Here is a 65365-nt window from a genome sequence, read left to right on the forward strand (position 1 = left end):
AGGAACCTGCAGATCTCCTACAGAGCACCAGTACCATCCAGAATCACTCTCTGTCAGTCCAGTCATCACCACACTGAAGGATTTACTCCCATCATCACTGATCTGGACTGATGCATTCTGGGATGTGTCAGTCTTCTCCACTGTGTAACATCTCTTGTCTTTATATCTGCACCACTGTTTGAGTTTATTCTTATATCCAGAACTGTAGAAACACTGGACACTGATATTACCACCTTCCTGTCCAGTTACACTGCTGTTCACCACAGAGAGATCAGGAACTGAACACACAGATAGTTTAATTCAGCATCTGCATTAGGAATTGTGTGAATTTGCCATTTAAATGTGAGGGACTTCCAAGAATAGGAAACAAAATAACAACTTTAAGTAAAAATTAAGTATTTATTATTTGTAAAAAAAAAAAAAAATAAATAGGTCAGTGAAATGAGGCACTTAAGACCAGAAAACGTAATATTATGTCAACCGTTTACTATTTTCAATGTTTGATTATTTGGGAGGTTTTTCTGAAAATTCTGATTTTTGTCATTTTTTTTGTCAAGTATTAAATAAACAAAAAAAACTAAATGGCAACACAAAACAACGCTAGAATTGTACAAATATTTTAAATAACAGAGTAACAAATTTAGTCATCACTAAATACAGACTAGCTAGTTTGGGACCAAAAGTTGGTTTAAAGTTATTGATAATCTTATCTAATAAATTAATCCCCATTATTACAATTAAAAAAAAAAAAAAAATCTTCTTGCCAGGCTGTAAAAAAGGGTCAGAATTGTGTTATAGTGGCACTTGTATTATTTGAATTAGCAGTAAAGAAGGTCAAGACCTCTGAGGCAGCACCGGCCAAAGACATTTCATGTGTTTAAAACTAGCGACTTTTCATGTCAGTTTTTTGTTACATAAAAGTTTTATTTAAAATATCTAATAGATCTGACAGTCACAACCAAAAACATGGATTTGTTTCTTTATAATGCCTAAAATGTCATTGGTCACAACAGTATGCCGTAGTTATGGAAAGTGCTGTGAAACAAATCTCATACCTGATTGGATTGTCATATAAAACATCTCTTTCTCATCCCATTGAAATATTCCCTCAATTTCCACAGCACACCAGTAAAACCCAGTGTCTGTACTCTGCAGGTCTCTCATAGTCACAGTAAATAAACTCTGATCAGGATGATCAATTACTGACAAATTTCCCTTGGTGTCATTAGCATATGCCAGAATAGAGCAGAAATTAAAAACTGCTTTGGCCTTATAGCACCAGTATTTCTTATGTTTTGTGTATTTGCTGTCATAGTGACATGGAATAGTGACAGATCCTCCAGTCTGAAGAGAGAATTCTCTGTCTTCTGATGCTTTTCTACACTCAGCACCTGTATAAATAAAATACTGTTAGTTCTTCAGTTTGAGTTGTCAACATTATTGATGGAATGATATTTAATTCTCCTGTGCTCAGTAGCAGATTTAGGCATGGGCGCCTCGTCGCTCAATCAATATAAGTTCATGAAATCTACATACATAATAGTTATAAAACAATTAGCTGTTTAAATTAGTTTTATATGTTGTAAAGTGTCACACAACAGGAATTCCCTAAAGTATTTCATATCAATATGTGTAAATTGAATTAAAACAGAATAAACACTTGCCTTTTATGAGCCATAGAAAAATCAAAATGACTATCCGCATGTCAAAAAGTTGTGATGTTTCCTCTCTCGTCATTTTGTTTATTACAAAAGAAATAAAGGATCACTTGAAAAAGAAAAGTTAAGGGCAGATGCGTCTCGGTTTATGACATTATAGTCACTGAGTGTTCGTGGATTTCTACAGACTCACTTCCTGTATTTGCTCTGTGTCTGAAAGTGTCAAACAGCCTTCATACTTGATTGCAAATGCTGCATAAATAATAACTTACAAATTAATTTATGCTGTCAGATAAATCTACAATATTTCATTCACATTCCAAGAGGGATTTTTTTGTTTGTTTTGCAAACGTTTAGTTGACATTCTCAGATTATACATAAAAAACGTTTATCTCTCGGGTTTGTGGTTGGTAGCGTGATGCTCTATACTCTAGTTGTTCTCAATGATCTATTTCTATACTTTGTAAAAGGGACAATTATAGAGCAAATGGAGTGACTTACTGCTGTAGTGAGTAATTCATAGCACGCTTTGTGGTCAAATCATGTTCTATAGGTACAACAATATACAATGCTGTGAAATAGTATTTGCCCCCTCCTAATTTCTTGTTTTTGTGTATATCTCCTAATAAATTGTTTCATCATAAAACAAAGACAATCTGAGTAAACACAAAATACAGCTTTTAAATTATTATGTTATTTATTGAAGCAAAAAAAGCAAACCGTGCATGTGTGAAAAAGTATTTGCCCCCTAGTTAATTAATTCCCAAATCTCCAAATGGAGAAAACTTGGCACAGAAGAGAACCTTCCCAAAAGTGTCCAACCTTCCAAAATTCATCCAAAAGCACAGTGACGACTCATCCACGAAGTCACAAAAAAAGCCAAAGACAACATACAATGAACTGCAAGCCTCATCAATGAAGGCCACTGTTCATGACTCCACTATCAGAAAGACACTGTGGAGAGCCAAAACCACTGCTAACCCAGAAGAACAATTAGGCTCATCTGAATTTTGCCAAAGCACACCTTGATGATCCTCAAAGCTTTTGGGAGAATGTTCTGAGTCGAAAGTGGAACTGTTTGGAAGTCAGGGGTCCCGTTACATCTGGCGTAAATCAAACACAGAATTCCACAAAAAGAACATCATACCTATAGTCAAGCATGGTGATGGTAGTGTGATGGTGTTGGGATGCTGCTTCAGGCCCAGGGCGACTTGAAATAATTGAGGGAAACATGAGTTCTGCTCTCTACCAGAAAATCCTAAGGAGAACGTCCGGTCATCAGTCCATGAGTTGAAGCTCAAGCACAACTGGATTATGCAGCAAGACAATAATCGAAATAACAGAAGCAAGTCCACCACTGAATGCCTCAAAAAAGCTAAATTAAAGTTTTGAGGTGGCCTAGTCAAAGTTCACTTGACTTGACAAGAAATGCTTGTAATAGAATAAAATCAGCACTTCCATCTCATTGAAACACTTTGCGATTAGGTTTAAACACAACTGAATGTTCTGAATTCACTCAATGCTGTAGTGGTTGGTGTGATCTCAGATCTATAGAACACTTCAGTCCATGGATCCAAAGTGGAGGAAGACAACCAGTTTTCCTGTGAATGAACACATGTATTTACTGTGGGTCATAGTTATGATCTGAAATCATTATATAGACTTATGCTTAACCTGAGCATCAATGTACACAAACACACTTTGAATACTTTTTCCTGCTCTGAAAATATACTGAGAGAGGATGCAACTAATTATATATGATTTATATTAAGCTCAAATTCATTATGAATACTTACTACACCACTGGCTTTGTCTCTGTCATTTTTTACTGTGAGATGAGATTACTTTATGCTATAAATCATTATGCAAGAGTTTTCATACCTAAACAATTGTTGTATCAATGCAATGCATTATAGAATATTATCAGCCATTAATAATTAATACTGACTGTGCTTCATTTTTTCACGATTCCATTTGCCACGACAACCACAATCATCAGTAATATCAACAGTACAACCATTGTAAGCCACGCCCACAGAGTTCCATAGTGTCTGCGATAATGTACAATGCAAAATGTTTCTGTTAGACTGCATTGTAAATTGAGTGATATTGAAAATAAGATACCGGTATGCATAAAAATAACCTAACTGAAAACTAAGCCATATGGATGACCTTACAGTTTCAAAACAGATAAAAGTTAAATAAATCTCCTTTAAAAAGGAATTAATAATGGCAGATCCATGGCGTAAGAAAGTAGTCCCATGCATAAGTGTGCTTTTTTGTGTCAGTCTTTAGTTTTCCTTCATTTATTTATTTACTTGTTCATTGAATTGTTGTATAAAAGCAATATCACACTCGCAATCTTGCATGAGGCCACAGCCGAATCACAGCCGTGCTGATATAGGGACATACAGCACTCTTGTTTGTGTGATTTAGCTTTACTAAGCCTAGTCACATAAAATATGATTTATTGTTGATTTAATTTTATGGGTAGCAGGTAATATATTCTCAATGTAATTATTCAGATTAAGAACTCATGTAAACGTAAAGATTAAACGTAAGTATTGGAATAAAATGTTGGCATAGTCCATTTATTAAATGTTTAGGGGAAAACAATTCTCTGACATTCAAATCCAGGGTGCATTTATTGTCCCTTTATGGATCAAAAAATGTATTTCAGACACTAGACTATGGGTCACTACAGTGTCTGCAGAGGCACTAAACACATAACTAGAAATTTACCTTGAATATCATGAAATATATCTATAATATCAGAACAGTTAAAGGAATTCACAATGAGGCGTTTTTACAACATTTTACAAATCTGGGTCATTTTTTGCCACTTCCGGATGTTTTTTCTCATGAGAAAATAGGCTTACTTACTGTGTTACTAGCTTCATTATCTCCAACATGGGATTTATTTTTATCTGTTAGTGAAAGAAAACAATACGTTAGAAAGTAGTAATGCTATGAAATGCAACATCAAAAAATAAACAAGTAAATAAATAAAATGTTTATGCATCCCAATACTTTTTAACACATGAAAAGAAAACTGAAATTGATGGAATAAGAATAATAATAAAAAAGGTTATTATTACTGACTGTGCTTCTTTTTCAGTATTACAGTTGCAATGGCAGCCACAATCACCAGCAACAGCAGGACTGCTGGAAGCCACACCACCAGATATCCATACTGCCTGTAATAAGGAATGCTAAAATGAAGTACTTCTATTAATTTGAGGAAGCACTGAACTGCACTATGAAAAAACAAAAATTCACTAGGATAATTTTTTTAGGTGTTTTAGGGTGTGTTCACACTTGGCAGGTTTGCTTTGATTAAAACGATCTCTGATGTGATTGCTCTGTTAGTGCGGTTCATTTGAACATGTGTGAATGCTGCCACCCGAACCTTGTGTGCACCAAACAAGCGGCGCAAGACCCCTTGAATAGTGGCTCTTGGACCGCTTCCAAACAAACTCTGGTGCGGTTCGATTGATATATGAATGCAACATGGACCAAAGACGTCTAAACGGACCAATAACAGGAAGTAATTTGCCTTTAATACTGACCTCAAACATACCGGTTCTTCTCATCATAGAAGCTATGTTGCCCATTACATTACACCAAAAGAACAATCTTTTCAAGACAGTAAATAACATTTGTAGGAAGGCACTAAGCAGTGGGGGAGCAAGTGGGTGGCCAGTGGGTCGCCAAATCTCTCCATCCCGAGTGTCACTGAATCCACTTCAAAATTTTGAAATTGCTTTGAGCTGCCTGGGTACCTTTATTTGTATTTGCTTTAAACTATTTTAACCCTATGACTAAGACATTACAATTCTGTAAAAATAAAATAGAAAGGAAAGGCACACAGTTGAGAGTTGAACACAAAGCTAAATTTAAAACCATGAGAAAGTACAGCTTGCACATAATGTACTCCATACTGTGTGAATAATTTATTTTTAATCAGTTTGATAAATGTTTTAATATCTATATATTGTATCCTAAGTTATCAATTTAAGCAATGAACATCATGCTTAAAATACTTATTTTGTTGCTTCTCACTGATTGATGTCTGATTGTTGTTAATGGAAATTGGTGTATTAGATGACAGAGCTGCATTTCTGTTAAGAGAGGAACAACAGAAAGAAATTAACTTGTCAGAGGAATCAAGATTGCATCACAACTGATTTGACAATAAACTACTACAGAAACACAAAAAAGAGAAAGGGCAGAAAAAACAAAGAAAAAAAGACAGAATGATCAGAAACAGAATTAATTATACTACATGATACTTCAATATGCATTGATATAATGAATCAGTAAATAATTACTGTTTGTTTGACACACAGACTGAATGACTTCAGAAGATTTGGAATATTGCACACAAGCCGTATGGACTACTTCTATGTTTTTCTTTATTTCTCTGTTTGTGCTTGACAGATTTGGTCACTATGAACTTTCATTGTGTGGGAAACAACAACATGAACATTCTTCAAAGTTCACCTTTTGTGTTTCATGGAAAAAGTAAAAGCCTACATGCATTGAATGACATAAGTGGAGAAAATAATTACAGAATTTTCATTTTAAGTTGAACTTTCTCATTAATTAGGAAATGTTGTTAATAGGTTACAAACGTTTCTTTCTTATATCCGGCTTCTGTGGTCACAACTGCAGCAAAATAGAAAAGGACAAAAAAGTAAATAATTTGAATGTCTTATTAATATTTAGTTATTAACAGCAAAATATTTTGATGATTTTGATTGATTGCATCTGTATTACCTGGTTTGGTCTCAGTCACAGTCACAGTGAGTTGAACAGGAACCTGCAGATCTCCTACAGAGCACCAGTACCAGCCAGAATCACTCTCTGTCAGTCCAGTCATCACCACACTGAAGGATTTACTCCCATCATCACTGATCTGGACTGATGCATTCTGGGATGTGTCAGTCTTCCCCACTGTGTAACATCTCTTGTCTTTATATCTGCACCACTGTTTGTGTGTATTCTTATATCCAGAACTGTAGAAACACTGGACTCTGATATTACCACCTTCCTGTCCAGTTACACTGCTGTTCACCACAGAGAGATCAGGAACTGAACACACAGATAGTTTAATTCAGCATCTGCATTAGGAATTGTGTGAATTTGCCATTTAAATGTGAGGGACTTCCAAGAATAGGAAACAAAATAACAACTTTAAGTAAAAATTAAGTATTTATTATTTGTAAAAAAAAATAAAAAATAGGTCAGTGAAATGAGGCACTTAAGACCAGAAAACGTAATATTATGTCAACCGTTTACTATTTTCAATGTTTGATTATTTGGGAGGTTTTTCTGAAAATTCAGATTTTTGTCATTTTTTTGTCAAGTATTAAATAAACAAAAAAAACTAAATGGCAACACAAAACAACGCTAGAATTGTACAAATATTTTAAATAACAGAGTAACAAATTTAGTCATCACTAAATACAGACTAGCTAGTTTGGGACCAAAAGTTGGTTTAAAGTTATTGATAATCTTATCTAATAAATTAATCCCCATTATTACAATTAAAAAAAAAAAAAAATCTTCTTGCCAGGCTGTAAAAAAGGGTCAGAATTGTGTTATAGTGGCACTTGTATTATTTGAATTAGCAGTAAAGAATGTCAAGACCTCTGAGGCAGCACCGGCCAAAGACATTTCATGTTTTTAAAACTAGCGACTTTTCATGTCAGTTTTTTGTTACATAAAAGTTTTATTTAAAATATCTAATAGATCTCACAGTCACAACCAAAAACATGGATTTGTTTCTTTATAATGCCTAAAATGTCATTGGTCACAACAGTATGCCGTAGTTATGGAAAGTGCTGTGAAACAAATCTCATACCTGATTGGATTGTCATATAAAACATCTCTTTCTCATCCATTTGAAATACAATTTCCACAGCACACCAGTAAAACCCAGTGTCTGTACTCTGCAGGTCTCTCATAGTCACAGTAAATAAACTCTGATCAGGGTGATCAATTACTGACAATTTTCCCTTGGTGTCATTAGCATATGCCAGAATAGAGCAGAAATTAGATGCTCCTTTGGCATCATAGCACCAGTATTTCTTATGTTTTGTGTATTTGCTGTCATAGTGACATGGAATAGTGACAGATCCTCCAGTCTGAAGAGAGAATTCTCTTTCTGCTGCTCCTTTTATACACTCAGCACCTGTATAAATAAAATACTGTTAGTTCTTCAGTTTGAGTTGTCAACATTATTGATGGAATGATATTTAATTCTCCTGTGCTCAGTAGCAGATTTAGGCATGGGCGCCTCGTCGCTCAATCAATATAAGTTCATGAAATCTACATACATAATAGTTATAAAACAATTAGCTGTTTAAATTAGTTTTATATGTTGTAAAGTGTCACACAACAGGACTTCCCTAAAATATTTCATATCAATATGTGTAAATTGAATTAAAACAGAATAAACACTTGCCTTTTATGAGCCATAGAAAAATCAAAATGACTATCCGCATGTCAAAAAGTTGTGATGTTTCCTCTCTCGTCATTTTGTTTATTACAAAAGAAATAAAGGATCACTTGAAAAGAAAAGTTAAGGGCAGATGCGTCTCGGTTTATGACATTATAGTCACTGAGTGTTCGTGGATTTCTACAGACTCACTTCCTGTATTTGCTCTGTGTCTGAAAGTGTCAAACAGCCTTCATACTTGATTGCAAATGCTGCATAAATAATAACTTACAAATTAATTTATGCTGTCAGATAAATCTACAATATTTCATTCACATTCCAAGAGGGATTTTTTTTGTTTGTTTTGCAAACGTTTAGTTGACATTCTCAGATTATACATAAAAAAACGTTTATCTCTCGGGTTTGTGGTTGGTGGCGTGATGCTCTATACTCTAGTTGTTCTCAATGATCTATTTCTATACTTTGTAAAAGGGACAATTATAGAGCAAATGGAGTGACTTACTGCTGTAGTGAGTAATTCATAGCACGCTTTGTGGTCAAATCATGTTCTATAGGTACAACAATATACAATGCTGTGAAATAGTATTTGCCCCCTCCTAATTTCTTGTTTTTGTGTATATCTCCTAATAAATTGTTTCATCATAAAACAAAGACAATCTGAGTAAACACAAAATACAGCTTTTAAATTATTATGTTATTTATTGAAGCAAAAAAGCAAACCGTGCATGTGTGAAAAAGTATTTGCCCCCTAGTTAATTAATTCCCAAATCTCCAAATGGAGAAAACTTGGCACAGAAGAGAACCTTCCCAAAAGTGTCCAACCTTCCAAAATTCATCCAAAAGCACAGTGACGACTCATCCACGAAGTCACAAAAAAAGCCAAAGACAACATACAATGAACTGCAAGCCTCATCAATGAAGGCCACTGTTCATGACTCCACTATCAGAAAGACACTGTGGAGAGGCCAAAACCACTGCTAACCCAGAAGAACAATTAGGCTCATCTGAATTTTGCCAAAGCACACCTTGATGATCCTCAAAGCTTTTGGGAGAATGTTCTGAGTCGAAAGTGGAACTGTTTGGAAGTCAGGGGTCCCGTTACATCTGGCGTAAATCAAACACAGAATTCCACAAAAAAGAACATCATACCTATAGTCAAGCATGGTGATGGTAGTGTGATGGTGTTGGGATGCTGCTTCAGGCCCAGGGCGACTTGAAATAATTGAGGGAAACATGAGTTCTGCTCTCTACCAGAAAATCCTAAGGAGAACGTCCGGTCATCAGTCCATGAGTTGAAGCTCAAGCACAACTGGATTATGCAGCAAGACAATAATCGAAATAACAGAAGCAAGTCCACCACTGAATGCCTCAAAAAAGCTAAATTAAAGTTTTGAGGTGGCCTAGTCAAAGTTCACTTGACTTGACAAGAAATGCTTGTAATAGAATAAAATCAGCACTTCAATCTCATTGAAACACTTTGCGATTAGGTTTAAACACAACTGAATGTTCTGAATTCACTCACTGCTGTAGTGGTTGGTGTGATCTCAGATCTATAGGACACTTCAGTCCATAGATCCAAAGTGGAGGAAGACAACCAGTTCTCTTACGAGAGGTTCTCTCGTATTGCGTAAGCTAGCTTACGCTACGGGAAAGATTAATCTTTTCTGAGATATTGAAGCCAAAAAATTATCCTTAATTTTGTATCATTTGTCAACGCAGTGCAGCAACTGCAGACCTTGAGCGGGCTAGCTAGCAAGCTCATTGGTTGCTCTGCGGCAACTGCTGCAGCCTATAGACGAACTTGGGCGAACTCGCATCCAATGAGAGGCGTCCGCGCGCTTACTGCATCAAAGCCCGCCAGAATGGGCGTGGCTAGAGCGCATATAAGCGTAGTTCGTAGGCTGGAACCCTGATTTTCATCTCTTCAGCGAAGCTCTTCGCATCTCTGAACTGGAAGCCGCGTCGCCGTTCGAGGGGCATCAAGCAAGCGTGGACAGCGCTCGAAGAAGCCGGCCGTCTCCGCCACCTTCAGCCATCCTGCGAGCTACGCCATCCGGCGACGTATCCTTTTAAAGCAAGCTAGTTCTTACGAACTTCACAAAAGAGTACGAGCGTCTTTTTAAAGATGCCTCGCTCCACTTGCGCCTCATGCCGCGCACCTCTCAGCACCGGAGACCGCCACATCATCTGCGCTCTCTGCCTGGGACTGGGGCATGCAGAGCTCGCCCTCGCCGAAGGCGGATGCGATCTCTGCGAGGAGCTGCCGATGTTGACCCTGCGGGCTCGACTCGAAAAGCGCTCAGGACCGAAGCCGCCGCGCCGCCTTCCATTCAGCCGCGCAGAAAAAAGCGCCGCTCTCAAAGGCTGCCGGAACCAGTGGTAGAAGCGATTGCCTTGCCGGAGCACCTCCCTCGAGCATCACCTTCACCCTCCCCGCCCACCCGGGATGCGCAGTTGCCGCCGAGCGGCTGCTCTGCTGCCATCTCGGACGATGAAGCGGAGGATAAGGGCTGTTCTAACATGGCTTCGGACAGCGAGGAGTGGTCAGGCTCCCACGCCTCCTCCTCGGCCCAGGAATCCAGCAGGACCCGCGCCGGAGTCGAAGGGGAACTAACGCCTCCTCACACAGGCCGTCGACCGCCTCGGGCTCGAGTGGTCACCGCCCCCTGAGCAGGCTCCCAACAGACTCGACGGCTGCTTTCTTCAGAGCCGTCGCCGCGCAGCACCCGCTGCCCGGGCCGCTCCCTTCCTGCCGGAACTCCACGCCGAGCTTTCCAAATCATGGAACGCGCCTTTCTCGGCCAGGATCCGATCCCACGTCTCCACCTCTCTTGCTTCGGTGGACGGCGCCACCGAGAAGGGCTACGCTTCCATCCCTCCGGTCGAGGATGCGGTAGCAGCACACCTTTGCCCGCCCTCCGCGAGATGGCGGTCTAAACCAGTGCTCCCGTCTAAGGCCTGCAGAACAACTTCCGCCTGTGTTGGCGCGCCTATTCCGCCGCCCGGCCAAGCGCATCTGCTCTGCACTCCATGGCCATCTTACAGATCCTCCAAGCGGACCTTCTACGGGAGTGGGATGAGGAAAGCAGGCATCCAGAGGCGGTTGCAGACATAAGGAGTGCGACGGACCTCGCCCTTCGCGCTACCAAAGCTGCAGCCCAAGCTATAGGAAAGTGCATGGCCGCGCTGACTGTAACCGAGAGACACCTGTGGCTAACGCTAGCCGACATGGGAGAAGCAGAGCGCTCCACGTTCCTCAACGCACCGCTCTCTCCGTCCGGTCTCTTCGGCTCCGCAGTGAGTGGCATCATTGACCGTTTTTCAGAGGTCCAAAAAGCCACCCAAGCCATGAATCTCTTTCTGCCTCGTCGCGCTAGCTCCTCTGCAGGCCGCCCTCTTCACAGCGCCCAGCTCAGCAAAGCCAGACTTCTCAGCGTCGACAGGGCGGCCGCCCTCGATCGACAGCCGCCGCAGACCGCCGCCCCCCCGCGGGCCTCGGACTAGAATTGCGCTGAAACCTGAACAACCGAAGTCCTCCTAGCTTTGTTGACAAAACGACGGATCAGTCCCGCCGTGGCCGGACCACCGTCAAAGCTTCGCCCCCTGCCAGTCCCCTTCTCTCAGGCTACTACAGTGGTAGATTCAGCAGCCAACAAGCCGGTGTTACCACCTGCTTGCCTGCGCTCAAACGCCGTTGTCACGGCGACCCAAAGAAATCTTGTAAAGAGCAAACATGCCCTATGTGTAGAAAATGTGCCCACAATCCAGTGTTCACCCCTACACACAAGCATTGCACTTCCCGTGTCCCTATCAGAGCACACTCACATAAAGCGGTTACGAACCGCTCGAGTGTTAGGGTTAATAAACGCACCCACGAATCCGTGCGCGCGCCCATTCTCTGGCCGCTCTGTCACACGACCAGCCTTATGTGTAGAAAATGTGCCCACAATCCAGTGTTCACCTCTACACACAAGCATTACACTTCCCGTGTCCCGATCAGAGCCCACTCACATAAAGCGGACACAACCCGCTCGAGTGTTAGAATCAATAAATGCGCTCACGAATACGTCGTGGCGCCCATTCTCTGCCCGCTCTGTCACACGGCCAGCAAACACTTCTCTGTATGTAAGTCCCGTGCCCGTGACTATGCTCGCGCATCACTTAACAGATGTGACTCCTTCCCCATTCACCTCAATCGGGAAGTCACTCACAGAACAGCCTGTCCATGCTGTCTGCGAGCAGTCCAGCATAAGCACAGTAAGCGCGCTCACACATTCTGTTCAGCGCGCTGTGTGCGGCAATCAGAGCGATTTGGGCATTCACCCTCTAGCGTCACGCCTCAAAGCGTGGGAAGCTATCCCAGGGATATCCAATTGGGTGTTAAGCACAATAAAACAGGGCTATTTGCTACAGTTCGATCGCCACCCTCCCCGCTTCAGAGCGCGGCTCGAAACTATTGTGAACACGGAAGCAGCCTGCATGCTTCGTTCAGAAATAGCAAACCTTCTGTGCAAAAGGGCCACAGAGAGAGTGCCGCCTTCTCTGAGCGAGTCGGGGTTTTACAGCCGTTATTTTCTTGTTCCCAAGAAAGACGGCGGCCTCAGACCAATATTAGATCTCAGGGTTTTGAACAAGGTGCTTGCAAAAAGACCGTTCAAAATGCTTACAATCAGGAAACTCCTCGCGCATACGGGCCAGGGGGACTGGTTTATCTCTCTCGATCTGAAAGATGCCTACTTTCAGATTCAGATAAATCCCCGTCACAGGCCATTCTTGAGATTCAGCCGACGGCCAGGTTTATCAATACACTGTCCTCCCGTTCGGCCTGTCTTTAGCACCCGTACTTTCACGAAGTGCATGGATCGCGGCGCTCGCACCCCTGCGGAGTCAGGGCTTGCGAATTCTGAACTATTTGGACGACTGGCTGATTATGGCACAGTCACATACGGAGCTTCTGTCTCACAGAACAGTTCTCCTCAGCCATCTGAACAGTTTGGGTCTTGCAGTCAATTGGACCAAGAGCTCACTACGGCCCAGTCAGGCAATTTCCTTCCTTGGAATAGAACTAGACTCCGTGGCAATGACGGCTCGCTTATCTACAACAGCGCGCGCGCCGTGTTCAGCGACTAGCCGCATCTTTTCAGATGAACAGCCTCACGCCTCTGAAAAAATTTCAGAGAGTGCTAGGTTACATGGCCTCAGCCGCAGCAGTACTTCAGCTGGGTTTACTGCACATGCGCCCGCTTCAGCATTGGCTAAACACCCGCGCGTCTCGCCGGGCTTGGGCCACAGGCCGCCAGCCCATCAAGGTGACTCAGACCTGTATTTCAGCTCTGCAGCCCTGGACAGTGGCCGAATGGTATCAGCGGGGAGTGACGATGGGAGATGTATCTCGCCGAAAAGTCATCTCGACAGACGCGTCCAACACGGGTTGGGGCGCGGTCTGTGAGGGCTCTCTGGTTTTCGGCCTATGGTCAGTTCAGGAAAAGCTCCTTCACATAAATTGTCTGGAAATGATAGCGGTCGAGTACGCAGCTATGCGCTTTCTCCCGGTCATTCAGGGTCACCACGTCCTGGTCCGTTCGGACAACAGATCTGTGGTATCCTACCTAAACCGTCAGGGCGGTGTCAGATCCAGGAACCTCTTCCATCTGACGAAACGCATACTGAGTTGGTCTCAGTGCCACCTGCGCTCGCTGAGGGCAACGCATGTGCCAGGCCACCTGAACGACGGCCCAGACAGACTGTCCAGAGACAATATTCCCCCAGGGGAATGGTCCCTGCACGCTCAAACAGTCCAGAGGATATGGCAAATATTCGGCAGAACAGAGATAGACCTCTTTGCGTCAGAAGAGAACTCTCACTGCCCAATATTTTTCTCGAAAAGCGAGGACGCGCTGGCCCAGGACTGGCCCAACCGCCCACTTTACGCCTTCCCTCCCGTCTCGCTATTACCACAGGTAATGCAGAGGATCAGGGAAATGCGTCACTCAGTGCTCCTCATAGCCCCGCGTTGGGAGAATCAGACATGGTTCCCGGAGCTTACGCAGCTGTCACTGACAGCGCCGTGGCCCATCCCAGTGAGAGCAGATCTCCTCTCTCAAGCTCGCGGCATGATCTGGCATCCCCACCCAGAGCGCTGGGCGCTGCACGCGTGGGTGATCAACGACTACCCGTCGCTTTGCCAGAAGGAGTAATAAACACTATCATACACGCTAGAGCCCCTTCCACGAGAAGACTCTATGCGTCCAAATGGTCTGTGTTTTCAAAATGGTGCACCGACAGAGACCTGGACCCACGGACATGTGGGGTGTCGTCGCTGCTCGTGTTTTTACAAGAGCTGCTGGATAAGGGCAGATCCCCATCCACCCTCAAAGTGTATGTGGCGGCCGTTGCGGCGTTCGCTGAACCCCTGCACGTCCAGTCACTGGGAAAAAACGAGCTGGTCATCCGCTTCCTCAGGGGAGCTAGAAGGATGAACCCCCCGCGCCCCCCATCAGTTCCTATCTGGGATCTTTCTATAGTTCTCGAAACTATGAAAGCCCCCCCTTTCGAACCACTTCAATCCGTGGATTTGAAATACCTTTCACTCAAAAACGTTTTTCTGACTGCCCTGTCATCAGTCAAACGTGTGGGAGACCTTCATGTGCTGTCTGTCAGCGCTGCGTGTCTTGAGTTTGGACCAAGTGACTCCAAGGTCATTTTAAAGCCTAGACACGGCTATGTTCCCAAGGTGATCGGTACTCCTTTCAGAGCACAGGTCATTTCCCTATCGGCTGCCAGCATCCGATAGCTGAACGCGACGCCAATCTCCTTTGCCCAGTCAGAGCACTGAGATTGTATACTCACGCTCCGCCGCTTTCAGGCGCTCTGAGCAGCTTTTCGTTTCGTTCGGAGGGCGCACCAAAGGTCTCGCCGCCTCGAAACAGACACTGTCTAGATGGATAGTGGACGCTATTGCTGCTGCATACGCGTCAAAAGACCTGCGCGCCGGAGTCGAAGGGGAACTAACGCCTCCTCACACAGGCCGTCGACCGCCTCGGGCTCGAGTGGTCACCGCCCCCTGAGCAGGCTCCCAACAGACTCGACGGCTGCTTTCTTCAGAGCCGTCGCCGCGCAGCACCCGCTGCCCGGGCCGCTCCCTTCCTGCCGGAACTCCACGCCGAGCTTTCCAAATCACGGAACGCGCCTTTCTCGGCCAGGATCCGATCCCACGTCTCCACCTCTCTTGCTTCGGTGGACGGCGCCACCGAGAAGGGCTACGCTTCCATCCCTCCGGTCGAGGATGCGGTAGCAGCACACCTTTGCCCGCCCTCCGCGAGATGGCGGTCTAAACCAGTGCTCCCGTCTAAGGCCTGCAGAACAACTTCCGCCTGTGTTGGCCGCACCTATTCCACCGCCGGCCAAGCCGCATCTGCTCTGCACTCCATGGCCATCTTACAGATCCTCCAAGCGGACCTTCTACGGGAGTGGGATGAGGAAAGCAGGCATCCAGAGGCGGTTGCAGACATAAGGAGTGCGACGGACCTCGCCCTTCGCGCTACCAAAGCTGCAGCCCAAGCTATAGGAAAGTGCATGGCCGCGCTGACTGTAACCGAGAGACACCTGTGGCTAACGCTAGCCGACATGGGAGAAGCAGAGCGCTCCACGTTCCTCAACGCACCGCTCTCTCCGTCCGGTCTCTTCGGCTCCGCGGTGAGTGGCATCATTGACCGTTTTTCAGAGGTCCAAAAAGCCACCCAAGCCATGAATCTCTTTCTGCCTCGTCGCGCTAGCTCCTCTGCAGGCCGCCCACGTGAGCCTCCTGCACGAGCCTCTTCACAGCGCCCAGCTCAGCAAAGCCAGACTTCTCAGCGTCGACAGGGCGGCCGCCCTCGATCGACAGCCGCCGCAGACCGCCGCCCCCCCGCGGGCCTCGGACTAGAATTGCGCTGAAACCTGAACAACCGAAGTCCTCCTAGCTTTGTTGACAAAACGACGGATCAGTCCCGCCGCGGCCGGACCACTGTCAAAGCATCGCCCCCTGCCAGTCCCCTTCTCTCAGGCTACTACAGTGGTAGATTCAGCAGCCAACAAGCCGGTGTTACCACCTGCTTGCCTGCGCTCAAACGCCGTTGTCACGGCGACCCAAAGAAATCTTGTAAAGAGCAAACATGCCCTATGTGTAGAAAATGTGCCCACAATCCAGTGTTCACCCCTACACACAAGCATTGCACTTCCCGTGTCCCTATCAGAGCACACTCACATAAAGCGGTTACGAACCGCTCGAGTGTTAGGGTTAATAAACGCACCCACGAATCCGTCGCGGCGCCCATTCTCTGGCAGCTCTGTCACACGACCAGCCTTATGTGTAGAAAATGTGCCCACAATCCAGTGTTCACCTCTACACACAAGCATTACACTTCCCGTGTCCCGATCAGAGCCCACTCACATAAAGCGGACACAACCCGCTCGAGTGTTAGAATCAATAAATGCGCTCACGAATACGTGCGCGCGCCCATTCTCTGCCCGCTCTGTCACACGGCCAGCAAACACTTCTCTGTATGTAAGTCCCGTGCCCGTGACTATGCTCGCGCATCACTTAACAGATGTGACTCCTTCCCCATTCACCTCAATCGGGAAGTCACTCACAGAACAGCCTGTCCATGCTGTCTGCGAGCAGTCCAGCATAAGCACAGTAAGCGCGCTCACACATTCTGTTCAGCGCGCTGTGTGCGGCAATCAGAGCGATTTGGGCATTCACCCTCTAGCGTCACGCCTCAAAGCGTGGGAAGCTATCCCAGGGATATCCAATTGGGTGTTAAGCACAATAAAACAGGGCTATTTGCTACAGTTCGATCGCCACCCTCCCGCTTCAGAGCTGGCTCGAAACTATTGTGAACACGGAAGCAGCCTGCATGCTTCGTTCAGAAATAGCAAACCTTCTGTGCAAAAGGGCCATAGAGAGTGCCGCCTTCTCTGAGCGAGTCGGGGTTTTACAGCCGTTATTTTCTTGTTCCCAAGAAAGACGGCGGCCTCAGACCAATATTAGATCTCAAGGTTTTGAACAAGGTGCTTGCAAAAGACCGTTCAAAATGCTTACAATCAGGAAACTCCTCGCGCATACGGGCCAGGGGACTGGTTTATCTCTCTCGATCTGAAAGATGCCTACTTTCAGATTCAGATAAATCCCCATCACAGGCCATTCTTGAGATTCAGCCGACGGCCAGGTTTATCAATACACTGTCCTCCCGTTCGGCCTGTCTTTAGCACCCCGTACTTTCACGAAGTGCATGGATGCGGCGCTCGCACCCCTGCAGAGTCAGGGCTTGCGAATTCTGAACTATTTGGACGACTGGCTGATTATGGCACAGTCACATACGGAGCTTCTGTCTCACAGAACAGTTCTCCTCAGCCATCTGAACAGTTTGGGTCTTGCAGTCAATTGGACCAAGAGCTCACTACGGCCCAGTCAGGCAATTTCCTTCCTTGGAATAGAACTAGACTCCGTGGCAATGACGGCTCGCTTATCTACAACAGCGCGCGCGCCGTGTTCAGCGACTAGCCGCATCTTTTCAGATGAACAGCCTCACGCCTCTGAAAAAATTTCAGAGAGTGCTAGGTTACATGGCCTCAGCCGCAGCAGTACTTCAGCTGGGTTTACTGCACATCGCCCGCTTCAGCATTGGCTAAACACCCAGCGTCTCGCCGGGCTTGGGCCACAGGCCGCCAGCCCATCAAGGTGACTCAGACCTGTATTTCAGCTCTGCAGCCCTGGACAGTGGCCGAATGGTATCAGCGGGGAGTGACGATGGGAGATGTATCTCGCCGAAAAGTCATCTCGACAGACAGCGTCCAACACGGGTTGGAGCGCGGTCTGCGAGGGCTCTCTGGTTTTCGGCCTATGGTCAGTTCAGGAAAAGCTCTTTCACATAAATTGTCTGGAAATGATAGCGGTCGAGTACGCGGCATGCGCTTTCTCCGGTCATTCAGGGTCACCACGTCCTGGTCCGTTCGGACAACAGATCTGTGGTATCCTACCTAAACCGTCAGGGCGGTGTCAGATCCAGGAACCTCTTCCATCTGACGAAACGCATACTGAGTTGGTCCCAGTGCCACCTGCGCTCGCTGAGGGCAACGCATGTGCCAGGCCACCTGAACGACGGCCCAGACAGACTGTCCAGAGACAATATTCCCCCAGGGGAATGGTCCCTGCACGCTCAAACAGTCCAGAGGATATGGCAAATATTCGGCAGAACAGAGATAGACCTCTTTGCGTCAGAAGAGAACTCTCACTGCCCAATATTTTTCTCGAAAAGCGAGGACGCGCTGGCCCAGGACTGGCCCAACCGCCCACTTTACGCCTTCCCTCCCACAGGTAATGCAGAGGATCAGGGAAATGCGTCACTCGGTGCTCCTCATAGCCCCGCGTTGGGAGAATCAGACATGGTTCCCGGAGCTTACGCAGCTGTCACTGACAGCGCCGTGGCCCATCCCAGTGAGAGCAGATCTCCTCTCTCAAGCTCGCGGCACGATCTGGCATCCCCACCCAGAGCGCTGGGCGCTGCACGCGTGGGTGATCAACGACTACCCGTCGCTTTGCCAGAAGGAGTAATAAACACTATCATACACGCTAGAGCCCCTTCCACGAGAAGACTCTATGCGTCCAAATGGTCTGTGTTTTCAAAATGGTGCACCGACAGAGACCTGGACCCACGGACATGTGGGGTGTCGTCGCTGCTCGTGTTTTTACAAGAGCTGCTGGATAAGGGCAGATCCCCATCCACGCTCAAAGTGTATGTGGCGGCGTTGCGGCGTTCGCTGAACCCCTGCACGGCCAGTCACTGGGAAAAACGAGCTGGTCATCCGCTTCCTCAGGGAGCTAGAAGGATGAACCCCCGCCCCCATCAGTTCCTATCTGGGATCTTTCTATAGTTCTCGAAACTATGAAAGCCCCCCCTTTCGAACCACTTCAATCCGTGGATTTGAAATACCTTTCACTCAAAACGTTTTTCTGACTGCCCTGTCATCAATCAAACGTGTGGGAGACCTTCACGCGCTGTCTGTCAGCGCTGCGTGTCTTGAGTTTGGACCAAGTGACTCCAAGGTCATTTTAAAGCCTAGACACGGCTATGTTCCCAAGGTGATCGGTACTCCTTTCAGAGCACAGGTCATTTCCCTATCGGCGCTGCCAGCACCCGATAGCGAACGCGACGCCAATCTCCTTTGCCCAGTCAGAGCACTGAGATTGTATACTACGCGCTCCGCCGCTTTCAGACGCTCTGAGCAGCTTTTCGTTTCGTTCGGAGGGCGCACCAAAGGTCTCGCCGCCTCGAAACAGACACTGTCTAGATGGATAGTGGACGCTATTGCTGCTGCATACGCGTCAAAAGACCTGCTATGCCCGTTGGGCATTAGGGCTCACTCCACTAGAGGCATGGCCTCCTCGTGGGCATGGTCCAGCGGGATTTCCATTCACGACATATGTGTGGCAGCGGGATGGGCTTCCCCCTCCACCTTTGTCAGATTTTACAATCTGGAAGTGCCCGCCCTGCAGGCAAAACTACTAGCGGTTTAATACGCTACAGCTCCCCTGGTGAGCTGCACTGATGGGACTCATTCCACACAGACCGGCACCGCCGCTCTGTCGTTCCCTTCCCACTATGTGCTTATGTATTACACACACACTGGCCCGCACTCTTGCCGGCCAAATATTATTTCCCCACTCATAAGGGCTCCCCCGGGTCCCCCTTACCTCCCTGGGGCTCATGCAGTGGATGCTTGGCGCGCACGGCGTTGACAAAGGGTTCCCGTAGCGTAAGCTAGCTTACGCAATACGAGAGAACCTCTCGTAAGAGAACGAATCGATTACCTAATGTAACCTCGGTTCTCTCTAGATGAGGGAACGAGTATTGCGTAGCCGGCCGTGCTCGCGCCACGAGCGACTTTCGCTTCATTCAATGAAAACCAGGGTTCCAGCCTACGAACTACGCTTATATGCGCTCTAGCCACGCCCATTCTGGCGGGCTTTGATGCAGTAAGCGCGCGGACGCCTCTCATTGGACGCGAGTTCGCCCAAGTACAGCAGTTGCCGCAGAGCAACCAATGAGCTCGCTAGCTAGCCTGCTCAAGGTCTGCAGTTGCTGCACTGCGTTGACAAATGATACAAAATTAAGGATAATTTTTTGGCTTCAATATCTCAGAAAAGATGAATCTTTCCCGTAGCGTAAGCTATCTTACGCAATACTCGTTCCCTCATCTAGAGAGAACCGAGGTTACGTTAGGTAACCGATTCGTTTTCAACCATGTATTTACTGTGGGTCATAGTTATGATCTGAAAATATTATATAGATTTATGTTTAACCTGAGCATCATTGTACACAAACACACTTTGAATATTCATTATGAATACTTACTACACCACTGGCTTTGTCTCTGTCATTTTTTAATGTAAAATGAGATTACTTTATGCTATAAATCATTATGCAAGAGTTTTCATACCTAAACAATTGTTGTATGCAATGAATTATAGAATATTATCAGCCATATTATTTATATTAATACTGACTGTGTTTCTTTTTTCACTATTCCATTTGCCACGACAACCACAATCCTCAGTAATATCAACAGTTCAACCATTGTAAGCCACGCCCACAGAGTTCCATAGTGTCTGCGATAATGTACAATGCAAAATGTTTCTGTTAGACTGCATTGTACATTGAGTGATATTGAAAATAAGATGCATAAAAATAACACAATTTAAAACTAAGCCATATGGATGAACATACAGTTTCAAAACAGATAAATTTAAACATATCTCCTTTAAAAATGAATTTATAATGGCAGATCCTGATCTGTGGCGTAAGAAAGTAGTTCCATGCATAAGTGTGCTTTTTTGTGTCAGTGCTTAGTTTTTCATTGAACTGTTGTATAAAAGCAATTTCACACTTGCAGTCTTGCATGAGGTTTGTGTGATTTAGCTTTACTAAGCCTAGTCACATAAAATATGATTTGAAGTTGATTTAATTTTATGGGTAGCAGGTAATATATTCTCAATGTAATTATTCAGATTAAGAACTCATGTTAACGAAGGGATTAAATGCAAGTATTTGAATAAAATGTTGGCATAGTCCATTTTTTAAATGTTTAAGGGAAAAAAGCTCTTATAAAAGAACAAAATGTCTCTGACAATCAAATCCAGGGTTTGTCCCTTTATGTGTCAAAAAATGTATTTCTGACACTAGACTATGGGTCACTACAGTGTCTGCAGAGGCACTAAACACATAACTAGAAATACACCTTGAATATCATGAAATATATCTATAATATCAGAAGAGTTAAAGGAATTCACAGTGAGGCATTTTTACATCATTTTACAAATCTGGGTCATTTATTGTCACTTCCGGATTATTTTTTCTCCTGAGAAAATAGGCTTACTTACTGTGTTACTAGCTTCATTATCTCCAACATGGGATTTATTTTTATCTGTTAGTGAAAACAACAACAACAACAAAAAATGTTAGAAAGTAATGTGATGCTATTAAATGCGACAGTTTTTAGACATAAAAAATAAATAAGTATATAAATAAAATGTTTATGCATCCCAATACTTTTTAACACATGAAAAGATCTAAAACTGAAATTGATGGAATGATATGGCGTTCAGTGTTGGACGAAACAGCGCAAGCGCATAAACACAGCTCGCAAGTGAATTAAAAACGTAAAATAAAAACCTGCAGATCTTGCAAATCCAAAACTCGAGCACAAAAAAATATATATATATATATATATATGATTGTGCACACAAAGTAAATAATCACGAGAAGAAATAACAAAGCAGCGACTCCTAACAGGTCTCATGCCCTGATTAAATCTCTAGTACTTACATGAGACTGTTTTGACACTCAGGGGCGGGGCCCAAACCGTTCTGTTAACAAATACTATTGGCTGCTTGCAAATCGCAGCTTCTCTGAAAATATTATTTTGATTGGCTGCTTGGATGACGTAAATGACGTCCTCCTATTCCGATTGGCTGTTGTTGGCCCTATCCGAACGAAGACACTCAAAACAGAAAGCGGGATTCGGGATGTGTTGGGAACGGGATGACAGACCGTAAGTAAGTAATTTTTCTTTCCAACTTCATGCATGTTTGTACATATAGCAGCTGTAAGATTTTTTTGGTGCATTGGAGAAGAAGCTTTCTTATTCACAGCAGCGCCATCTTTAATTTTTAACGGGAATGAAAGCAAGGCTGTGACGGATAGACATACATATCTTTAGTGGATTGTTCTGTTTACGAAACACTGCAAAAATATCTTTCCAATAAATTTTAGTAGACAAACTCCAGACAACATATCATAAGTGATCTATGTGCTTTATACAGCTTTTTACCATTCATTTTATTAGTGGAACATAGACTTCATATTATTTATAGAACATATTATTTTATTATTTACATAGAACATATTATTTTAAAAGCTTGTTTACTGATACTTATTTGTCTTTGTGTTCTTAGGGAATTCTGAGACTTACGATTCTTTTAAGACTGCTGTCCAAATTAGAACTAGCTCATAAGATCACCAGTTGATCTTGATTTACTGGAATTTATATGTCATCAAGAAATGTACTTCTGTCAAGACATGCTGATGTGCCATCACCAGTCATCCAGGCCCTGCAGGAGCACTTTTCCCTTGTCAGACAGCAAATAGAACGTGCAGCCCCACAGACAGAAGTACTGTGGCTGGTAGGACAGGGCGTCCAAAATATAACATTGAAATTAAGACTTTGTCTGAACTTTGCAAACTAAACTTCTCTGTACACTACATTCCAAAATATCTGGGCATTTTGTGTCACACTGTCAGTTAGGGCTGGGCGATAAAACTTTATCTGTATTTATTGACGGTAAAAAATGTTCGATATAGTGCTCGATAGTTTCACTTAAATGCATTAAAATGTAAATAGACATGAAGTTTGGTTGCATGAACAACCCTCAACCATGCACCATCCCTGGATCATAAACAGCCTATCATATGCTTGATCAACGAGCGTGCTACGAGTGACAAGCAAACAGCCAATAACAAGTTGCGTTGCTGTGGGGTTCGGTTGCACCATCGCCATGTGACATCAGAACACACGAACACATGCAAATTGCGAAAATGAGTGCCTTGCCTGCCTGCGATGAGGAGATTGTGAATAAAAACAAAAAGTGCATGTCAGCTCGCCAGTGTGGCAGTTTTTTGGTTTCTTTACGTCTGACCAACATCAGAACACCGTTGTTTGTAAGCTTTAAAAAATAATAATAAAAAAATAAAAAACGTCCCGGCCAGGTACGGAAACACAAGTAACTTATTTCCTCACCTTAACCACTTTCACCCTTTGGAATATGCAGCATGTCGTCCGCCACAACCCTACCTAACCTCAACGAACAACCCTCAAAAAGTCCACGATGGAGAGGTACTCGACAACAATGCCTTATGAGAAATCCGCCAAACGAGTTCTTTAAAACTTATTTATTTAATCTTCATATAAGATATAAGAAAGAATTTAAACAAATATATTCTATTTTGTTTTTGACTGTTAAAACTAAAATTATTTTTTGTTTGCCTTAAGAGAGTGGATAAATTACAAACACAGTGGTTAAATTGATACCTTTTTACTACTGGTCTTTGTTTAAAAAAGGTTATTAAAATGTATTAATAATTATCGATACAGAATGATATTAAACATTATACCGTGATACATATTTTTAGCTGTATCGCCCAGCCCTACTGTCAGTAGATGAATGAGAGAGTTTGGTTTTTCCACAAACAAAAATACAGTAACATCAAGACTTCAATAGATTGGTTGCCCAGATTAAAAATTAAATGCCCTCTGCTGGATACCGAATGGTCAAAGGCAGGCTTCAGTCCATGGGGATTTGCATTCAGTGGAGAAGAGTAGCTGCTTCAATGCATGAAGTGGATTCGATTGGTGTCCTGTCCAGAATGTATGGATTGGGATGTGTGGTATGCCACACATATTCTGTGAGAGGGCCCCTGTCTCTCTGGCATGTGGATACTAATCACAAGTTAATTAGGTTGTGCTATTGTCCATTGTCATATACTTTTATGAGTATTTCTTATTTATTAACATTAGATGAAAGAATTCTTTCTTTTGGTTATGAAACATTAATAGATAAAGGCCCAGTTTCACAGACAGGACTTAGATTAAGCCAGGATTAGGCTTTAGTTAAATTAGGACATTTAAGAAGCTTTTTTTAAACATGTTTTAGAAATAAACATTACTCGTGTTCATCTTGAGACAAAACAATGGAATAATGGAACAATATCTTAAAATATGTCAGTGCTAATTACTTGCAGTTGAAACAGCTCAATCATGCACTTTAGTCTGCGACTAGGCTTAAGCCTGGTCTGTGAAACCACATGTCATTTAACTGTAAAAATATAAACCCATGTCTCCTTGCATTGTATTAGTAGAAATCCAGATACAAAATGCTCATTTTGTTTCAAATCGGTACAACATTGTAATTTTTGGAGCAGTAGATGGATACTCCAGGAAAGTAAGTGCTTCCATCATTGCAGTTATAATTTGTATATGATGGATGGTTGTATCACCAAGTTCGTATGTTACAGATAATGTGCTTGAATGCTGCAACAAATAACCGTGCATCGACACAACCTTATTACAACCTTATTAACTTGTGATTAGTATCCACATGACAGAGAGACAGGGGCCCTCTCACAGAATATGTGCGACATACCAATCCATACATTCTGGACAGGACTCCAATCGAATCCACTTCATGCACTGAAGCAGCTACTCTTCTCCACTTAATGCGAATCCCCATGAACTGAAGCCTGCCTTTGACCATTCGGTATCCAGCAGAGGGCATTTCATTTTTAATCTGGGCAACCAATCTATTGAGGTCTTGATAACTGATGTTACTGTATTTTGTTGTTGAAAAACCAAACTCACATTCGTCTACTGACAGTGTGTCATGAAATGCCCTGAAGTTTTGCAAAGTTCAGACAAAGTCTCCATTTCAATGTTATATTTTGGACACCCTGTCCTGCCAGCCACAGTAGTTACTTCTGTCTGTGGGGCTGTATGTTCTATTTGCTGTCTGACAAGGGAAAAGAGCTCCTGCAGGGCCTGAGTGACTGTTGATGGCACATCAGCATGTCTTGAAAGGGTCGGACATAAGTAAATTTATTGACGACATGTAAATTCCAGGAAATCAAGATCAACTGGTGATCTTATGAGAGCTAGTTCTAATTTGGACAGCAGTCTTGAAAGAATTGTAAGGAATATTTTGGATCTAGTCACGATCTCCAATTCCCCGATCCCGTCTTTCTATGTTCGTGCCCAGTGAGGTGCAGTCGTGAGTCTCTGGAGACTTTGCAAAGGAAGCAGAAGGAACGACAACACACAGTGTCTTTATCCAATCTACTCAATGTTTATTAGAGCAAGCATGTCATTTATATTTGCATGAGACATTAAGCAGCCAATGGGAAAGCGGTAACAAGGAGAAAATGGGTGTACAGAAAAGAGGCCATATACAGATGTTCCAGCCGTGATGCCTTACGGTTGACCTTGTTGGACGGGAGTGACCTTAATCAGATAATAGAAATAAGTATGCGGAACGTGATAAAGAGGAAGAGAAAACGGTCAGCAGTTGCTAAATATATTGTCTCACTATCGTGTGCACTGCAGCCTGCATCTGGGGTCAACTGAACATACATGGAAGGCCAGAAACACATACACAGAGCAGAACAGCATGTAAAATTTCATATTTTTCACAATCCCTCCTTTGATCATAAAATGATCACAATCATATCAAACATTGTACCATACTAAAACCTTTACCATGGGAGCTTTAAACCCTCGTATCTTCTTTGTTCATTCTTAGGGGTCAATAAGCAACTTGAGATGGTCTTACTAAGCTAAGAGAGCTGGAAATCATTTGTTTGATTAAAGCCATAAAACAAGGCCATAAGCAGGCGATGATGAAAAATACAAGCAAAACGCAGAATATGACCATTAAGTAATGTTCCATTTTGTAAATGAATGTCCAAAAACCTGAAAAGAAATCAACATCCCCACTGGCGTGGTCTTGTGACCTCTACTATTTCAGAAATATTATTTATACCTTGCTCTATGATTCCACCTGTTCCATCCTTTTCTGGGATATATGTACAACATGCTTCACCTACCATTACACAGACCCCTCCCTGCGCTGCAGTGAGCTGGTCTAATACCATCCGATTCTGGAGCTATTTCTTTATTCCCCTAACACTTGTTCTGTAACATTCATAAACGTAACTAAATTAAACCTGTTCATTTCTACCTGATTCATAACATTTGCTACGCTAATAGGGCAAAGAATGATTGAAAAAACTTGTCCAGTCTGTTCCAGATTCTTTGGTCCTCCGGCGTGTAGTTCGGCTGTGTCAGAGTGGAGGACGCCCTTTTTGTTCGGGTGTGGGTTGTTTAATCCACATGTTGAATTGTTCCCACATGTGGTGTTTCTTCTCAGGACCTAGGGCTCCTGTGTTATGCTAGCCACTGACGCTGCGTGTTCAGCTCCTCCAGTGGGGTCGCACTCAGCAGTTACCTGTCGGTCCCACCTCTGGTGCTGGCTTAACTCGGGACGCGTGGATCCACTGTTGCTGGAGGTCAGTCAGGACTGATGTTCGGGTCACGGCTATGACCGGTACCGGGGCTCCCCAGCCTTGGTTTGTTTCAACCTGAGGACGAGGAACGTTCAATGTTTTTCACTAAGGAGTCCACATATTCCTCGATCACCAACTCCGTGTCACCTGTGGAGAGAAAGAAGCCAGCACGACCTTTGACCCAGGAGCTCGGGAAAGGCCTGCCCATTAGTTTCTCAAAAGGAGAGAGTTTAGTTACACTTGATGGTGTCATTCAGTTTTGGGCAGGGCCGGACGACCCTGCTTGTCTCTTAACAAATTACTCTGATCTGGTTTCACTTTATTCAAGGCCCAATGTTGAATATCAGATTCGGATGGGTTTGCCTGTAAAAGTTTTACGTCAATATCTTTTACTAAAGTTTTCTGCATCATAGAAACAGTTTCTTCAGCTTGATTTAGATCTGGTCTTATCACGACTTCCTTTGAAGCCATCTTTGCTACTTAATCAGCCAATCTGTTTCCTCTCACCTCCCCTGCCATGTGGCCTGCGACCTTTATGACAGCTTATTTCGTTGGCAGTTGTGCTACTCTGAGTAATTCTGCAACTAGGTCTTTGGTGTGATGGGGTCTTTGGGGTTTTCCTTCCGCTGTCTTGAAATACCTCTCTTCACCCCATATGCATATTTTGAGTCTGTGTACATGTTAATGGGTTTTCCTTTCACCAAGTGTCATGCTCTAATTAATGCAAATAGTTCAGCAGCCTGTGCCGAATTTTTATGGTAGGGAGTAGGCCTCAATGATTCGATTAGGAAGTTTAGTTACGGCGTAGCCGCACCAGTATATGGAATCATTTAGCTTCGAACAGGAACCATTGATGTACCGATGGTCCCCCTCCTCCAGGGCAGATGGAGAGTTTATAATACCTTTACACATACATTGTTGTATTATGGGACTTATTCCTTCCTCCTTTTCCTTGGATAGTGGGTATTGTTTTGCAGTATACCGACATGTCAGAGCGGAGTTTTGCAACATATGGTCTGATATCATTGAGGCCTGCCTCGTCTTTGTTGGTGGCCCATAGTGCCTGGTTAACTTTTGGCAGTTCTGTTTTTGCTGCTGAGGATGCAGCAGACGTGAAACTGCAGACATCACCACAACATCCTGAATACACAGACTGGGAATATACTGATGGGAACAGCAATTGGAGAGAGTTTGAGTCAAATGTTATCTTAGCCCCAATTTTATGCACCAGATCACGACCTAATAAGCAGAATGGAGATTCTGGTAAAATTAATATCTTGTCTATATGCTGCCATACTCGGCAGGAATGTGAGGAGGTGTTAAAACCGATGTTCCAGTTGAAAAGATCAAAAGAAACATAACTGGAGCTTCAGTAAATGATGTCAGATGGCTGAAGTACATCAGAAACAATGTAAAGACAGACAGCCTCTCAGTGGTATTAAACTTTGATGAGGATAAGTTACCTGAGAGAGTATACGAAGGATTTGTGAGCTATATGGTTAGACCATACATTCCACCACCATTAAGATGTTATAAATGTCAGAAATACGGACATGGGTGCAGAGGCAAACAGAGTTGTGCGAGATGTGGAGGTGAGCATAAATATGGCAAATGGGAGCTGTAATTGCAGAGGTGATCATAGCACAGGATATGGAGGTTGTTTAGTGAGGAAAAAATAGAGTGAAAGTTCAAAATGTCAGAGTGGAAGAAGGAATATGATATGCTGAAGCTCTCAAGAAGGTAAAACAGACAATTCCACAACAAAAAGTTAAGTCGCAAGAACAAAGTAAAGAGAAAGAAGTGATTATAAATAAAGTGGCATTCATGGCAGAAGTGGTGAATTGTTCTGCCAAACCGAAAGTAGGACAGAAAGAATTAAAATCATTATCAGAGCTGCTGAAAATTACTTGGAATTAGAGGATGTAGATATGATAAACGAAAGGCTTAAGATGCAGACAGTAAATAATCAAAGAGCATGTGGTGGTTCATAATGGTGATTACAATCTTGCAATGGAACGCAAGAAGTTGAATTGCCAATGGACAAGAATTCAAGAAATTCATAACAAACCAAGAAAATGATCCTGACAATATTTGTGTGCAAGAAACATGGCTAAAACCACAATTACATTTTTTAATGCATGGATACAATACAATTAGAAGAGATATACATAAAGGAAATGGTGGTGGTGTAGAAACATTTATTAAACAAGGTATTGGGTATAGAATAGTTGAGGTAAATGGGGAACAAGTGGTAGTGGTAGTGGAAATTTGGGAAGGATCACAGAGTTATACAATAATTAATTTTTATAATCCATGTGACAGGTTAACTAAGGATACATTAGAAAATATTGTAGGGAATGGAAATTATAAAGTAGTGTGGTGTGGTGACTTTAATGTACACAGTACATTATGGGGTAGAACAATAACAGATCATAATGGACAGATAATAGAAGACATGCTAGAATGGAGCGGGTTAGTTTGTATTAATGATGGAAGCTATACAAGAATTGATTTGGCACAGGGAAAATATTCAATGTTAGACTTGACACGTGTTTCTGAAAATTTAGCAGGAAAATGTGATTGGAAAGTTTTAAATAAAAGTACAATAGGTAGTGATCATTTTCCTATCAGAAGTAAAATCGGTGTGGACATAGCTCAAACCGTGGTGGAAAGATTACCAAGGTGGAAATTTAAAACAGCCGACTGGGATAAATATAAGGAATTATGTCAAAATAAAATGGCAGAAATTAGTAATTCTATAGAGGATGTAGAAGTTTTTAATTTACATTTACATTTATGCATTTGACAGACGCTCAAGGACACAATGGTGGTGGCCGTGGGGTTAGAACCTGCGACCTTCTGATTAACAGCCTTGTGCTTTAGCCACTACGCCACCACCACTATAAGGTAAGTGAAGTTCTTCGGAGTACAGACAGGAAGCAGGAGAAAAGCTGTCCCATGGTGGAATGAGGAATGCAATTAAAAAAAGAAATAAAGCACTTAAAAGAGTAAGAAGATCATTCAATTATAATGATTTTATTAATTATAAAAGAGCACAGGCTATAGTGAGAAGAGTAATACGGACATCTAAGAAAAGATATTGGAGGGAATTTTGTAATAATATTGGAGAAGAAATTTAAATTAATGGAGTATGATAAGAAAGATGGGAGGGAAGCAAAGAAACGGTAACATTCCTGTCTTAGTATATAACAATAGATCAGTAATATCAGACAGTGAAAAAGCAGAGGTGTTAGCAGAAACATTTGCTAATGTGCATATAATTCAAGTATAACAGAAGAAATGAGGAGATATAGGGATCTGAGCTGGAATATGAACCCTCATATTCTGGAGGAAAATGGACCATTGGGATGTACATTAGATTTAGAGTTTACCCTGTTTGAACTGAAGAAAGCGCTTGCTGGGGTAAAACAAACTTCTCCAGGAAGAGATGACATCTGTTATGAGATGGTAAAACACCTATCAGAAAAAAGATTTCACAGGGTGTTGCCCTGGCCTCCGATTGAGAATCTGTGGGATGTGCTGGACCAACAAGTCCAATCAAAATTGGCTCCACCTCACAACTTAAAGGACTTGAAGGATCTGCTGCTAATGACTTGGTGCCAGATACCACAGGACCTTCAGGGGTCTTGTAGAGTATTCTGTGGGTTGGCGCTGTTTTGGTGGCACACAAAGGAGGTGCGTACCACCAAAACAGTATATTAGTCAGTTGGTCATAATGTTTTGGCTCATCAAGACATTGTTCAATAAGAAGATTCTTAGGTTTTAAATGACAAGACCATAAATAATGTTCAGGGTGAAGATCAAGTATTTGGACACTTTGTGTCAAACGTTAGTGGAACATATCCATAGTCAATGTGTTGAACTTCACCTGTGTGAACTTAAGGGCAACTGACTTCAAACATCCACTAATAATCACCATTTGTTTGTAGATGCCATCTAATGCATTGACATCAGACATTTTAAAACATTGCTTAAGGGTCGAAATATGTTTCAGAGTAGTCAAAGTAGTGTTGTAGAAATTTTGATGCTTAGTGGTCAAGACTCAGTCATTGCACAGGAATGCCACCTGGTCTTCTGATCTGCAAAGGGAGAAGACATTGGAAAATTTATGTTTGAACAAGGGACAGTATTTACGACTGAAAAGCAGAACAGAGACACCTCGGTCCAGGCTGAGTGGGGACCTCTGCCCTCTTCAGGTCAGAGGTCATGTAGTACAGGGCGGTACGTTTGGGCTGGTTAATAGTAAATCAGGCCTAGTAGCCTAGTCCCTGTATCAAAGGGAGAGAAGGGGGGAGGAAGATCTGCTTCTGCCAGTTGACCTCGGGGGGGAATGTATAAGAAAGGCAGCCCTGCCTGACAAAAAACACTGTCATAACACAGAAGGGTTGCTGTGTAATGACTGGGTCTTCTTGCAAGAATACATTTTAAAAGACTGTTTGAGTCAGAGTGTCTCTTACGCAGTGATAATGGTTGGTTGATAATTTTTTGCCACAACAGTAGTAATAATGGTTAATTATTAACAACATATATTTTTTCAATAATGCTTTTAGATGCAAATTTTCTCTAATATTTTTATATTATAGATACAAAGAAAGAAAAACCACTGGGTCAATTAATTGATTATTTGTAAGGCATTTATTCTGTTTCAGGGACTTTCAGAAACAGTTTAACAAGAGTAGAAAATTAAGGAATGTGACAATTCTGTCAAAACATATATTAACATATTGAGAAACCCACATTGAGATGGACAGAGAGTTGTGTTTGTAGTTGTTCTGTACTTGAGCTGCAGGCTTCAAAATCTGGTCTTCATGTCTGTGAAAAACACAGTGATTCATTACAGGTGGTTGCAAAGTGTCAAACTAGTTATTACATTAGAATAATATTTTACAGACACTGAAAGACAGGGTATTGGAGATTCAATGTACGCTTTTCTCTGCTGTTCCAGTAATGCATCCTATGTCTTGTGTATTTTACATATAGAAGGAATTAATCACTATAGCAAGCATATAGTAATAATAGTAAAGATAAGACTTTTACAACACTACTGATTATGCAAATATGTCTGTCCTTTAATCGTAAACAAACTAAACTCCTTATCTTGTAAAAACAAACACAAAATACTGTAACTTATAACTCAAGCATTAAATGTCAGCATCAGCCACTTTTGAGCAATTGAATATTTAATTACATGTAGAATATGACAAAAGGAAGCATCTACTGATGATCAAATCACTGTACTTTTTATTTAGGGAGAAGATCAGTTGTATCTGTTGGAGTTGTTTTAATGAATGGGTTTATACTGAGCAAGCAGTTACGAGTGAATGCATAAAAGGTGGTGGGCATGTCAGAACATCAGATTGGATTCTGAAGTCATGTTCCATTATTGCCTTTTAATGTTTGAGTTTGTGCGCTACCTTTTAGTAATATAGGAACTGATTACTCTCGTTACATTTGTAAAATGTGCCAATTACTAGCAGCTGCATTGGTGTGGATTACTTATAAGCCATTATTTTTGCACTGCCAGAACATACTGTAAATGGCAGTAAGTGGATGGTCTCGTTCAGCCAACAAAATTGACAACCACTAGATGTAGAACAGTGTGAGCGAACAGGAAGTCAGCGAACGCTCTCTCAGGGGAGACGGTCAGGAAATCGCCTTTATTCTGAGGGTTGATCTGGATGCGAAGACAGACTGCAGACAGAAGAACAACATAGTTAGCCAATCATAACAGAGGTAATGTGCAAATAGAAGTCTTAAAGGTACAGTTCATCCAACACTGATAATAATATTGGCTACTCACCATCATGTAACTTTGAGATAATTGAGAGCTACAGTGGAGGGTAGGGCTGTCACGATTATGAAATTTGACTGACAAACATATAATTGTGATTAATTGTCTGTTTTAGGGCAGTCACGATTATGAAATTTGGATGATGATTAATGGTCAAACAAATTATTGTTATTATGACGATTAATTGCCTCTTTCAGGGCTGTAACAAACATGGAATTTGGCTGATGATTAATTGTCAAACAAATAAAGGTGATTATGATGATTAATGGTCTGTTTTAGGACTAAGATGTTTGTCTCTTTTAGGGCTTTCATGATTAATGTTCATATTTCTATGTATATACTTCAAATACACACTACTGTTCAAAAGTTTGGGGTCACTTGACTGAAATGTTTCTCATGATATTACAAATCTTTTGATCTGACGGTGTATGCTTAAATGTTTAAAATTAGTTTTGTAGACAACAATACAATTGTGCCAACATATTAATTCATTTAATTACAAAACTAAAATGTTCTAAACTGTTTTTTTTTTTTTTAAATGGATGACTTGGACCGAGTAATAAAAAGCAGCCAATAAGTGCCCAGCATATAGATGGGAACTCCTTCCATACTGTTTAAAAAGCATCCCAGGGTAATACCTCAAGAAGATGGTTGAGAAAATGCCAAGAGTACATTTCTGCAAAACTCTAGGCAAAGTGTGGCCACTTTGAAGATGCTAAAATATAATGCAGGTTTGATTTATTTTGGAATTTTATTAATTTGATTTTAGTCACCACATAATTCTCCATTTCTATTATTCCATTAGTTGTGATGACTTCACTATTATTCTAAAATGTGAAAAAAAAAAAAATAAAAATACAGAATGAGTATGTGACCCTAAACTTTGAATGGTAGCTAGTGTATAAATCAAATAATAAAATAGGGATAAGGTGTTAAAACCATATGAAAAATAATGTTTTAAATCTCAAAATATTTCTAAACACTTAAAATGTGTCTCTCTTTTTGGTCAACTTTAAATTCACAATGTTGTTTTTGAAATTGTATATGGAAAAAATGTTTTAGTAAATATAATTTTACATACATTTTTTTATATTAAATATTTATTTGTATTATATTTGTATTATATAATATTATTTTATATTAGGCAATAGTAAAAACATATTCTGTCCTAATTTCTTTCACATGTTATTTTAATGCTCTTTGATTAAACCCACATTTCTCATTAAGCAAAACAGAGTAAGGATGTCTCACCCTCTGTTTCACTGCATGTCATTAACACTTCATATACACTCACCTAAAGGATTATTAGGAACACCATACTAATACTGTGTTTGACCCCCTTTCACCTTCAGAACTGCCTTAATTCTACATGGCATTGATTCAACAAGGTGCTGAAAGCATTCTTTAGAAATGTTGGCCCATATTGATAGGATAGCATCTTGCAGTTGATGGAGATTTGTGGGATGCACATCCAGGGCACGAAGCTCCCGTTCCACCACATCCCAAAGATGCTCTATTGGGTTGAGATCTGGTGACTGTGGGGGCCATTTTAGTACAGTGAACTCATTGTCATGTTCAAGAAACCAATTTGAAATGATTCAAGCTTTGTGACATGGTGCATTATCCTGCTGGAAGTAGCCATCAGAGGATGGGTACATGGTGGCCATAAAGGGATGGACATGGTCAGAAACAATGCTCAGGTAGGCCGTGGCATTTAAACGATGCCCAATTGGCACTAAGGGGCCTAAAGTGTGCCAAGAAAACATCCCCCACACCATTACACCACCACCACCAGCCTGCACAGTGGTAACAAGGCATGATGGATCCATGTTCTCATTCTGTTTACGCCAAATTCTGACTCTACCATCTGAATGTCTCAACAGAAATCGAGACTCATCAGACCAGGCAACATTTTTCCAGTCTTCAACTGTCCAATTTTGGTGAGCTCTTGCAAATTGTAGCCTCTTTTTCCAATTTGTAGTGGAGATGAGTGGTACCCGGTGGGGTCTTCTGCTGTTGTAGCCCATCCGCCTCAAGGTTGTGCGTGTTGTGGCTTCACAAATGCTTTGCTGCATACCTCGGTTGTAACGAGTGGTTATTTCAGGCAAAGTTGCTCTTCTATCAGCTTGAATCAGTCGGCCCATTCTCCTCTGACCTCTAGCATCAACAAGGCATTTTTGCCCACAGGACTGCCGCGATACTGGATGTTTTTCCCTTTTCACACCATTCTTTGTAAACCCTAGAAATGGTTGTGCATGAAAATCCCAGTAACTGAGCAGATTGTGAAATACTCAGACCGGCCCGTCTGGCACCAACAACCATGCCACGCTCAAAATTGCTTAAATCACCTTTCTTTCCCATTCTGACATTCAGTTTGGAGTTCAGGAGATTGTCTTGACCAGAACCACACCTCTAAATGCATTGAAGCAACTGCCATGTGATTGGTTGATTAGATAATTGCATTAATGAGAAATTGAACAGGTGTTCCTAATAATCCTTTAGGTGAGTGTATAAACCGTAATGACCAGGAACATTTGCCATTACATGATCATTTAAAGCGAAGCCGGAAAACCTTAAAAAAGTTTATATTTGTACATTTATATTTTCGTGGAAGTTTTGTCAGCAGAGGCTCGTGCAAAACTCATGCACAAATAAAAACTTTGATAGTGAATGCAAAGCTCTCCATCTTCACTTTAGATGATCATGTTTTCAGAGTGCTTGACAAGATCTTCATGCACTCTTCTGGACAGGAGCTGCTCTGTTTGACGTCTGCGGTGTGGCCGCAAACATGCAGTTGATGGCATTTATATACACTTAAATTGTCTTTATTTGGGCACTAAAATGTAATTGGAATTTTAAGTGCACAATAATCAGTTATTTAGATCGTACAGTTATTTAATAACAAGATAGGCCTAATGGAGGGAAAGATTTTTAGTGCATATGACTTAAATTATCATCTTTTCCTCACACAAAGCTATTGTATTTGACAGATATACAGATTTTTTTTTAATGCTTTATTATATTTGGAGCCACTTTCATTGTATTGAAAAGAGCAGCCTGGACATGGTTTCCACATATAGCTTGTTTGGACCAACATGTGGGTGAGTAAATGATGACAAACTTTTTTTATTATTATTTATTTTATTATTATTATTTTGCTCAACTATTCCTTTAATTCTAAAAATCAGCAATAAATTATTACTTTTTTTTTTTTTTATTAGTGCATGTGGCTAGAAGGAGAAAAAAAGAATGCATAAAGTGTGAGGGCTCTTTTAAAGCACTGCCATAGATGATGGTTATATAGGCTATATTAATGTAAATACCTGCCAGTATGAAGGATCCTACACATGCGATGAATCCAGATAAGAAGCTGTTAAAGGGAAACGTTCCCACCAGCAGACAGTACAGGAACTGAAACACTCCTGTCAGCAAAATATACAGCAGGTACGCGTCGATCACCTTCAGTTTATTTGGTGTGCTGCTCCTGTATTCTTCCACAAAACGCGATATGACAGAAAACACAGAAGCAGACATTATTTCTGGTTAAAAGTGCACAGAAACACTCAAAACTCAATCAGCAAGGAAATAAGTGACGTGTATGCAAACAATGACTGCTGTACGTCCACATAATCCCCCCGACAATACACAGAATCTGAATATTAGTTCCGGTGTTCTGACGATTTGTGCTGCCTTGTCGAAAAATGATACCCAAGCGCGAATCGATCACAGAGAATGTCCATTCATTCTCTAGCTACTGTTTCCATAATGATGTAAATCTCACAATATTAAGACATCGTTATTTCATTTAAAACAGGGTAAGTGTATGGGGAGCATATTTTTATATTTTAAATGAACCAGAAATTATCACATTTGATATAACAAGTAAAAATGACATTATTGTATATTATATGAAATACAATTATAATAAAATTATAAGTTATGAGTACTGTATACTGTACTGTTTTTATTTTTAAAACTGTGTGAAAAGTAAAAATTATCATAAAATATTCATCTTTGACCTGTCAAAGCACACCTTTCCTAACTGAAACTTTCAGTTATTCTTGTTCAGCTGGCTGACCGTACAAATATTCATATGGTAGTTAGCATTTTTTGACACATGAATATTTACCTTATGTTCACTGTCATTAGAAAAAACAATACTACATAATAATGTCTTCAAGACGTAAGGAGTTGCATATTTTGATAGACCAACGTGCCCTATCAAATAATGCTCCCAGTTTTTTGAAACTAAATAAATGATGAAAGTACTCTGAATCTGGCAAAACAGTACATTTATTTAATTTGTCTTTGTCATGACAACTTAACATTAAATTAAGTTAAACTGTCATGTGGTTGGTTTTGACATTGGCTGTCATGAGGCATTATAACTGAGCTTGATAATTTTGCCAAAGTTAGGCCTTTTGCAGTACAGATATTTGATCTCTTCAGCCAGGTGGGGGTCTTTAAAGTGGCAGATGAGTTCTGGCTAGGAAGGACACCTGCCCTTAAAATGCAAAACTCTGATCTCGTGTCATAAAACTTTAAAACATAAAAGCCTCGCAGTAAACAATTAGGATAGAAAGGCTCAACAACAACCAACAAAAGCAGGTAAGTTCATAAGTTCATATGGTAAGTTATGTCAGGTTTTTATGATTAGCAAACTTAGTTGGACAATTTCATTCAGAGAACTGAATTGAAAATAATGATATTCAAAATGTAAGCACATTTCAATCCTTGAAAACATACAGGTTAAAAATCAAGAATTTTCCAAACTTTCAAAACTCTGAAAGAAGTAGAACACACGATGAACGTAGGTCATTCATAGCTAATTGCTATATTATGCTGAAAATAAGGTGTGCATGCTAACATTTACACGTTCACATGTCAAATTATGTAATAAAAAAAGGATTAAAGATATTGCAATGCTCACCGTCAAGTCTCCACAGCAAGGATGCATAGATTTATGGGCGTGGTAACGCAGAACAAAACTGTGAGTCTGCACATGCGCATAACCAGTAAGTAGCACATATCGATGGGTAGCACAAATCGTCAGAACACCTGTGCTCGCGTGAGCGATGCAGCATTTCAGTTAGTTCAAGTACATTGATACAAGAGTTATAAGTACATCGATTAACAATGGGCTATGAACTTTGTCAATTATTAAAGAAAATCATTTTAAAAACAGTGCTTTTAAAAAGTCAAAATGGGACTTTTACATAATATGATATTTATTCACTAGAATGATTTAGCTACTGTACAATATATCTTTAGATTTTAAAATATCATCTGTAAAATATAACACACACACACACTAATCTCGACTACACACGGTGTTATGTAGTAACGGATTACATGTAACGGGATTACGTATTTATAATGCAAAATATGAGTAATTGTATTCCACTGCAGTTACAATTAAAATCATTGGTAATTTGAATACAGTTACATTCAAAAAGTATTTTGATTACTTAATTTATTATTTAGTCCTTTCAGAAGGAAAACATTTATACATTTAAATTGTGTAATCCAAAGTGCATGTGAACAGCGGTGAAACACTTTCTTATGATGTGTAATTCATACGAGTGACAGAGAAGTACGTTTCAAGTATGTTTGGAGCAGAAGAAATAGAAATAATCCTTGTGTAAATTGTTAGCTTTACGCTAAGCTAAAATGCTATTTCTAGCCATTATACATGCACATGTTACCAGACACAATCATATGTTTTATAAAGAAAATTCACGTTGGATTATAATTAATTTTTTTCTAGTAAGACCTTTGATAATCATATTCGTGATAATAATTTTGTTATTGTTTTCATGTACAAATATCTACTAATCCTTAAAACAAGATTTGTTTGAAAAACAGTTTGATTAATCTTGTTTTAGAAATATTGGATTAAAGATATTTTGGTTTTTCAGAGAATGTATTTTTAACATGTATTTTTATAGAGTTTTTATAGTCAAAACAAGTGAAAAAAATCTACCAGTGCTGAAGAAGTAATCCAAAGTATTTAGATTACATTACTGACCTTGAGTAATCTAATGGAATACGTTACAAATTACATTTTACAGCATGTATTCTTTAATCTGTAGTGGAATACATTTAAAAAGTAATCCTCTCAACTCTGACTACACACCTACACATCATTTTCCAAATACAAAAAGTTTTTCACTTGATGAGAAAACTTTAGAACAAATGATGTTTCAGTCATTTCATCTTAAAATAATAATAATTCAATAACAAAAAATCGTATGCAGCATTTCTTTGTTTGAAATGGAAATACAGTTTTCATAAAGTAACCCAAGCTAATAATTATGGATTATTGCTGCTGAATGTATTTTACATATCTGATGTGTTTATTCCATTGGATGGAATATGTAACTAGCTGTTTTCAATAACAAAAAACTTAATTCATCCAGGGGGCTCTTGACAGCTCAAAAACCAAACGGAATAACATTCAAATTTGAAAGGGGTCATGGCATACTCTTTTATGGTCCACTTATAATGTAAAGTTTATTTTCACACCAAAACAGACATAATTTAGTAATAAATTATATTTTTCCAAACTGCCTCTGTCCCTCTGTCTGAAAAGCTTAGTTTGGCCTAAGCCTCTCCTTTAAACTTTAATGTAAATGCCCATGTAACACAGTTAAAGGATGGGCAAGGAGGAGGCGAAAACCGGCATGTCAATATAAATCATTTTTAATTAAACTCAAAACCAAAACACACGAACATAAACACACACATGACGGACATGCCCGTAATTCTCTCTCTCTTGAACCATCGTCACCGGCCGCCTTTATCCCTTGCGCGCCTCATCAGGCCGATTGGGGACCGGTCGCGCGATATTCCGACCCGGCCCCGCCCCCCTCCGCTCCACAGCCCACTGTAATACCAGCTAACATCATGCTACCCCTTGAAAACAGTCATACCTAAAATCATTTCTGCAGAGCTACGTTCCCACCAGAAGCCTAAGGAACATCGCCTTGTTGTACCAACACAAAGAGGCACCAAAACACTTTTTCAGACTTTCGGCTGCATCGTACCACTTTGGTGGAACAACCGTCACAACTCCATCCGTGAAGATGACTCACTTTCTGTCTCCAAAAAACAGCTAAAAACACATTTTTTCCAAGAGCACTTAACCAGTCACTAAAACAAAAATCTTGTTGCACTTTAATCTGTCTTGAGTATTATTCTGAGGCTAGTGAAACTTGTAATATGGCACTTTTTGTACCATTGTCTCCTTAAGATGATTCGTTTATGTTTTCCTCTTTTGTAAGTCACTTTGGATAAAAGCATCTGCCAAATGAATAAATGTAAATGTTAAAGCCAGGGTTGTGAGGGTTACTTTTGAAATGTATTCCACTACAGATTACAGAATACATGCTGTAAAAAGTCATTTGTAACGTATTCCGTTAGATTACTCAAGGTCAGTAATGTACTCTAAATACTTTGGATTACTTCTTACTTCTTTCACTTGTTTTGACTATAAAAACTCTGTCAGTACAGTAAGAGAAAATACACATGTTAAAAATACATTCTCTGAAAAACCCAAATATTTTATGCAGTGTTGTTTCTAAAACAAGATCAATCTAATTTATCTTGTTTTAAGGATTTTAGATATTTTTACAGTAAAACAATACAAAAATGATTATCAAGAATATGTTTTTTGCCATAATATCTTACTAGACGAGAAGAAATCATGCACCAACATAAATTTGCTTGATAAAAAAATATGATTGTGTCTAGTAACGTGCATGTAAAATGGCTATTTTATGAGCATTTTAGCTTAGCGTAAAGCTAACTATTTACACAAGGATTATTTCTATTTCTTCTGCTCCAAACTTACTTCAAACGTACTTCTCTGTATGCTCGTATGAATGTAACACATCATAAGAAAGTGTTTCACTGCTGTTCAAATGCACTTTGGATCTAATAATTGATATGTATAAATGTTTTACATCTGAAAGGACTAAATGAAACAAATGACAATAAAATGCAAAGTAACCTCTTCAGTAATCAGAATGGTTTTTGAATGTAACTGTATTCTAATTACCAATTATTTAAATTGTAACTGTAGTGGAATACTGTTACTTATATTTTGTATTTTTAAATACATAATTCCGTTACATGTATTCCGTTTTTTTCAATGTATCTTATGTGGAACGATCCAAAAGCACTTTAAACATCAGTACAACCCATTGAATTACCCTCATCTGCCTCTTTCTCATTCTTGTCAAAACAAAAACAAATAAAAAGAAAAATGGCGCCGCTGTGATTCTGGTTTATTGTCATTCTACCTTCTATTTCTAAGATGCGGTCCCTTTAAACGCTGACGTCATTGTTACAAAATGAAAAATCCCGGCCTTTAGAATTGACTGTAATAAACAAGGACGGGGTATTAGTAGGGGTATTTCTAGACGTGGAGAAAACCTACCATATGATATGGAAAGAGAGGCTTCTAAATAAACTGGATAAGATGGGTAATGGAGGGAGAATGTTTAACTGGTTTCACAGTTTCCTTTTTGATAGATCTATTCAAGTCAGGGTGGGATCATCGTATTCCAAAACATATTATATCGAAAATGGTACTCCTCAAGGTAGCGTGTGTAGCCCCATCCTATTTACTGTAATGATTAATGACATCTTTTCCCAGGTTGGTGCAGGAGTTGAAAAGTCTCTGTTTGCGGATGATGGAGCACTGTGGAAGAGAGGGAGGAATGTTTCGTATGTGGCTAAAAGTATGCGGAAGTGCAATTAATGAGGGGGGAAAATGGACGGATAAATGGGGACTTCGTTTATATGTTAAAGTTGGTAAAAGAGTATCTGACCAAAGTAGGAGTTTATTCAGCAGAGATGGTGGTGATATTATTAGCTATCAGGTGGATGGAGGACACTCGGCCATTGAATGTGGTGATATGCTCAGCTTTATTCTCTGCTTTATCAATAATTTTGAGCGGGAATTCCTCATGACAAGACATTTTATATAAAATTATTTAAATATGTATAGAGTAAATAAGTTAGGAATTAAGATGTGTTTCCTGTGGGTTCCAGCACACGTGGGAGTGGATAGAAATGAGGTGGTTGGTCATTAAGCAAAGCTGCATTGTAAAAAAATGTCTGTAATGTCTGTAATGTTAACAGTAAAATACTGTAAAAATGCTGTAGAAATAAAAAGTTAATCGATTAACCGAAATTAACTGTAAAATATGCAGTAAACATATATCTATATTTTACAATACAGTAGTTTTTACAATAAAATTAAAAAAAAAAATTTATGTAAAAAATATGATTTTCCTGTATACTTAATAGAGAGTACATGTACTTTTACAGTAATTTATTGTACAGTAAATTCCCTGCGTGACCCATTACATTATAATTTATCGGAATAGATATGTTTCATCTTATTTTTAATATCAGTTACGTACACTGGGGTGTTCTGTTTTATATTTGATGTACTTTAGTTCATACTGCATTATTTAAATCTCACGTGTTACTCTGATGGTGTTTAGTGTTTGTGTGAGTGACACTGAGCGCTGTCTCCACGTTTATTGATTAGTGCTCCTGGAAGAGACACTATTGATGAATTACATGTCATCATGTGCCCTTCTAGTTTTTACGGTGATTAACAAGAACCTTATAAAGGAAAAGGCAGATATTTACAGCTTCAGAAGGCTAATATCAAGTTTATTCAATGTTTTTAGTGTAAATTTAACAGAATTATTATTTTTTAATTTTTTTACAGTGCCAGCATGGTCATGTAAATTATAACCATTTTAACTACATTTTTACTGTATTTTTACATAATTATTCTGGCAACCACAGCTGCCAGTTTTTTTTTTTTTTTTTTTTTTTTTTTTGTAAAAACAACATAATTTTTTTTACAGTGTGGTGCTGAAATTATCACATATAAAAATGTAATATCCCACTAAGTAAAGAAGAAGATAAGGCCAAAATCAGAACAGCTATAGAAGGGAATTGGCAAGAACTTTAGAATGAGGAGGGAAGAGGAACTTTATCATATATCAAGTGGTGAAAGAGGGAATTCACAATCATTACCAGATTTCACCTTTGGCCAAATATATATGTGTGTGTGTGTGTGTTTCCAATGATGCAAAAAAATTATAATTATATATATATATTTTTTTTTCTTCCATTCCATCAATGGAATCACTCCAGCCCAGTAAGTTGCGGGAATGCATATCATTTGTTTGCCAACAGCCATTAAACGCCAAAAGAAGAAGAAGGAGTGACTGTAATGCGTAACAGACCACAAGTCTGTCATCGAGGCTTTGTGTTATGTTGCTTACTAACTTGTTCCGTATACGCCGACATGCAAGACGAGACAGATATCGAGTAAGTAGCGTGATATTTTAATATTCAGTCATATTCATGTATATGCAGATTGAGTTACATTTGTCACTGTAACGTGAAGTTCCCACTGTTATGAAACACGTTCGGATGATGCTTGCCTAATGTGCCTATATCAGTGTCTCTGACATGAACTACTGAAAGGAAATATATGTATATATTTATTTATAATTGTGCTATCATGTTAGACATAGACGTGCATCAGCTGATTTCGTTTTGCAAAGTCATGCTGAGTTGTTACATCACAATCGGTGTGCATACAGGTTAGGCAGGATTGTGTGTTCATATGAATGATCGTCATTGTGTGAAATATATTTATGAAATGAGTTATGAAATATTCTTGTGCGTTAAATTAAAAAAAAAACAATTACTCAGAGGTCCTTAGAGGACAAAAATGTCCACGTCATAAAACTGCCATAATAATATGATATATTATTTTTGTATAATTGTTTTAGCCAACATCAGTCTTGATCATAACTTCCAAATATTCATTCATTTTCATGATTTTAACCCTTTAAATGCCAGTTTGTTTCACATATATGCGACTGTTGCACACACACACACACACACACACACACACACACACACTTCTCAATACGCACATACATAACACACCCTGACATCCATATCAACACACCCACACAATAATATCTGCATAATTTATACAATTGGCCTACAGTGCCCTATTATACAGCAAACAGAAAATGGGGGAAAAAGCATGTACTTGCTCCATAGGCTAAACATGATATATATATATATATATATATATATATATATATATTTAGCGCCATCTGGTGGAAAATATAAAAAAATACGTTTTGAAGCCAGTGCTCCAGAATGAAAGCATAATATCATAGAATTCATGATTTTATGCTTTAATGGCACTGGGATCAAATATTTCAATGGGGACATTTTTGTGTAAATATTTTGTATACACATACAGCGTATCAGATGTATTATAGGAAGGTTGAAATATCAAAATTCCCCCAAAAATACACACCTTTGGCTAAATGAACATAGCCAAAATGATCGATTAAACAAAAATGAAAGAGACAAAAATGCATAAGGTTGCATAAGGTTTAAGTGCTAATTAATATAATTACTTTTCACTTTAGTTTCCTGAACATGAATTAGACTCATACTTAAATAATAACCAGTTTACTGCACTTCATCTCTTGCTTGGCTGTTTATGTGGAACATTTTGTTCTTCTCCTGTTCTTCCTGTGTGTTTGTGAATTACTTGCACCCCCCAAAGCATCATTATCACTCATTTGTTTATCACCAGCAGGTGACAGGCTTGTACTGTGTGTAAAGGCAATGACATAAGACAGTGTATACAGATATAATCATAGACAAAAGTGACTCATCTTTACGTCTCTGTTTAGGACGACCTCTGTGAGCTGGTTTTGGTGGCCATCGTGGAGCCCAACATCCATGTCGCTGTTGAAAAGTGCAGAGGCTAAAATTCTTGCTTGTAAGATCCTTTCTTTTAAACTTTGACCTTCTGTTCTAATAAATATTCCCATTAAGCCTAATATAGTTATAGTTTTTACAATGTTGTAATTTGCTATCTGTGCCTGTTCATTACCAGTTATCCAGAATGACGTTTGGTCCAGATTTGTGACTTTGCCAAATCAAAACAGAATATGGACTCTTAAAGTGACCAACAAGACAGCACGCAAACCTACAGAGCAAGGTAGAGTTTACCTTCTCCATGTTTATTTTCAGTCTCGTTGTACATACTTAAAGGGATAGTGCACCCCAAAATAATTGTTTTGTCATCATTTACTCACACTCATGTTGTCCCAAACCTTGTATGACATTTTTTCTCCTCATTTAGCACAAAAGGGGATGTAAAGCAGAATGCTTTTTGTTTTGTTTTTTACATAATTTGAAAGTGAATGATGACCAATAGGTAAAGAATGTCAAAAATGTTTGGAACAACATAAAGGTGAGTAAATAATGACTGAATCGCCTTTCATTTTTGGGCGAACCTTTGTGAGTATTGCCTAAATATTGTCAAAATAGGCATTGGTGACATGTTAAGGTGGGCGGTTGTGTATTAATGCATTTATCTGTTTGACACCAGAGAGTTCTGTGAGATAAGAGTTAGTTCATTTTGCAGCTTAGTTTCAAAATGCTCTCTTTTTTTTGTTTGGGTACAAGTTTGGGGTTTTGAAAGTTACAGTATATTTGCATAGTACAATTATCTCTTTAATTCTTAATGGAAATTCAAGGAATTCAGCTAAAAAAACAACAACAAAAAAGTGAATGTCTTAAAGGGATAGTTCACCCAAAGATGTATCATTTAATCACCCTCATGACATCCCAGATGTGTATAATGTTCTTTCTTTTGCTGAACACAAAGATTTTTAGAAGAATATTTCAGCTCTATACAATGCAAGTGAACGGTGGCCAGACATTAGAAGCTCCACAAATCACATAAAGGCAGCATAAAAGTAATCCATATGACTCCAGTGGTTAAATCTATGTCTTTAAAAGTCTTGAAACAATATAATATGTGTGGGTAAGATATTTATCTATATTTTAATCCTTTTTAATATAAATCTCCACTTTCACTTTCAGAATGTGAAAGTGATAGTGGAGATTTATAGTAAAAAGGATTTAAATATTGCATTGCTTACATCAGAAGACATATTTTAAACCACTGGAGTCGTATGGATTAATTTTATGATGCCTTTATGTGATTTTTGGAGCTTAAAAGGTCTAAAAATCTTGTTTGGTTTCAGCAGAAGAAAGTCAGTCATACACATCTGGGATGGCATGAGGATAAGTAAATTTTGGGTGAGCTATCCCTTTAAATCTTTGCTTACCGGTTCTTATGAGCAGAATTATTATAGTTATGGATTTATAGTCTAGTTTTTATTTTATATTAAATTTGATATCCCAGTTAGGATTGTTTTAGTTAGTTTTCAAACATTGTTATTTTAGTTTTATTTTAGTTTCAGTTAAATAAGTTTTTATTTTTTTGTATTAGCATATTGGTATAATTTAAATTACATTTCTCATTTTTCATATTTAATTAAGGTGGATTGTAAATGTTAAAATGTTTATAAAGTATCAAAAAATATCAAATAAAACTAACAGTTTCGAAGTTATGACAAAATATGTTTCTTTAGTTTCATTTTTTTCCAATCATTTCAGTTTTATTTTAATTTCAGTTAACTAAAATGAATTTAAATCATTTTAGTTTTCATTAATGTAATAACACTGCTCACCAGACAAATGTCTTCTTTAACTCTGGTTTTATTTGTCATGTTACATGGTACAATTCACCTCCATATAAAATTAATTTGGTTTTAAGTCTGTCTATGTGTTCTCTCTTCGTAGCCACTCAGACGCCCCTTGTAATGGTCCATGGGTTTGGAGGGGGTGTCGGCCTCTGGATTCATAATCTAGATGCGTTGAGTCACTCTCGTCCAGTCTATGCTCTTGACCTGTTGGGCTTCGGTCGCAGTTCCCGCCCATTGTTCCCATCAGATGCCTCACTGGCTGAGGAACAGTTTGTCAGTTCTTTAGAGGAATGGAGACAATCACTGGGATTGGAACGCATGATCCTATTGGGTCACAGCCTGGGTGGTTACCTAGCAACATCTTATTCTATCCAGTATCCTGAGAGGTAACTGATGAAGCTAATTTAGTAAATGATAGCTTCAAGTAATAGTTCACCTAAAAAAGAAAGTTCTGTTATGATTTACTCACCCTTATGTCGCTCTTAATCTGTGTGACTTTTTCTTCTGTGGAACACAAAAGGTGTTACGTACAATGTTTACATTGCAGTTTTTCACATTGGGATGGACGTTATCAGGCACCAAAAATGTCAAAAAAGCTCCATAAAAGTACATTCAAAAGTACAAACAACTATATTCCAAGTCTTCTGAATCCATTCAATTGAATTAGTGGTAAGTTGCAGAAATTTGTCTCTTCCGCTGTAACTCTCAAACCTCATTTTCGATTCTGAATATTAAAATATTGGTGAATACATTATAATCCGGTACGAGACACATGATGACCAGTGAGTTTTGGCATCAGTAGCGGTTCTAGCTTCTTTGGCACCCTGGGCGAAACCCGCTTCAACGCGCCCCCAAAGTTGTTTGACGGGGGTGTGCTGGGGGACCGCCCATGTCGCCCATGCCTAAATCCACCCTGTTTGGCATCACGAATGTCAAACTTGTTGCGACATATCATGACCCATAATAATTAAATAAACGTGAATGCTAATGAGATATGGTAGCTGCAAAAGAGGGGAAGATTATCAGTGAATAACGGCTTTTCTGAAGTTAAAACTATCGTATGCCTTCAGAAGACTTAAAATATAGCATGCAAGATATATGAACTACTTTTATTGTACTTTATGAAGATTTTTTGTAATTTTTGTAGATGAACAGCATTTGTGTCCATTCGCTTTCATAGATTTAAAAAAAAATACTGTATATCCTCATGTTTTACCGAAGAAAGTAAGTCATACAGGTTTGGAATGACATGAGGGTGAGCAAATTATGATTCCACAATGATTTAATTTTCAGTTGAACTTGCCTATAAATAAAAGCAAAACTTTATAGCTTTATATTAATGTTTTATTTTATGCATCTCCACTAGAGTCAGCCATCTCATCCTGGTGGACGCGTGGGGTTTCCCAGAGCGACCCCAGCCTCAGTCACAGGGGTCAGAAGGTCAGGGGTCAGAGGTTAAAAAGGTGTCGCCACCTCGCTGGGTGAAAGCTGTGGCTTCACTATTCAGTTTCTTCAATCCTCTGGCTGTCATCAGAGCAGCAGGACCATTGGGTGAGGATGAGCAATATTCCAAAACCTAGTGAGCTACCTTGCTTTCTACTGCCTACATAGGCAGCTAACCTAAACTCAAATGTAACCTCATATGCAGGCACAATATGGAAAGTAGGGGGGGACACATTTAATCAACTAAGTCTCATGAATATTAATCAGTAATATAATGTTAGCATGTACTGATTGCGTGTTTATGAATTCGATCTAGTGCCAAGGGTTGGCCACTGGTTAGTGCTGCCATTTAACATGGCCAGCTAATTAATTTTTTCTTTGTACTGTGGCCAAACAAACAGAGCCCAAATGCAATGATAAAATGTGCAAAATTGTTATCACCCAAAGTGGAGGGGTACCCCAGTTACAATGGTTGCTACACAAAATGGACCGATTCGGAATGCTCTACATTTCTACATTTTGTTTAAAAAAGCAAAAAGAGCCATGTTACAGAATTTTTTATTTATCACAGTTCATTCATTGACCTGCAGGTCCAGGACTGGTCAACAGATTCCGTCCTGATTTCAAGAGGAAGTTTGGAGATCTGTTTGATGATGACACTATGACACAATACCTTTACCACTGTAATGCTCAGAGCCCCAGGTATGACCTGTTATATTAACAATTCATAGAGAAGCATTCTTAAACATATTTAGCATTTGGACACAGTTCCAGACAATATTTGTCACTGCTTACTGTATGACGTTACATGTGTGTCGTATCCCCAGTGATGAAAATAAAAACTACTTAAATTCTTATCTGACTAAGATGCATTCCCAAAAATATGATTTCAAACCACATATGTATATGTATGACCCCATTTAAACCTGGTATTAGGATGCATCTTGGGTGATCCGATCAAATGTGGTCAGGCGAGACATATAAAATGTAGCTGTTTACACCTGGTCACTTAAATGCGTCTCCTGTGACCACTTGTGTTCGGATTTGGAGGGGAGGGTCTCTGATTTCATGACGACATACATCAATCACTATGTCAGTGTGTTACTGCATGATATTAAAGTGCAACAAAGTTCAGAAAAGACAAAGAAAGCACGGAAAATGACTCGCTGTTTCTCCCAGATGCAGTTGAAATTTGTCCGATTGGACATTTATTTAATTTTAAAGAGGCTCGTAACCAGCAAACTTTAAACTCTTGTTTTAGCGCAGTGGTTGATTGACAGGTGAGAGGTGGAGCTTCACTGTAGCTGTGTCACATACAGGACGGATTAGCGTTTACACCTCAAATGTGATGCGGTCACATGCGTTTTTGACCTCATTTGAATGTGGTTTTTGTGATCCGATAACAAAGTGTTTTAGACCCCGTTTAGACCTGTATTTAGGGCTGACCACATGCGATCGATCACCCAAAATACATCTTACTACAAGGTGAAAACAAGGTCTGAATGTCTGATTTCTTATCAAATCTGATGAATAAAAAAAGATATATATATTTTGCTGCCTGGTTGAATAAAGCGTATTCAAGCATGTCTGTTACTCTCTCAGTGGTGAGGTGGGTTTTAAAGCCATGTCCGAGTCTCTCGGCTGGGCAAAAAGGCCGATGGTGCAGCGTGTGAATTTGCTGCCCCCATCGATGCCTATCACCATGCTGTATGGATCGCTTTCCTGGGTGGACAGCTCCACTGGAAACCAAGTCGCTCATATCAGAGGCAAAAGCCCCACCAGTGTCATTGTGAGTAATTATTACAATGTTTGAAATGACAGTATTGTATTAATATTTCTCAATCATTCTTATTATGCTTCTACACAATTTTCTGCATTTAATACTAAATTTAACTTGCTAAAGTTCTTATGTAACTATTCAAGATTAGTAAACAGTCAGTAATAAAATAACATTAAAAAACAGCAATGAATAAAATAACAGAGCAGAAAATACAAATTAAGAAAATACTTTTATTATTTTTACTATAATTTTTAGGAGGCTTTCAAGTATTCAAGTAAATATTCAGAATGAAATGCAGCATAAATACATTAATACTTTTAAAAGCTACTTAAGTTACCCAGTCAAGAGCAGTGAGTGTTTTCTTGCTATGGTTGTTTGATTATTATGATGACACACTAGACAGTAGCAGGTCTATTAGCTTACATTTACACTTACAAGTCCGACATTTTAATACAGATCCACTTTTTCTCTGCTGTTTATGTTCACATTAGACATCAGTCTCTGTGTTTTCATGAATATCTCACCACAGGCATTTTAGTAGAATTTTGAAGTGTATTTGACCGTTCAGGTGCACATTACGCGAGCATTTTGGAACACACACACATAAGCCGCCTGTCAATCAAACAGGGCGCAGCTGTTCACATCGATCCATCTTTAACTCACAAAAACAAACTTTCTCTTCTTCGTAGAGATGGTATCGCCGATTTTCTTCATGATAAGATGCACACAGTGATCGTGACACATATATTATGATTCACTATGTCACGAGCAATCACGTTATAATCTAGCTGCAGCAAACGCGCGTGAGCGACGAACGTCCCTGCGCCAGAGTGTGCTAGATGTAATGTCAAAAATAGAACTAAACACAGGTGTCTCGAGAAGTTTTTTAAAAGTTACCATTGTTTTAGAACCTGACATAGCATCTAAAAAATGTGACGCTTCTGTGCGAGACGCTGAAAAATAAAATGGCATGATAGGGCGCAACAGTCAAAGATATCTGTTTAGCGCATGTTTACATAGAATTTTTTTTTTAAAAGAGCATGGAATGATGCAAAAACATGTTCTGGTGTTAACCAACCCTTACAATTTAGAAAAATTCATCATTGTGACATCAATGATGATGATGACATCAAAATATCTGTACAATGAATTGCAGTTGGTCTTCTGTTCAAAGGTGTATTCAGTAATTTTTGTCTTTGTGTCATCTTGTTAAAATATATGTTAAATGTTAAAAATATAAATTAAATATAAATATAAGTAGGAATGGATGGATTGAAAATTGCACATGTTTGTGTTGACAAAAAGGAAAGTATTTGGGGCAGTTTTAACTGTTCATGAGGTGGATGGCCTGAGGGAAAAAACAGTTCCTGTGCCTGGCTGTTCTGGTACTCAGTACTGTAGCGCTGGCCAGAGGGCAACAGTTCGAAAAGTAAGGTCTTGTGAGATGGTAGTGCCCAGGAACCTGAATGACTCCACTTCAGCCACAGTGCTGTTTAGAATGGTGAGTGGGGTTAATACTGGGGCGTTCCTCGTAAAGTCCACTAACATCACCACTGTTTTGAGCGTGATCAGTTCCAGGAAGTTTTGACTGCACCAGACGGCCAGCTGTTCAACTTCCCATCTGTATGCAGACTCATCATCATCATCTTGGATGAGGCCAATGACAGTAGTGTCATCTGTGAACTTTAGGAGCTTAACAGAGGGGTCCTTGGCAGTGCAGTCATTGTTGTAGAGGAGCAAAGAGTAGTGGGGAGAGCACACATCCCATGTGCTGATAGTACATGTGTTGGAATTGAATTTCCCCATTCTCACTAGCTGCTGCCACTGACAGATAGATGTGGGAACAGAGAGCTGGGTTAATTTAGTCCATAGGAGATCAGGGTTGATGGTGTTAAAAGCCGAACTGAAGTCCATAAAAAGGATCCTTGCATATGTCCCTGGTCTGTCTAGATCAGTGGTTCTCAATCTTTTTGATGAACGCCCCCCTACTTCATTCCCTTACCCCAGCCGAGAAAAAATGTAAAACACAAAACTCAATATTGCCTCACATTCATCGAGCCATGAATGTGAGGCAAAACCTTGTGTTTCTTGAATTCAAGCAGATGGAGGGCTATATCTGGGGCCTATAAAGTGAAAATGCAAAGACAATAACAAATAATAAAAGTTATGTTGTTAATATATTTTACATTTGAAAATTTTTATATTAATTATTTTTATAGTTTTAACTTTGGTATTTGTAACAGTAGTAAACAATAGTAAACACATGGAAGCATGGATCCTCTTCACTACCATGGTTAGACGTAACATGATTTCTATAAAACAAACTATGGCATTATAAACAGTAGACCTACTATAAACTCATGTAAAAACAATTAATAAAAATATATAAATATTTTTAAGTTGTAACAAAAATTATATATAATTATATTCCCTTACTCCCCTTTTGTAGCCTATGACAAATTTAATAGAGCTGAAGTAATATGAAAATATTTATTATCAATCTATTTCTGCCTAAATAACAGTAAGTGTTACTATAGTAAATTCAAGAGCTCAAGCTTTAAGAGCTTTGCCCTCGCACTGTTCTGTCCATTGAGCCGTATTCATCCACAGAGCCATACATGTGCATTAGCCATGGTTGTGCCTCTGTCTGTGTATTTGATGCTGCTAAACCAGATACTTCTGATGCATCACTAGACTTCAAAATCAGATGAACCGTATACTTGAGAACCAACTGATATACTCCCAAGTCTAGATAAATATTTTAATGCAAATAGGAACTTGACTATAAATTTGATTATTATAACTGATAAATGCCTCCATTTGTGACCTAATGCCCCCATTCTACTAATTTTCTCCCCCCCGGCATCCTTTGAACGCACCCTGGGGGGCAGTACCGCCCACATTGAGAACCCCTGGTCTAGATGTTGAAGTATGTAATGCAGTCCCATATTGACCGCATCATCCACAAACCTGTTAGCTTGATAAGCAAACTGCAGGGGATCCAGAAAGGGTCCAGTGATGTCCTTCAGTTGGGCTATCACCAGTCTGTCAAATTACTTCATGTCAAAAGATGTCAGAGCAATGGGCTAGTAGTCATTCATTCCTGTGATTTTGGGTTTCTTTGGGATGGGGATGATGATGGAGCATTTGAAGCAGCAGGGAACTTCACACTTCTCCAGTGATGTGCTGATGATATGTGTGAATATGTGGGCCAGCTGGTCAGCACAGGATTCTAGACAAGTGGGTGAAACACCATCAGGGCCCTGAGATTTCCTTGACTTCTGTTTCTGGAAGACCCAGCACACATCCTTTTCACAGATCCTAAGTGCAGGTCGAGTAGCAGGAGAGGGGAGGAGGGTGGTTGCAGGAGGTGTAAATGTTTGAGTGTTTTGAAGGTTGGAGTGGGTGTGGGGTGTAAGACTGGGCTTTTCAAATCTACAGTAAAACACATTCAGATTTTCAGCCAGTTGTTGATTCCTTACAGAGTTGGGGGATGGTGTCTTGTAGTTGGTTATGTCCTTCAGGCCTCTCCACAGATACGGTGACATCATACATCCCTTTCTGTGAGGATATGTGGATGCCTACAAGGACTTGTTTAACATACAACAATGAGTTGTTATCTAAGAACGTGTTTTTCAGCTTTTTAGAATAGCTTCTTTTAGCCAATCTAATATCCTTTGTCAGTCTGTTTTTTTGCCTGATTGTACAAGATTTTATCCCCACTTCTGTAAGCATGCTCTTTGGCCTGACAAAGCTGCCTTGCTATAAACCATGGTTTGTCATTGTTGTAAGTTAAATAAGTCTGTGTAGGAATGCACATATCCTCACAGAAACTGATATATGATGTAACAGTATCTGTGGACTACAGCCTCAAAAACACTCCAATTAGTGCAGTTGAAACAGGCTTGTAGTTCCATCTCTGCTTCATTGGTCCATCTCATAGTGTGGGTGGTCATGATTTCCTACATTTAATGCAAAATTATAAATGCCTTTAGAATTTTTTTGAATGAAGAAACATTTACTGAGTGCACCTTTTAAATGTTGAACAGTGATTCAAAAGAAAATGGCTGGTGATAAAACAATAATAAACTCATGCTTTAACTCACGCTTTTCTCTCTGCAGTTGATTGAAGATGCTTCACATCACTTGTACGCTGACCAGCCGGACGAGTTTAATCGAGTGGTTCAGAATATTTGTAACACTGTAGACTAAAGGTTAACATGAATGTGATCACGGAGTTAACATTAGAGTGACGGATGATTGCTTGTGTAGGCATTTCTGCTTATGAATGAGGTCTGTCAAGATTGGGATATTCTGTTCTGTTTTTGTTTAATTATTTACTGTTTGTGGCCTTTAATGTTGAAGGCTAAAGCATTGTACTGCGCTGAATTTGATGGAATGTGCTTTCATTTGTGTATTTTGTATCCTGTATTTTATTCAAAATTTTAAATGTGCACTGAGAAAATCATGCTTCCTCTTTCTTAAATGCATTTACAGTATCTGGAGTCATATTGACTAAAAGAAGAGATGTTTATTAATTATTTAAATTCACATTACACATTATTGTCTGTATTTTATAACAAGAATATCAAATACATTTTTGTATACTCCACAGTTTTGTTTATTTTAATGTTTGTTTTTGGGAACAGTGTTCTCCTTTCTGATTTGATTGCAATTAATGACCACTAAGTGGAGCTAGTTACATTATTTTGCTTGTTGTTTTAAGAAACTATAGCAGATACTTTATAGTTAAGAGCTATAAAGGTATTATAAGCTGCATACTGCAAAATAGTACAACCCCAATTCCGGAAAAGTTGGGACAGTAAGAAAAATGCTAATAAAAACAAAAATTAGTGATTTGTAAATTATATTAACCCTTTGCTGTATTGAAAAGACTACATATTCACATTATATGATCATTTATTTTTTCCTTGTGAATTTCATAGTTTTTTAAATGTACAGTAATTTCAAATCAGATGGGACGGTCGAGTGTTTACCAATGTGAAACATCACCATTTCTTCTAATAACACTTATTAAGCATTTAGTCACTGAAGACACACGTTTGTTAAGTTTAGAAAGTGGAATTTTTCCCCCTATCATCCATTATGCAGTTCTTTGGCTGCACAATTGTATGGGGTCTTCGTTGCTGTATGGTGTGCTTTATAATGCGCCACACATTTTGAATTGAAGACAGGTCAGGACTGCGAGTTACTCATGCCATGACACACCCCTGGCCCATACAGGCACTGGCTTTTGGACATGACACTGATAACAGCTTGGATGGTCCATTTCCTCTTTGGACCAATTTGTCAGACCAAAAAAACCCGGTTCCACTGTTCTACTTTCCATCTAAGATGAGACCGAGCCCAGAGAAGTCGGCAGCGCTTCTGGACAGTGATGATGTACGGCTTCTGCTTTGCACAGTAAAGTCTTAACGTGCATCTGTGGATGCAGCGGCGAGTGGTGTTGACTAACAATGGTTTACTAAAGTTGTCCCAAGCCCATGTTCATGATATCCATTACAGATTAATGATGTTTTTTAAGTATGTCCCAGCCCTTTACGCACTAAGATTTGACCAGATTCCTTGAATCTTTAATATATTGTGCACTGAAGTGGGTGAAATGCCCAAAATACTTCCAATTTTTCCTTGGTAAACATTGTTCTCAAAGCGCTGGATCTTTGTTCTTGAAGGTCTAGGCTGTTTTTGGAGGCTTCTATATTATATGACACAATTGCATAACCAGTTTAACATCTCCTGTTTCACATCGCCTTGTCATTTCAATTCGTCAAGTTGTTTTTTGTCTTAAATTGTCCCCGTCTTTTCGGAGCATGTTGCAATCAACCGATTTGTACAATTTGTTCACTGTTATCAGTTACATACTCTCGGTTACACAACAAAAATGACACATCCCTTTAAAACACATGGGAAAAATAAAACTGCTTGCCTGAAGGGAGTTTGTTGTGACAGCAACAATCACATGATTCAATAGGAGGACCTCATCAATAGTCAAGTCATTTTTATTTGTATAGCGCTTTTCACGACACAATTTCAAAGCAGCTTTACAGGAAATAATGCATTAACAAAACAAACAAAAAATTAAACTGTTATATCTATAATGTCTTACTGCGATCATTGTGTAGTTAAATGTGATTGTAAATGTGAACAGAGATAATAATTGTATTTAGAAACTCTATGAGCATGCTGAAGGCGACTGTGGCAAGGAACACAAAACTTCATAAAATGTAGATGAAGACTTGCTTGCAATACAGAGAGGCCACAAGCTTCCTCATGCCTGCGATTGTCGGTATAAAATGTTCAGTAACCGTCATGTTAATATGCTTTGCCACATCCCTGAGAAAATAGAAAAAAAGAGGTTGAAGAGAAAGAAAAATACACACAAATATTAGTCCACAAACATGGAATTTGGAAAACATTTTTTTTATTATTGAGTACTGTGTTAAAGGAATCCTACTGGAATGAAATGTTATAATTCATCATAGTGGGAATTTTCCATAGAATCGAATAAGATCCTAGTGTATTTCAGATAAACTTCCTACAAGATTTTTGTATTCTTAATTGATTCTCACAGTCCTAATGGAATTTGTGTAATTGGTAACACTTTAAAATAAGTTTATATTAATTAACATAAGTTAACATCAAAGGCTATACTATATGTTAACATTAGTCAATGCATTATAAACTAACATAAACTAATAATGAATTACATGAGTATGAGTAGCGTTAATGTAACTATTGGCTAAAGCATTTTTTCCAGTAATCGTTCAGAACAGACGCATTCTTGCACTAAAAAAGCAAAACACCACAACGAATAGAGCAGAAAGCAGATGTCTCAAGATGCGTTTTTAACAGTTGAAGAAGGTCTTTTTAACTTAAAACGGCTTCTAAAAATGCAGTGCTCCCATGAGAGATCCCAAAAACACAGTGAAGCATGACAGTCAAAAGACATCCATCTTTACGGGGCGGCTGTGGCTTAGTTGGTGGAGCAGGTCAGCCAATAATGTTGGGGTTGGCGGTTCGAATCCCGGCCCACGTGACTCCACATGCCGAAGTGTCATTGGGCAAGACACTGAACACCCAGTTGCTCCCAATGGCAGGCTAGCACCTTGTGTGTATGAATGTGAATGTGTGTGTGAATGTGTCACAGTGTAAAGCGCTTTGAATACCGTTAAGGTTAAAAAGGCACTATTACATTGAAAACGATTGAAAAGGTGCTTTTACATGAAAAACATCATGAGCGGACGCATAAACACATTCAGTTTGACACATGACACATCACTAGCTGAAGTTACCTCTCAAAGTTAAGAGTAATGAGTTTGTCTCATTTGATAGTAGGTACATTTTCACTGTATTCAGCGCTGTTTGTACACTGTATTCATATACATATAGATCCAGATGTTCTTTTTCTGTGTGAGAAACTGCTCCAAATGATTCCATGAGAGAGTGGTCCGAATGAATTGTACTGAATCATGAATCGATTCAAGCAGTTTTGTAAGCCCGTTTGGCCAATTCACTGCAAAGGACCAAATCAAAATAATTATTCATTCGCAAAATAGTCATCGCTAGTTATTTTAAACAGTCACGGGACACACTTCATGATTGATTAAATATTCTGGGAGTAAATATATCTATGGTAAGTGCTGATGGTGTTGTGACATTCTGTGCTACCTGCTCAGGATGTGCCATCACCAGTAAAAACAGTGATATGTAAAGTTAAAACATGGGTATTACATGTCGGGAGGCACGGGAGAACATGTCGGTATATACTACAACAGCATGAAATGTGTTAAAAACCTAGGTAGCACATGTTGTCAGGCAGATACTACCTTTCAGGATGTGCTACCAGCATAACTATCAGACAGTGTGATATGGTGTGAGGCTTTACTAAGCCCCAACCCTACAACTATGCAAATATAGCTTTGGTAACACATCCTGATAGGTAGCATATATTTTCAGGACACCTGTCGAACAGCTGCAGGTGCCACCGCTCTTGGCTGCCTGACCTGGCATTTGCCAGTGATTTGTGCACTGTATTGTAAGTTGTTTTGGTAAAGAAAGCATCTACTTTGGATGTAGAATGAATGTAACGGCAAGATAAATGGGTGAATATCACACAGGAATGTCCAAGTTATATTTAAAAAATAAATTGATAATATATATATATTTTTTCACATTATAGTAATTACAATGGCATTTATACTTTGAAAAAATTAAATTTAATAGTCCTAAATTGGTCTTAATTTGTTAATGCATAACTATTTCAAGAGAGCCGTTCACACCAGACATGCTAAGAATATGGCTGAGTTGAAGCAGTTCTGTAAGGAAGAATGGCCAAAAATTCCTTCTGAACGTTGTGTATGTCTAATCCACAGCTAACAGAAACACTTGCCTGAGATTATTGCAGCCAAAGGAGGATCGGCCAATTATTACATCCAAGGTTTCACGTACTTTTTCCAAAGCGTGTGAATGTTAAATGGGGTGTGTTCAATAACGACATGAACGGTTATAACTGTTTGTGTGTTGTTATCTTATGCATTCTTGTGTTTGTCTGTTCTTGTGACTTTGATAAAGATGAGATCACATTTAATGAGAAATTAATGCAGAAAACCAGCTAATTCCAAAGGGGTCACATACTTTTTCTTGCCTCTGTATTTATTTTTTTAATTGAACATGTTATTTTCTATAATTATTAGTTATGTGTTTAACGTGTTAAAAAAATAATGCAGTATTAGTTTTTTTCACTTCTATGGCCAAAAGTGGCATATATAAACTTCCACGACTCGATTGCACATCCTATTACAGAAACGGATTGTGTACAGAAGTACACGCTTATAATGTGCTACATATGTCCAGGCCAAAATAAACAGGAGTGGATTTACCGTGGAGAATAGTGACTTCAACTGCAAGTGGTGAGCCAGGTGTGGGAGAGATACGGGCAGAGCTGGACTATTAATCTGGCATACCGTGAATTTTTCCGGTTTCCCTCACCATTATATCTAACCCGCAGTGGCGGAGCTAGGGGGTGGCCAGGGGTGGCCGTGGCCACCATGGACCAAAGCCTGGCCACCCCATTGCCCACCCTACTCGCATTTGTTGTTTTAGTAATTTTTCTGGTCAATTTTTGGCACAATATAGTTCTTTAGAAGTGAAATAATCTCTGTACAAACTAAACATGTGGGCACTCCCCACAGTCCGACGATATAAAAATGCTGCCGAACATTTCTTCTGGTTCCACCCCTGCTAGACAAAGTGTGATGGAGTGGTGGTGGCTTAGTGGGCTAAAGCACATAACTGTTAATCAGAAGGTTGCTGGTCACTGCCACCACCATTGTGTCCTTGAGCAAGTCACTTAACTCCAGGTTGCTCCGGGGGGATTGTCCCTGTAATAAGTGCACTGTAAGTCGCTTTGGATAAAAGCATCTGCCAAATGCATAAAAGTAAACGCTACCACGGAATTCGATTACACATAACACAGAATTGAACTACAAATTATGACATACAATGAGTGTTTTTGTGTTTATAGTGGTAGAGCACACACAAACTTTAACGCATCTGAGTTTACACCTAAATTTTATAATGCACCACCAAATTATTCTTTTTTCATGCCACAAGGCACATCACATTAAATATACAGTATGTCCCAGACTATTTCAAAAGCAATTTGACACATTGTAACAGACTAATCAACATCAAAATAAAAACTAATGATGAGGGTGAAAGTGTTCTGTACCTAAAGAAGTCATTATTTGATGCAAAGCGCTAACATGCCAAGTGATCTTCAAACCTGAACTTGAACCGGCATCCTAATTTAAATTTTCTCAACTATCTCATCAATTCTCTATTGAGAAATACAATGTTGTTCATATAGTTTGTACATCACAAGGGAACGTGTAGAGACATGTCAACAAACTAATTCATCTCATCCTATCTGAAAGGGATAGTTATGCAAAAACGATGTTATTCCAAATCTGTGTGACTTCTTTCTTCTTGGAACACAAAAGGAGATAGAAGACAGAATGTTATAACCTCAGTCACCATTCACTGTCATTGTATTGGAAAAACTATGCAGTGAAAGTGAATGGTGACTAAGGCTGACATAAGGGTAAGTGGATGATTACAGATAGTATTAATGGAAAACAAGACACATACACACAGAAGCATGTTTGTTTAGCTTGTCTAGGCATAGTTCAGTTACACTGCTCTCCTAAACATGAACCAGCAACTTTGGTGATCACATTGTATTGCATCTCAACCAAACTAGGTTGTGCAGCCTTAAAGCCCCCGGGCAGTCAAGTGCCCCCTGGGCACTGGCCCCATTGGCCCGGTTGGTAATCTGTCCCTGACACTCTACCTGACCAGAAAGTAATGCACACATAGAGACAGGGGCGGGCTTATGCTTTCTGAGGCCCCAAGCAACCGACCAAGCTGGAGGCCCATTTTGAAAACTTTTGCTTAAAGAATTACATAAAATGTATTTTTAAATCATAATTTTAAATTCATCCAATCAACCATTGTAGCCAAGTACATTCAAAATGTTAAATGAACTCTAGTTAAAGTCTAGTTAAAGATAATTAATGCATATTTCCCAGTTTTTCCAAAATACAGTGATAAAAAAATCAATATATGTACCTAAATAAATCTACACAAAACCATTATTTAATTTTTTTAACAGGGTGTACCAAACCTACTACTTCACCCAGTAACATTTTGGAATTCAGTTGCCATTATAATACAACAGTATTTGTATTACTTTAAGGATATGTTGTATACAATAGTCAAATATTCCTGTCTTACTTTACTTTCACCTGGAGCGTATATTCTGATGCGGAGGCTGTATTTTATTTAAGGATTGTAGGCAAAATTCGTAACTGTAACAATAAACATACAAAGCACGGCGGCCCCTCAGCTCACTAGAGCAGAAGGGGGGAAATCATTGCTGTTTATGAAGCACTGAAACTTTGCTAGTTGCAGAACTGGAAAAATGTTAAACATTGTAACAGTCACCTCTTTGCAACCTGATCTTGTTCAGAAGATTAAATCTTTGTGACACCTGTGCTAAAAACAACTATCAAGACACTGTCCAACGACTGCTACAGAACGCAAGTGTCTCTGCATGCATTTTTGAAACCTGAAGCTTTTGTTAACCTGACACAGTATCTAAAAATGTGGCAGTCCTCCGTGAGACACTGAAGAAACAGCGAGACGCAGTGCAACAAGTATGGACGTTCATACAGCGCATGTTTACACAGGGCAAAAACTATGGCAAAACAGAGTAGACGCAAGCAAAAACACATTCGGTGTGAACAGCCCCTAACTGCTCGTGTGCATCGAGTATCTGTGAGTGAGAACGCACGCGCGAAATTTTTTTTTTTAACGAAACCTACGTTAAATTGCATGGTGGTTAAAACCGCTACTGCATTGAGAGAGCTTAAGCAAGACCTATTTCATAAGAAATTCAGGTGTAAAAGATGGGTTTATATCATAGACTGTAAAAAAAGATGGACGACGCCCCTTCGCTCTTTTCCATTGGTGAGAACTGAAGCCGCCAGTGTCCCGATATGGCGCTGACATCTTGGGACTTGAGTTTGCGCAGTTGCGATTTCGAGACCAGACCTGCACAGTAGTGAGCAGGAAGTAAAGCCGCAAAATCAAGGCCCCGCCCTCACTCTCGCTGAATCAATCGCAAGGACACGCCCCTGCACTTTTGACTTTTGACTTATGACAGTGTGAAATAATTAATTATAGAAATTTAGATATTAAATTTAAAGCTCCAATCTCCTCAGTCCTCCGAAGATCCCGAAAAAAATTCAGTTGGTGCTTCAGTGACTACTTAACTCAGAGAACCTGTCAATCACAGCTGTCAATCACAATGTCACAGCACCGTTTTTATAGCATCAAATAACTAACTAGAAAAAAACTTATTTTGAAAACAAACACTTGAAATTACATCAACGTGATAGAAACAACAGTAAATGACAGAAACTATCTTTGGAAAAAAGATATGTGAAGTGTAATTTAATAGTTTAGTTGGTCTCACGTCCCGTTGAATAACATGGGGAGGCGGGGTTAATGACCTATACTAGGACCAGTCACCGGGGGGCGATAGAGACGTTTTGGCTTCACTTTTGAGGGCTCGTGCGGCACACTTGGTTTATATGCACCATTTCATTTATCTATCTATCTATCTATCTATCTATCTATCTATCTATCTATCTATCTATCTATCTATCTATCTATCTATCTATCTATCTATCTATCTATCTATCTATCTATCTATCTGTTTGTCTGTCTGTCTGTCTGTCTGTCTGTCTGCCTGCCTGCCTGCCTGCCTGCCTGCCTGCCTGCCTGCCTGTCTGTCTGTCTGCCTGTCTGTCTGTCTGTGTGCTACACTATAAAATTGTAACCAGCAACTGTTACCTTCAGGAGCTTTTAATATTCGTTTTCTATGAATTCATTTTGTTGATCTAACCTAATGTATTTTGGTTAATTCAGTAATGTTTTATAATATTTTAGTTTTTAATCAAACGAGTTACGTTATTTAGATGTTACCACATGAAGCACATTTTTTACAGTGTGGTGGAACGACCGGCCAAACCTCACTGGAGCATTTGTTTGGGCACCTATTATATTTTCACGAGATGTAATTTAAATATTTGGAGTCCCCAGAATGTGTCTGTGAAGTTTCAGCTCAAAATACCCCACGGATAATTTATTAAACCATGTTGAAAAAGCCAATTTTTGGGTGGGAATAAAAACTTGCAGTTTTTGTGTGTGTATCTTTAAATGCAAATGAGCTGGTATGATTCCGTATCCAGAATAGGGCGGAGCTTTGACATCTCTCCTTTAGGGATGGGCAATACCACTTATTTCCTTTCCGATCCGATACCAAGTACTTTTAGGCCAGTATCGCCGAAATTGATACCAATATAATACCTCTAATAAATGCAATTCCTACGAATTCTTTGGATAAAATTAGTAACTTAAATTAGCCTAATACTTGATTTTTTTATATATGTGTAGGCCTCAGCAGAAAATTATTAGGCTGCTTTGTTTACCTTTTAAGAATGATTAAGTATAAGCAATATATAAAACCACAAAATTATCCATATAATATTATACGGTTACTATTTCTAAAACCAAGTTACAATATGGGTACTACAGAAATACTGTAAACCTTGGTTACTGCTGAAATTAAAAATAATTAAAACTTGGTTACTAAAGTCTTGGTTTTTAGTCATGGTTAATACAATATAACTACAGTAAATCTATGGGTAGTTTAAGGGTATCACTTATTAACAATGTTTAAAGATCATTATCAGTGTTTTAACACCTCTGGATTTAATTAATCCTGTAAAAATGGTCACACAAGCTCATTATAATACATGTCACATCTAGGCTTGTCATTACTTGGTGTGAATAACTCCAGATGCTGTTTTTCTGTCATTATCTCAGGAAACCACAGTTCCCTCTTTGAACCAGCACTATGACTGAAAGGGCGAGCTCTGTCTGACTGCTAGTGTGTTTAGCATATCTGCATGTCAAGATGAGCGGAAGGTTCCGGTCTTATGCAACAATTAGTTAATATAATAATTTTTTCCACTTCGAAGCATATGTGATGCATTAACATTCATGTTATATAAATAATACGATCACTAGTTTAAAAAAAAATTCAGAATCAATATTTTTATGTGAGAATCGATACTTTAGTACCATCCCTACTCTGCTTCGGATTACTAGACATCATAAGCAATATGACTGCGAAAATAGTGTTGTTCAGCCCTATATGTTTGAACCGGAGCCAGACACTGACGAGGGAGAGACTCCGTCAGAAGTAACAACTTTGAGAATGAACCAGGAAGTTTCCGAATTCCGCCAGAGCTTCACCACCACCCGAGAACTCCCCGCCGCCAGTCCAATTCACGCAGACGGACCAGCACCCCTCCAACAGAGCGGTGGGTCTCATCTCGTTCGGCGCGCCAGGGTACGACGGTGAAAAGGATGACAGCCTTTCCAATTGGCGCTGCATCCGCCGACTGGACCGGGCTCGGCCTTCGACCCCGCGCCGTCGACATTAGCGGACACGAGCACGGGCACCAGCACGGTAAGAGAGTTCGCTGAACACTTCACTGCAGCGAGCAAAACGTGTAAAACATTACCCAGTCCCCTTACAGGCGGCTGGAAATGTCTGTACAGCAGTCAATGGGCCAGTCACAGAACTCGCTCACCTGCAATCAAACGCCGTTTTCACGGCAACACAAAAAAGAAATCACAAAAAGAGTCATTTTCTGCCTGTGTCACTAAGGGGTCACGTGTCCACACTAAAGTGCGCACTCCCACATATCAATACTGTCCAAACAGTGCCGAATACTTTCCCAGCTCGAGCTGGACGCCCCATAAATGTAGATCGTGTGCCTATTGTCATGTATGCACCACTACACACAAGCACTGGTCCCACAGTTATAAACACTTCCCCAGTAAAAGCGGGAAATACTATAAATGTAGCGTGCGTGCCTGCTGTCCTGCACGCACCCCTACACACAAACACTGTATGCATGGCCAAAAACCCCGCCGCTAGCGGGAGGCTTTATGAAAGTGGCGCGCTTGCCTACCACAGTAGATGCACCCCCACCCATAAGCGCTGCCCATACAGTTCCAAACAGATCTCTGGCTCACGCCGCGACGCGCGAGCCAAGAAACTCCCCGCTAAGAGCAGGAAGCTTTATGGAAGTGGCGCCCGTGCCTATTACAATGTATGCACCCCCACCCGTAAACACTGTCGTTTCAAACATTTCTCCGGCTCTTGCTGCGAGCATTATGGAGATAGCGCGCGTGCCTGTAATCTCACACGCACCCCTGCACTCAACAAAGCTGCTCAGCGCGCGCCCGCGCCTCTGAGAGCTGTAAGCTCAGTGTTAGCACATTTTCTGCCTGTGTCACTAAGGGGTCACGTGTCCACACTAAAGCGTGCACTCCCACAGTTACAAACACTGTATGCATGACCAAAAACACCCCGCCGCGAGCAGGAGGCTTTATGTACAGTGAGGAAAATAAGTATTTGAACACCCTGCTATTTTGCAAGTTCTCCCACTTGGAAATCATGGAGGGGTCTGAAATTGTCATCGTAGGTGCATGTCCACTGTGAGAGACATAATCTAAAAAAAAAAAATCCAGAAATCACAATATATGATTTTTTAACTATTTATTTGTATGATACAGCTGCAAATAAGTATTTGAACACCTGTCTATCAGCTAGAATTCTGACCCTCAAAGACCTGTTAGTCTGCCTTTAAAATGTCCACCTCCACTCCATTTATTATCCTAAATTAGATGCACCTGTTTGAGGTCGTTAGCTGCATAAAGACACCTGTCCACCCCATACAATCAGTAAGAATCCAACTACTAACATGGCCAAGACCAAAGAGCTGTCCAAAGACACTAGAGACAAAATTGTACACCTCCACAAGGCTGGAAAGGGCTACGGGAAATTGCCAAGCAGCTTGGTGAAAAAAGGTCCACTGTTGGAGCAATCATTAGAAAATGGAAGAAGCTAAACATGACTGTCAATCTCCCTCGGACTGGGGCTCCATGCAAGATCTCACCTCGTGGGGTCTCAATGATCCTAAGAAAGGTGAGAAATCAGCCCAGAACTACACGGGAGGAGCTGGTCAATGACCTGAAAAGAGCTGGGACCACCGCTTCCAAGGTTACTGTTGGTAATACACTAAGACGCCATGGTTTGAAATCATGCATGGCACGGAAGGTTCCCCTGCTTAAACCAGCACATGTCAAGGCCCGTCTTAAGTTTGCCAATGACCATTTGGATGATCCAGAGGAGTCATGGGTGAAAGTCATGTGGTCAGATGAGACCAAAATAGAACTTTTTGGTCATAATTCCACTAACCGTGTTTGG

The 65365-nt window shown here is 40.0% G+C and overlaps 3 protein-coding genes and 1 long non-coding RNA gene across 4 annotated transcripts in view; 1 reads left to right on the plus strand and 3 right to left on the minus strand.

The window, feature by feature from the left end:
* The window catches only part of LOC127649072 (polymeric immunoglobulin receptor-like), a 5215-nt gene extending 3906 nt beyond the window's left edge, over window positions 1–1309 (minus strand). The window contains exons 1-2 of the mRNA XM_052133986.1: window positions 1056–1309; window positions 1–278 (exon numbers count right to left, since the gene is read on the minus strand). The exon at window positions 1–278 is cut by the window's left edge and continues 37 nt beyond it. Of these exons, the coding sequence (XP_051989946.1) occupies window positions 1–278; window positions 1056–1164 (387 nt within the window). The 5' untranslated portion in view covers window positions 1165–1309. The remainder of the gene's footprint in view (window positions 279–1055) is intronic.
* A 1778-nt stretch (window positions 1310–3087) lies between these two features.
* On the minus strand, window positions 3088–5218 carry LOC127649076 (uncharacterized). Its single transcript, XR_007971255.1, has 3 exons — window positions 4761–5218; window positions 4542–4585; window positions 3088–3259 (listed from the first exon to the last, which is right to left on the minus strand). It is a non-coding gene; the product is annotated as an uncharacterized LOC127649076 (long non-coding RNA).
* A 26196-nt stretch (window positions 5219–31414) lies between these two features.
* On the minus strand, window positions 31415–36196 carry LOC127649075 (dolichyl-diphosphooligosaccharide--protein glycosyltransferase subunit dad1). Its single transcript, XM_052133989.1, has 3 exons — window positions 35907–36196; window positions 32324–32483; window positions 31415–31604 (listed from the first exon to the last, which is right to left on the minus strand). Exons 1-2 carry the CDS (start codon window positions 36115–36117, stop codon window positions 32353–32355), a joined length of 342 nt encoding a protein of 113 aa, XP_051989949.1. The 5' UTR covers window positions 36118–36196; the 3' UTR covers window positions 31415–31604; window positions 32324–32352.
* Window positions 36197–42804: 6608 nt separating this feature from the next.
* On the plus strand, window positions 42805–54051 carry LOC127649065 ((Lyso)-N-acylphosphatidylethanolamine lipase-like). The gene is made up of 8 exons (XM_052133977.1): window positions 42805–42942; window positions 44343–44431; window positions 44549–44653; window positions 46309–46597; window positions 47578–47762; window positions 48245–48356; window positions 49257–49443; window positions 53557–54051. The coding sequence occupies exons 1-8, from the start codon at window positions 42845–42847 to the stop codon at window positions 53644–53646; spliced, it is 1155 nt and encodes a 384-aa protein (XP_051989937.1). The 5' UTR covers window positions 42805–42844; the 3' UTR covers window positions 53647–54051.
* Window positions 54052–65365: the final 11314 nt, after the last annotated feature.

This window comes from Xyrauchen texanus, chromosome 9 (genome assembly GCF_025860055.1).
Source record: "Xyrauchen texanus isolate HMW12.3.18 chromosome 9, RBS_HiC_50CHRs, whole genome shotgun sequence".
NCBI lineage: Eukaryota > Metazoa > Chordata > Actinopteri > Cypriniformes > Catostomidae > Xyrauchen > Xyrauchen texanus.

Bases quoted from the DNA above. Each gene is read 5' to 3' on its own strand.
- LOC127649075 (XM_052133989.1), bottom strand. From the start codon at position 36,117: ATGTCTGCTTCTGTGTTTTCTGTCATATCGCGTTTTGTGGAAGAATAC. The intron at 32,484-35,906 runs GTATTTACATTA...TTCTGTCTGCAG, and splicing joins AGGATCCTTCATACTGGCAG to TCTGTCTTCGCATCCAGATC.
- LOC127649065 (XM_052133977.1), top strand. From the start codon at position 42,845: ATGCGTAACAGACCACAAGTCTGTCATCGAGGCTTTGTGTTATGTTGC. The intron at 46,598-47,577 runs GTAACTGATGAA...CATCTCCACTAG, and splicing joins TCTATCCAGTATCCTGAGAG to AGTCAGCCATCTCATCCTGG. The intron at 49,444-53,556 runs GTGAGTAATTAT...TTCTCTCTGCAG, and splicing joins AAAGCCCCACCAGTGTCATT to TTGATTGAAGATGCTTCACA.